Source organism: Papilio xuthus, unplaced genomic scaffold (assembly GCF_000836235.2).
Source record: "Papilio xuthus unplaced genomic scaffold, Pxut_1.1 DF827542.1, whole genome shotgun sequence".
In the NCBI taxonomy this organism is placed as follows: Eukaryota; Metazoa; Arthropoda; class Insecta; order Lepidoptera; family Papilionidae; genus Papilio; species Papilio xuthus.
The window spans coordinates 908,234-980,322 of NW_013531107.1; the positions used below are offsets into that span (position 1 = coordinate 908,234).

Below are 72,089 nucleotides of genomic sequence, written 5' to 3' on the forward strand. Positions count from 1 at the left end.
TAAATTTATTAAATTAAAATAAAATAAATATGTAAATATTTAGGTCATCGACACTTGTAAAGTTTTTCATCCACCTCTTAATAACACCCTGTGTAATACTGATTACGTACTTTTAAAACGATGTTTATTGAATGTGGTCTAATTAGAAATATATAATGTTACATTTTCAACAGACCGCGTTTCCAACATTCCGTTTAACAGAAACTATATTCAACATAACTCCCGCGGCAAGTTGTATACATCGTAAAGTTGTCTGGGCGAAACTGCTATCGTATTCAGAATACACCGATACTTTTACATGAGTTTACCTTAACCTCAGTAACTAGCAAACTGTTTCAACTACAAGCAGCAAAATTTACATTCCCAAATAATAGATTAATTTACACTTTTCAGTGTAAATATAGAGCGTCGGTGGTTCAGCGGTTAAGCACTTGACTTGCAATCTGCAGGTCCTGGGTTCGAATCCCGCCACGTACCAATGTGTTTTTCGATTTCCGATTTACATATGTACATTTATCCGACGTTCTTACGGCGAAGGAAAACATCGTGATGCAACCTGCACATATCTGAGAAGAAATTCATAGATATGTGTAAAGTCAACTAACCCGCGTAATTAACTATGGCTTATCACCCTTAACTTAGGGTAGGCTCCGAGCCCCTCGGTGGTGACGTTCGACGTAGTGAACTGATGATGAGTATATTGTGTTATGCAGATTCATGATGCTGGACTTCAATGTTTTGTTACTGTGACTCATAATCGTGATTAAAGCTTTATTAATATCATCTATATTTTACAATGCAATTGTATTTACATTATATTTGTATTGTTTGTAATTACAATAAAGTAAAATCAATATTTCATAGTAGTGTGAGTTCTTCATACATTATAAGTCCCTTTAACTATAATGAACTGTTTTCTTATTTACATGTAAGCTATGTTGTGTATCACGTCTGACTATAAATGTACTTATTCATCATAGCAGGCCTAATACATCAGGATACTTCAGACATTCAAAGGCATTTGGCGTTGGATCAAAGGTAGCGATTTTATTTGCCATTCGTTAGCAAATGGACTACACTTTAAAATTTTTGTCCGTTTCGAACTTTTCCTAGATAGGATTGTAATCATTTAACAAATTAAAAAATATATATTAAAGTTAAAAATTTTACCGATATTTATAATTTGTCTTTTACCGATATTTCCTGTGGAAATAAAATAGCAAATAACGAATGCGAAGTTTGTAAGCAATGGTTCGGAAACAATTGCACAGGCTATGCGAACCGACATTCGGCCCGTGTTATTTATGTGTGCGTTATTAGAAAAGCCATGTATCAAGCCTAAACAGAGATGCATTCGAAAGGACATTTGTTATTCGATTTTTTGTATCAGCAAATCCTACTCAAACGTTGAGCGATTCGTTACTATTCTATTGATATTATGCACATGATGAGTACAGTAAACTGAAATGGATTTTTTTACAAAATTTTTAAGAATAATTAAGGCTTTCAGGGTTTTTGCGGCGATTTTATAAAAACAAACATTAATTTAACAGTTCATTTATTAATATAGATTATTAGTGTCAATAAAACTAAAAAGATTTACAGACACAATATGACTCACAAAGGATGAAAAACATTCTCTTGAATCAGTCAAATATGCTCGATATTGTTTTCCAAATGAGTACACGGATTAAGAAGAGTTGTCTTGAAAGTGCAAAGGGAACGTCTAAACATTTTCTCTATAATAAGTTATTGTGTAAAATCAAACAAACCTTCCGTGTTGTATTTATAGTAATAAATTTCTATCGCAAAAATAATGACACAAACAATATACATAACCAGTAAACCATTAAAACAGGCAAGCAAAATGGACATATCCAAAGGTTTAGGAGTTTTAGTTTGAGAAAAATTCCTTTTTACCCTATTATCATGTATATAATCACTTAAGATTTTACTCACAAAGCCAGTTTCAGCAATTCTTTCTATAAGTTTATTAAGTTCGTAAACAGCAGGCCAGCGTGGGCGCACGTAGAAAGATGTCGGTACACTAGTTACACGTTCGTCTAGTATCTGAACTTCAGGGTTGAAATATTTAATCAATATTTCATTCGTAACCAGTAGAAATCTTTTCCCGTTTGCAATCATATTGATATATTTCGAAGTTTCATTTAATCTTATGGTCTTATAATTCATTTCCATTGGTGTATTATTAAAATAATCTTTCACAGAGGCAAAGCCGCCGTGCCCGTCGACCAACTCTAATGCCTCCCTAGCAGTGCTTACACGTGGCTCTAAAACTGTTAATTCAAATCTTTCAACCAGATCACTTTGGTATGCTACGCGTATAACAAGGCAAAACCAAATCCACAGTACGAAGATACTATTTGCCAACCAATTTTCCGTCACAAATTTAATCGGCTGCCCAAGAGACATACTTAAAATCCGAAATGTGACATACTTTAAATTTGGATTCACAGAACTAAATTTATGAATAAGCATGATCAATATGAAGAGAGAAATCCAAGCAAATATAAAAAATATAGTTATACTAGTGAGGAAGGGAAGCAACACTTTAATACGCATATATATTTCGCGTCGTCTAGGCAAACACCAGACGAGATTTAATGTTTGATACACGTATAAAGGCTGGGCTTGGGTATATCTTTTTTTCGTTAGTAATAGACTTGGGCCCAAAATATCGGCTGATCCGTTAATTATATCGCCGAATAACCCTGCTGCGCTCCCATTGAGGACTACTTCGATATCCCTATTGTTATTTCCCCCAATAAATTTCATAGTAGCGTTTACTCTCTCCAATACAAGATTTAAAACATTACCATCTATTCCACTTACGTGAACTGTACCATTATCAGCCTTTAATACAAAATATATAACAGCATTAACAGCTGTCACACGTATAGGGCATTTTTGGAAATTGTTAAATTTTCTTATAAAATATTTATTTTCAGGTAATATTATTGGACTGTAGTTACCACATTCTTTATCTCTATAAGGAATGTACGTAGTAAGTGTTACATTATTGTTCCCGCAAACACTTATCACAATGAAGTTACCAATATCATTTTGCCATGCTAATTTCATCAGTTCAGTCAAGATATTATTAGTAACTATTTCAGTGAAAATCAATATCACACTAATAGGGTTAACAACATTATTTACTACAGCATGTATAAAATATTTGAATTCATCAGGATCTGAAGCAAATAGTACTGTTTGTTTGTATTTCACCAATCTATGAAAATCATACGTAGTTGGTTCTACCAGCGCAAATGTTACGACGGATCCTTTATAATTTTCTAATAATCCAATTACATTTTCGGGGTCTGTTCTCCACCAAACTACACATGTGATTTCTTTATAGTCGAATATTTTATTAATTGTTTCCGTTGCCTTTTCTATTAATTTCGATTGAAAACATGATACATTGAACATGTTTAAAAATAATACTAAAATCGTAATTTTCATTGGTGACATGTTTGGAATACTTCGGTGGAATAAATCTTTAGTTGTATTTTAGAACTTTATATACGTAACTTAATTACAATATACTATTACTTTATTTACCTACAATACACATAATTTTTTTATGTAATGGAACTGAAGAAGGTAAATATTAATATGTAATTAGGTCATGTTGATTTAACAAATTATATGGTTATACGTGATTGATTACTCATATGCATGTGTTTGGAAAAACTTTTTAAAAATTATAGGCCGATGAAATCGAAACTAAAGTGGTGAAAACCATTATGTATAAATCCTGGGTATCCCTATCGAACTCGCATTAAAAAAATATATATTCAAGGTCAAATTCCCAAAAATGGGCTTTTCGCGTCTTTTGAAGAAACGGTAAGTTTTATCATCATTTGACCGAGTTGTACGTCTTAAAATTATGTTCAAAAAATCTTAACGTACTTTTTTTTAAAAGTCACTGTTCCAGATATTACTGTTTAGCTGTTTAAAGTCCATTTTTCTAGCTACCGATCGGAACTTCGTCTACGTCAAATTAAAGTTTTAGTAATTTAGAATGTTCCTACAGTAAATTTAATAATAATTTTAGAACCAGCAGAAGTTCATCTAACGTATTAGAAAATCATCGTCAGCGTAACCTTTTTCCTTTTTAATGTCGGCATATATTTACTCTTTTCTATGTCTCTATGTGCCATTATATCTAAATTAAATGTTATGTTGTAGAAAAAAATATAAACAACAAGACTTACCAATTTGATACTCGCAGGCGTCTTGTAGTTTTATCACCCAAACAAACCAGATCACAGCATTCACATCACCGCACGATACGTTATTAAAGACATAAATTAAACCAACACTTTGATAATACTGAAGTCTCTTAAATGAGTTTCTATAAAATGTTTCCCGGGATATACAATTTAATGTTTGTCAACTATTTTAAACGCAGAGCCCAAGATAGAGCGAACTGGCGCACTGTGGACGCCCTCTGCCCCACTACGGGGACATAGGACTTTAAAGCAGTCAACTTTTTTAAACTACCCTCACAGTACAAAAATATTTCATTGATTTTTTTTATTCACATTATCGTATTGATACTAAATTTTGTACAGATTATCAATTAGACTAACTGTAGTTAACAGCTTAAGTTGTTTTAACAGATAAAAAACTGAACAAGTTGTATACTTATCGAATATTTATCATGTTTATTATGATATGTTTGCACTGAACTGCTATGGTATTTATTTCTAAAATATAAATTATGTTTATTAAGACGTTATTTTTTATATACTATGTACTAGCTGTCGCCCGCAACTCCGTCCACGCGGAATTAAAAAAATACATAATTAGTAGCCTATCTGTTCTTCCAGACTATGTTTTATATGTATGCCAAATTTCATTACGATCCGTTCAGCCATTGTGGGGATGCCTTTAAGCAAACATCTATGCATCCATCCAAACATTCGCATTTATAATATTAGTAAGATACTGTCTTTCTGAACGTATTGCACTTGACCGCTGTACTGGAACCTAGATCTGTCAGCTTATTTTTCGTATAACTTACGATAAAAAAACGTCCAAGGACATCGCCAATAAATATCTTAGAAAAATATTAGATATATTGTTTGGCATCTTATAGTACTTATGTATTTAAAAAGGAAATATGAATAAAACCAAACTAATTTATACATCGTTTTATAATTAAAAAGATTTAAAAGTATTTTATAAAAGTTGGAATTCAAAAAAGGTCATAGATTTTTCCTCCCAATGTTACTTGTCCTTAACGAAATTAACTTAAAAGCGTTTATAACAACTTAAAAAACAAATAAATTACTAAACTTAACATAACTTATCGTCGTTAATAAACTCAATTAAGAACATTTCTTTGTAATTATTGAAGTAATTCTAAAATCAATAAATTAAAAGACACTTTACATTAATTTTGTTCTCTTAACCTCATGTGTACTAAATATAAGCAAATATGTCAAAAGCTTAAGCGTTTATCAAAATTTGTCATAAATATAGAATTATAAAAATGTAATTATTGTTAAAATTAATATATAAAAACTTTATATTTAATATAAAGTTTTTATATATTAATTTTATTGTGTGAAAATACATATATGTATAATAATATATACTACATATTATCATGTATTGAATTTTATTTTCTGTAGAGTTTTAATAGAATAGAATATGTATATATATCAAAAAATATTTTGAGGTAGGCTAATAAATATTCTCCAAACTTCAGTATAAATTGCCTGGTCATTCATTTATACATATAAAATAATGTGCTTGCATTTATCATAGCCGTTTAAAATTTATGTTTTGATATAAATAGAAAATGGCGCCATCTAGCCGCCGCGTTGTGTCAACACGGCGTCAACGAGCAAAACGGCTCCGTTAATGATGGAGAGGGACGCCTTGGCTAGATTCTTGTCTCTAAAGTCGCTTTTGCCGTAGTGTTGGAATCTGGAAAACAACATTAAGTGAATTAGCATCTTAAAAATTTAACAAAAAAAATGTTCTACAAGCCTATTATGCCTCCACTAGCTTATTGTAATCGTTTTGAAGGATAATTTTGTAAGAACACGAATTCGTTTTACCGACCACTAACGACCACGAAGTGATCGCTATAAATAAGGCAACTTTGATTCTACTTGTTGGCAAGGCTATACGATATTTAGGCTAAAAGCTCTAAAATCTACTACCTCGAACCGAGTAAACCAAGAGGCATTAACCTCTTTCAGATATGTTTATCCCAGGGCACAGTTACAAAGAACCCACCTGTCAATGATGACCGCACCACTGGCGACGAACAGCGCAACGCCGACCAACGAGTAGAAGATGTCAATACGTTTGTGTGACGGGGTCTGCATCAAGTAACCTATAATTTTAAACATTATAATTATTAGAGTGACCTCCTATTTACTTACGCGTAACGTATAACCAATCAATACGATACGACCCATACCTATACCCCTACTTAATTAAAGTTTTTCAAATTAGTTGATTTTTAAAGTGATTACTTGAAACACACGTTAGGCGATAGAACTATCATTTACCATACAAAGTTGTTAAAGATTAACCGTTGTATTCTGAGACCAAAATATCTATATAAAATATATCGAAAAAAAGAGATGACAATATGTTTTAAACTAGAATTTTCATCGAGGAAACCCACGATAAACGATACGCTATTGTTTTAAGTTTGGCGTCTATTGCAAGTCTAAAATACAAAATGTTATCACATGCGTAGATAAATATGGTGTAATTATGAAACATCGCTAATGAATGTTGAAAATCAATCAATCTACGGCTCCAATCAAAGCACTATTTTCAAGTGTTCCGTAACAATGAGTGATAACGCGGCATAAACATGTTTAAAAGTGAAACTGCTTGGCATTCCTGATAACTGATAAAATTGCTGGAAATACATTAAATAAAATTATCAACATTAATATCTTTTCAATAACAACAGAGACTTTTAAAATTATATTTTAAATTGTAACTTATTCTTAAACTAGCTGTCGCCCGCGACTCTGTGCGCGCGGAATTGAAACAAAACAGTAACAAAGTAGCCATTTAATCTTTCAGACTATGGTCCACATCTGTGCCAAATTTCATAAAGATCCATTGAGCCATTCCGGAGATACCTTCGAACAAACATCCATCCATCCATCTAAACTTTGGCATTTATATATATTTGTAAGACTAGTAAAAAGTAAGATGAAATCAGTTTCATTGTGTTATTGTAAATAGACGCCATTATACAAAAATTTATTTTAGTACTTTGAATTATTACTTATTCTTTATCAAGTTGAAAATTACTTAACCTATTCTGATTTTTTTTAAAATAGATATCTCATTCGTTAGTTAGAGGTTATCTGTGCACCAACCAGAGTATAGATTTGTATGGAATGCGAACGTGTTAAAATGCCAGATTTTAGAATTTGAGCGATTCAATTTTAATATATCAATTGATTTACCTGCAGCGGCTCCAGCAAATATAATCAGATATCCAATAAATGTCCCGGTGACCAGCATACCGAGATCCGCGTCTGCATTATAACTGTGGTAGTGCAGGGCCACGCATGAACAGGTCAGCGCCTAGCAATAAAAAAAGAGTTTATACTTAGAGTCATGACAACGGTACAGTATGATCAAGAAATCACCAGGAAATAAAGATTATTTTCTAGTACATGGAGGCAGACGAGCAAGCGATCACAAAAGATTGTTGAAATGGCGCGAAGTGGTCGCTTCTCTATTGGCAAGTTAGAAGGTTGCAGATTCATTGCCCACATTTAAAGGACAGGATGAGGATGTGCAGGAAAAGTTTACTTCCTCCTTTTTATATCTATCCCCTATCCATTCCTTATATCATAATCATATTTTTACGGAACAAGGGTATTATCTATTTAGGTTGAAAACGAATGCTTTAGGATTGCATTGTAGATGTTCGAACATCATAAAGGGTTTGATGTCATTATCTTTGGGTAACTTACTTGTACAAGAAAGAATATCCTAGTTGCGGCGAAGGTAATCTAGCTTATCATATTGCGTACTAAACAAACACAGAATGTTAATGGTCCTTTCTCATCGTACTGATTATTGCAGTTGATAAACACACATTTATATGGTCAAAGATTATCATGTTACTATGTCGTATGTTAAGCAATTTTAATATTTCATATCAAACGTTTCTTTGTGTTGTTGATAGCATAAAAAATCGATGTATTGTATAGATTTAAGTAAAAAAAGCTCAATTTTATTACAATTTAAAGTAAAGATTTTTTATCATTCCAGATTGATGATTGTATTTATTACATTCAACACTATGACAATAATTATTGAGGATAAAATGACGTCATATCTGCGAAATCCTACACATTTATTTGGTAGGTGACGTAATATTTGACTTGCTTGAAAGTCTACCATCTAGTCGAGGGTCGGGGAGGGGGTATGATGTCATACTTATAACCGGTTCCACATTAAATGCGGGTCGCGTATCATCGAGGCCGAAGACAAAATAATAATGTGCTATGAAAACACATTTACGTTTATTAACACCGTTATCACGTTGAAAAACTATATAATGATCACCCGTGATTTTTAATTTTTATAACAAAAAATAGGGTACCCTATATTGTTAATATACAGTACGGGAGACTACAACAGATATTTAGTTGTTTATGTTATTACGAATATGGTTATCATCGTAATCCAAGTCAACGGATGGGAACCAGTAACGTGGGGCGAAGTCGCTGGATGCGAAAAGTGGTGAACCGCATATTGTGAAGGACACTAGGAAGGCATATGTCCAGCACTGGATTGATGTAAATTATTTTTTTGCTTATAAATTCAATATCTCATCCGTACATATGTCTGTTTCTTCAACGCGTATTCGATTCACGCGTCAATTAATGGTAAAGAAACGCAACGTTTAGCCCAATAAAGATTAAGCCATGAGCTGAATTGCGTACAGGGTCAATCGAAAAGCCTCGAGAAGTAAAGGCGAAACACACCAATGTCGATAGACACACGCATTACGCATTTTAATTACATTTTATGGATTTAGTCAAGATTTTAATTAAAGTAAAGAATTTTGAATTACGTCTTTTCTTTAATAACATTTGCATTCATTAAAGTTGCTGACTTTTAATTATAAATAAATTTATTTAAAATATGTTGCAATATGGAATGAAGAAGAAATAAATAATTAAAGAGTCGTTGTGCCCATTTTGTACAGGCGAGAGATTTAATGACATATGTCATTAATTTAGCTTTAGATAAATTGTATAATAGATTAATTAAAATGGAAAGAAATAAAATTATACAATTCTTAACACCAAGCTGCTTTATCCAAAATAATTATAATAAGCACAAAAAAAATTATACCTAAAAATGTATATGACATGATACACTATATTACAATTTTTCTATTATTATATATTTATTTCAATCGTGCTTACTCTTCAACTTATGGAATTTAAGGATAAAATAAATAGTAAACAATTTAGGTAAATAATAAATGAAAATCACAAATTGAGTCTTAAAAACACATCGATAGAATTGCAGGACTTATAGCAAAACTATTGGACATTAAAGATTTTTTTGGTTTATTTTATACAGACGTCTGATGCATACGGAGTTCTGTGCGGAAATGACCATAATATTGATAAGGTATCCCCTCTACGTGTCTACGGATTAGTTCTAGAAAGGGCCGCTCAGAGCGTACACTATACCAGTCTGTCCATGATGACGGGTACCGTGAAGTATTCAATATTCTTGGTACTTTCAAAGTATATGTGATGTTTTAAATATATTTAGTACTTTATATTTAAGAGATTCGAGATTTTTATTTATAGGCTGGAAATATGTAAGTTAAATAAACATTGCGTACCAAGGTTAACTTTTTTGATAAAATTATATTAATTTTTTGTCACATTGTCCTTGTTTAAAATAGGGATGAATTGTTTGCAGCAAACAGTATGTTAAGATACTAAAATTATTTAATTGTATACATATGACCAAGGCTAAGACAAGTTTATAATCAAAGCTAAAATCGTAACATAATCATGCGAAAACTTTTAAATGAGCACAACATAGTTGGTCAGTCGACACCTAAAATAGAGATAATGTAATCGGACGCTGTAAAGCGTAGCCGGCGACCTACATACCACGTGGTTAAGGAATAAACACAAGTAGATATGGGTATCTTAACGAAAATTAATGACCAGGATTAGCTCACATTTCGCATATGTGAATCAGATCATTGAACCGGTTCGCAGATCAGCTCAATTTATACCTACACTAATGATTAGTCTCTCTGCGACTCGCATGCTAGCCTCCCAGTTTCTCCTCTTGAAAAATTATAGAACATCGCGTTGAACCGTGACCTGCCAATTTAGTTGCTGAGCTAGAGCTAAACGGTTCAAGCCTATGTGAGCTGAACTTTTGAACCGGTTCAAACTGATCTTTTTAAGTTTACACTGTAAACTTCGCTAATAATTAAACAATGCTGTCCAGTGTACAAAATGCAATGTAATTGTTCCCGAGATGTGCTTATTCAAAGCACCTTTTTTGAATTACCATTTAATTGCGATAGCATAAAATGTAATAATTGATTGCTTAGGTAAATCAAACTATGATTAACAACTTAACTGCACGGTCTTTAAGCCTAAAACGTGTAGAAACTTAATTTCATTCAAAATACTGGTGTTCACAATTCAAGGTCAAAGGGAGCGTGTATTTATTGACGTAGGTCTGGCGGTACAAATGTTATGTTGATATGCTAGGATTGTTTTTCTTTACTATAATATATCGCATTGAATAATTTAAAAAATGTTTTATTCTTTTATAGATTCATTAAATCGTTAGTTTTATCAGATAACTTTGTACTGTAGAGTAATAAAAATAAGTCAGATTGCAGGAACATATCGCGTCATATTTCCGCTTCTGAGTGTTCAGATATAAAAAACATTATGACTTCATTCACTACGATAACGCAGCGCAGTCCGTTGTAAGACCACACCCTAGACTGTAGGGCAACTTATGTATAGTAGAGGACGCTGATTTCCTACCCACTTTGACGAACTGCCATTTTGTACGCTAAGAATGCATTAAGGTCGAAAACTTGTCATGGCAGCATACATATGTGATAAATTATAGGTCTTATTTTGAAATTTTGCTTTATAATATACGACCCTAAGTTTAATTCTTCAAGTACACAACAAACTGCGACGCCATTGCCACACGTTTAAATTTATATATTAAGCATATAAACATGAAAATATTTTGTAGGTATCAATGTCAAACTTGAATTAATTGTAATTATAAAAAAATCTATTATGCCGTGTATTACAGTTTAGGAATGTTGCATATTCTGATCAAATTAAACTTATTAAAACTATTGCAGTTTGAAGTTACATTCATTTAATAAGCATAGTAACAATTGTTCAAGAAATCAATAAGTCTAAATTATAAACAGTAGTTTAAGCTTTGCATTAAATTGAAACCAAAATATTCTACGGCGTAGTATACAAACATTTTTATGAAACAAAACTACGCATCCTAATGGAACCTGTTTTGCAAGGTGACCTTGACATGCAATGTTTATACACAAAATTTAAAACAAAACGTTATGTAAAATATATTTCAACCATAAATAAGCTGTTTATCAAACTGTTAAAATGCTAAAATGGTACTTGTATCCACAGCGAGAATGTTTACAATATATATTTGCAAACAAACGTTGATATTAATGTTTTACAATTAATAATAAGAACTTACCAGTTCAAGGAATTTAACGATGGACAGTCTGCTGATCGTCATTTTGATGCACTTAAGATATTCGTTTTAATTCGAAATTAAAAGGTTTTAACCACGCTAACGTTATACCGAACGGCGTGACGCAATAAGACTGACTAAACGAACATGGGTACGGAGTCGGAGTACGGTGCGGCGCGGCGCGGCGCGGCGTAGCTGTAGAACCAGACATGATATCAACACTTTTTACGGCAAATGAGATCACACTAGGATCGAGTAGGCCGTCATTATAAGCTTTTATTTTTCTTATCAAATACTTTACTTATGTTAGATATATATAACTAAACTAAAACTAGTAATATGTTTTTTTTAATAAATTTCGTTTTTTTTTTAAATAAATTCTATATTTTTGGGATTTTCCTAAAATAAAGTATTTGTTGGTGTCACTACAAATGTCAAACTGGCGATGACATCATCTTATTGGTGAATCAATAATAATAGCGTGATACAATTAAAATTACTATAAAAAATTGTATTTTTAATCGTTTTATACTTTTCTTAAAGGAAAACTTCGAGAAAACTTTTTTACAAATTAAAAAACTGAAATAAAGATGTTCTAATGATAGTAGTTATTTAGTAATGTAACATTGTCAAGTTCTTTTTAATTAATACAATTAATTAATTAATAGAACCATTTTCAATTTTGTCAATTGTTTCCATGTTTACCAACACCTATTATTCTTACGCATAGTCCCTCGTAAATAGTTAACATATAGTTCTAAATATAAAAATGAAGTCTCGCCTTAGTCACCTACATATATACGTAGGAGTGTATCATAGGCTGTAAGCCTTGAGTACAAATTGTTAATAAACAACACGAACCTATTATTAAAAAATTAAATATGAAATACTCACTAGTAATTCTTCTAAGAAAAAACTATAAAGATAACAAGAATTGGCATAGTAGCATAGTTTTGTTAAACACACAATATACGTACTAAAAGTAGAAAATACAATAATTTATGTCACTTTTATAGAGTTGTCCAACGCCGTACTTCTAATTTACTCAATTCTGCTACTAACTTTTAAGTTCTGCTAATACCATAAACCTTAAATAAAATAATATTTTATATTTAACTTTTATACGATAATAACAAATCCGTAAACTTAATACAAGTCTTTCGACACAACATTCTTAGTAATTCGAGACACTAAAAGATTTGACCTTATTGTGCCGCTCTTAAATAGACAACGTAAAGTAAGATATCTATTCCAATTAACAAAATCGAGAGTAGTCGCTAACATAACTTCTATTTACAAACATACACTAATTACTTTGTTTACTTTATTACAAAGAAGTTACACTTTTATGGTTTACGTAATAACGTAACTGTAAATTAAGAAGGTCGGGATAACCGGTGCAATCATGCACAAAATTAGATACCAAGGAATATGTAATAATTTGCAACTATGATAAGTTATAAGTATATTTATGAAATACAAATGATGAAAGAAGATTTTAAATTAATAGAAACAATGGTAGATTTTTAAATAGAATCAAGAAGTAACTTATAATGGATGCAAAATAAATAAAATATAAATGAAAATATAAATATGATTTCAACGCCATCTATTTGAGAATGCAGAAACCGAAGCGCTATAAAATAGACTAAAAAAGGTCCTAGTTTTATAATTACACAACAGATGGCACATTTACTAATTCAAACTAAAAAAATAAAAATACGAACTATTATTTTTAATATTGGATATTGAAATGAGTAGAAAATAACATGCACACTTGGCCTTTCAATACTTACAACCAACGAAAATTTTCATTATTCTATAAATATAAAACGATTTGGTCGTAACATACACGAAGGATTAACAAGTACATATTTAGTGTAATTGACGTTTGAGTATCATAAATTAAAGTATGTCGAAGCGAAACTACGTTAACGTATCAATTGTAGGTATCTTAACAATTCTAGCAATATCATTTGTACTTCAAATACAAATACCATAAAGCCGTGAGTTCCGCTCGAGGCCCGAAACACTTCAAATTGTCACATACCGAAGCAATATTGCATAGTCTATTGCATGTTTTAAGCTTGGAATTATCGATATAGCATAAAGAGGAAACCATTATCCAATCTACTGACACTGGTATAGTTAAAAGATAATTTAGTAATATTTATGTGCATTGAATAAATTTTTATCTTGGTTTTCATGGAGGCACTCACGATTTAGCAACAAGGATGTCATGAATTACATCAGAAACGGTACATCACCTCACGGTATTTGCCATGTAACAATATTCAGACTCAAACTTTATCTACGGTACAATACCAAGAAATAAGAGTTATGTTTTTAAGAAACATCGGTTCTTGGTAGGTAAATAGAAATATCTACAGATTTAATAAAACAAAATGACAATAAATCCCATTGCACTGAATATGTTTTAATCTTATTGCAACATGAGTTACTCGTTACGTGCTACGTTACGCGTCATGCGTTGGTAGCCTTGTGGCTTTTAGTCCTGGTGCTGGCGGTGTCCTTGTGGGCGGAGCAGAGAGAGAGTATGGAGTCCACCGCCATAAGGACAGCGGCGGCCTGCGCACACGCGGCGGCGGCCTGTGCGAAGGTGCGGCGGGCACACGGTGGTACGTCGTACCAGGAGTGCAGCGTTAGCGCACCGCATGCACCGAACAGCACGCCACCGGCGCCCGACCACCACGCCTCCACGTACGGGTCGGCCGCCGCTGATACTACTTCACCTGCACACATAGACTACTGTTTTATGACATCCTGGTATAACTGCTGCTTATAGTTTGAGGTTAGTAATAGAGGTAGTAGTAGTAGTAGAGGTAGTAGGGCTGGGGATGGGAAAGAATTCTACATAACTACGTTATCTTCTCCGAGTCACGCAGTATGCTTAAAGCATTTTCCACTCAAGAAATAAAAGGCTATAATACTGATATTATCCTTATAGTTAAAGTTGCCTTAGTACAATAACGATGAAAAGGCACTACATTGTCAATACATCGATTCCCTTTGTCATAACATCACGATCGTCTATAATTTTAAACAGCAATAAAGGAAGCTCGAGGAAGCGGCCACGCCGTGCCTTGGATCGCCTATAAGTATGGACAATATGATGTCAGATATAAGTAACACGCAGTCGCGGAAGTGGAATTTTAAGCACGGGATGCTTACGCATACTGATTAAAAATACGGAAGTCGAAACATAGAAATGAAAGTAAAACTAAAGTTATAATAAGCTAAGTGTAGGTTTGTTCGCCCAAAGGACTATTTTTGGATAGTATTTTTTAATTATAAATGTTGACAGTAAATGTAGTGTGCAGTGAATGTAAGCTCGTGCAAATATGAATATAGGAACCTATACTTTGGTTGGATAGCATTTACTCGTAAGTCGCATTTATACCTTGAAACTATCAAAAAAGAATAAAATTACATACCTAAATACTAGCTTCATCGTCAAATTCCTCAGAGTCCAGATAGGCTAAGCTTAAATCGAATAGCATTACGAACGCATTCACGAGGGCTAGTGCAGCGGCAACCAGAGCGGCAGTGTGGTTGCCGGTCCTAGGATACGAGGGGTCATGCGTTCTAGCCGCTAGGACCATGCCTCCACTCACTGAGTACAGCCCCACTCCCAGGATACCAAAATACATGTCCTGCACTAGGTCCAGCGGTGCGAACAACATCTCCCCTAAAACGGAGTACTTTGATCAGTCAAGAATTGTGTAGGAAAGAAAAAAATCGAACCCATACGAAGAGGAACATAGATATAGCGTTAGAGAGAAGGTATAAATGCGACTTGACGGTAAATTCGTATCGCCGTGTTTAGCTTAATTATATATATTGCAATAACTCAAATGTATTACTTACTCGAATGAATAAAAACAACGCATAAAATAACAACATCATTACTAAATATAGTAGAATGCTTTCCATCTAACATTCACGTGTTGAATTACTTTATCAAAAGTAGCATCGAGTAAGTAACGGTTTGGCTTAAATGATATAAAAGTGCCTTTTTTATAATTTAAAATTAGTACAAGCAAAGTCAGAAACTAGACAACAGAATGTTTAGTAAATCATGTGATTTGAATAAAAAATTGTAACCTTTAAAAACGTTACCATAAATTTTAGATGGGTTCATGTAAACAAGAAACTTTACTATGTTACGTGTTCTAATGCGAAGCACGTAATAATTGAAATGGTTTTACGCTGGCCTATAAAAGACGCTGATGAACTGATGTAGTCATGTTATAAAGCGTTAAGTATCAGGAAATCACATCAATCAATGCTTAGATTAGACGAAGCAAGTTACATTTTGCTTGAGAAACACGATTTTATACATTATTTTTTTTATCCACGGACGCTTGGTGTAAACCATTTCAAATGTATTATAAACTTGATGTGTACCTCCAACGCTAATGTTACCTTTTAGCTAGGCGAAACTCTGACGTTAACCTAACCATAGACACAATGTATCTAGAAGAGCACTGCAATAAATTTCATTAATACAATGCAGACGAGACTGTTCGTCTTACTAATGACAGATAAGGAAGCGTGACATTGATAAACAGAAGCTGTAGAAGACAGACATGAAACTCAAATCTTAAGTTTAAAAACATAAATTCAGATATCTTTAAGAGTAAAAAATCCTTATTAAGCATTTTTATATTCACGAACGAATTTCTATCACTTCACGCTATATAACCAGCCTCAGATGGTTTAGAAGGAATAAAGAAACGCTTCACCACATCATAAATTTACAAGCGTAACTTTAACCATAGAACTTAAGAGTGTACAGTTGCCGAGTTAATTAAAGTCAGATAATCGTTATGCTTATCTATAAATTCTGACACATAAATCATTAAAATAACCCTAACAATCCAGTCTTACATGCGAAGTTAATTTGATTCTTACCAACAATTTCACCCGAGAGTACAACAACGTAGCCCACATAAGTCCCAGAGCAGAGCATTAGCGTAGGAATGTCTGTTAAATCGTAGCTATAGTGGTGCAGCGTGAGGCAGGCAATGGCCAGCATCTGTAACAACGTAGGTACTTGTTCAAACACGCAAATAACATAACTTGAACCTGACACTGGATTAATAGAGTTCTGTTCAATGTTAAAGTACTAACTTTAAACTCGTACTTAAATGCGTGAACTTCAACAGTTAATTTAATACGAAGCAACGTTGACATGAGCAAGACAATTGTATACGAATAGTTCATTTTAAAGTACATACAATCAACCATCAAATAATATAATTGTTATTCTGCACCTAGTAATACTGAATAGCAATATTACAAAGTGATTTGCTGTTAATAATTTAAAAATGATATCCATTTTGTAACGCAATGAAAATATCCTTGTTCAATACACAATCATTTGCATGAAGACAGACAAACGTCTAATATTTTTATGACTTATAGCTTACGAACGACAATATTCATTAAATTACTTTATTAAACAGAACTTACCAGTTCTAAAAATTTAATAACACAGGTTGGAATTAACATTTTAACTAGAATAAAATAAACACGAATAAAAATTATATAATTAGATAAGAACGGTTACATGTCACCAAAACATCAAAGTGTCAGATAATTGTCAAAAATGACAAAATGCCATAAAGTTTGACTTGAAAAGTAGGTTCATTAAGTTTGTCTATGTTAGAGATTCCACTTTATTTGTTAACGTAAACCATTTGAAATAAGGTATATCAGATTATCGAAAAGTTCAAGGCATATTCCGGTAAGGGATTTATTTAAGGCATCATTCATGTAAAATGTAGCGCTAGATTATCATGGACTGTTTTGGCTGTCTATCGCTAGATATAATAGTTCTTACATAATCAAATCCTTACACATATAATAAATAAAAAAAGACTTAATAAGTAGCCTATTTCTTCTTCTAGACAATAATCTGCATCTGTGCTAAATTTCATCAAGATCCGTTGAGCCGTTCCGGTGATACCTTCTAACAATCTTTTGCATTTATAATATTAGTAAGATTTAGACCTACTAAGGTCTGTGAACATGACCTTAGTAGGTATCGAAGTATTGACATTTAAAAGTGCAAGCGAATTCAGAAAAGCGTGCCACAGAGAGTGATTGTTAAGTTATAAAGAGCACCATTTCAAAACTTATTCCCAGCCGATGCGAGTCGAAGGTTACAATTTTACTGTTAGTTCGAGATCATTACAAACGAACAATGCAGTGAATGTACACACAGACAACTTCTATAGATGCATTTTATGAGTATACGCAACAAACATTTTCTTGTAATAATATTAATAAAGTATTTTATAGTCTTATCTGTTTATAAAGTACTCTGTAAATTCATTACCTCCCTGTCATTATCCCAGTCTAAGTGTGGTCGTTTCACAAGGATTTTAACCTCCAGATCGATTCTCTTATTATTTCAATCTTAGCCATAAAGATACTCCTTATGAACAGACAGACACAATGTTTAAAAACCTGTTTTTTGTTTTCAGAAACGCAAATACATCATGTACGAAATATTATTATCTTTTCGATACCATTTCAATATAAATATGTATAGATTGTAGAAAATATCATAGTAAGAGACTTTATGAACAAATTGATCATTAAATTAATATTATAGTAATTCATAATGTTTACCATATTTTTTGGGATAATTCCCATTTACACTATTTTCTTTTCAGTTTATTATGCGAACGACACCCCCCTGGTCCGTGTAGACGAGATGAGAAATTTCATTTTTAATTTTCAATTTCCTTTCCCGACTAAATAAGACGACAAAACGGTTGTTAAACAACCTCTAAAGATAAATAAATTTGCATAAAGAAAAGATTTTGGCTGTTTAAGGAATGTCTTCATTATATCAATCTCCTGTCGTAAAGCGGCACCTGTAGTTCAGTGTAGATTTTAATTTTGTAAAGAGGTTCGAGAAATAACATAGATATAGGTCATCAATTAGTATCATTAGGGTTATAAAATATGCAGAAATTAAAAAATCATTTACGTTGCTTAAAAATAAAAACATTAAAACTGAACGAAAAAGAGGCCAAATACACAAGTAAATTACGTATAGAAATAAATTTTCTAACTTTGATATAAACATCATTGAATTCGAATTTATTCAATCTATCCCAAAAGGTGTGGAACATAATAAATATCAAATTGTTTCATTTAACCTCGTGGTCTACCCTTTTTATTCCCAACTTATAAAACTTACGACCTAAGGGGAAACAACAGCATACAAATAACACATTTGATAAATTATCAAGGGATTTCATCAGTGAAAAATACGTGTTTTCAGTGCCAAAGCAATCGCACGAAAACATATCGTCATCCCTCTCTTTATCTTTGACATAACAGAGATAACAATATGTTTTATACTCAGATTTTAGGGTCAGAAACCGTAAATTAGTTAAAATATTTTAAAAAGCTCTTAGCCAGCAACGCATCTGTGGTTCCTCTGGTATTGCTGATGTCCATGGGCGTCGTTGAACACCTCGGTGTTCCCACTACTCGTTTGTCCCCTTCTGTTATAAAAAAACAAAAACTAAATAATGATTTTTTACAATATTAGTCTATATGAGAAATATATCATTTTAATGGAAAATTATGGTGACATTAGTTTCGGATGTTTGTGTGATATTCGTGAAATAAGGTCTGAGCACTCGTAGTTCGAGGCGTTACATAGCGAACGCGCAGGGCGGGCCCGGAATGAGATAATTGTGAAACGAATAGTTTCACGATGTTCATTCCAATTATTCTAAAAACAATTTGCTATTGATAGTGTAGAAACAATTTATTTGAGATAATCCATTATTAAAGTTGTTTTCAAAACAACTATTTCTGTTTCAATGTCGTCTCTACAAAATATACATTTTATTTCGATGTAACAAAACTTACCTTAAGTTACCATTTAATGACTCTTAATGCGCCAAATAAACTAATAACGATGCATAAAACTGCGTTTATTATGTAAAAGTAAATCAAAAAATAACTATTACTTTTCTTTAATTTGATAGATTTATCATTTTCCCGAATATGTCATTAGTGTAAAGGCTTTTTTGTCACTTAAAATTGATATGACAAGTCAAGCGCTTACGCTAATATGAAAGGGCCTTCGCCGTTCTTGTACTGTTAGAATTCTCAGACATATGGGCAATCGTGAGTCAGTTTATCAATTTAATGCGGATCTAGGAGACACACCTTATTTTCTACTTTAAATGCCAACATGCACTTATCATCGATTCTCTTCTGTCACACGAAATAATGGTACACATACATACAATGGATTAGGTTACATTTAATAATTGTATGGTCATATAGAGCTTTATAAATGGATTCGAATGTATAATAGACTAACTATCAAACTTTATTACTTGCTTGTGTTATTCCGGGCAATGTTCTGCACACATTTCATTTAGCCGTTCCGGGGATACATTCTAACAAACATGCATCCATCCGTACATCCAAACATTTGCATTTATTATATTAATAAGATAATAATAAAAGAATTGCTCATTTAAAGATATAAGATTTCATTTTGAAGGGTGCAAAAATAATACGTGATTACAATTTTAAAAGTCCGTGCAATTTTAATAACTACAAATATGTTTTCTAGTAATTAAACAAAGAAAAGAAGACTTCTAAATCTAACCGCTAAGTTGTATGTTGCTCTTTGAACTTTGACATATTGAACAAGACAAACGGTCAGCATCCTGAAACGTATGTACATTACTTAGAATGCAAATCCTAGTCACTTTTAAACTTGTGTTTACTTGAAATACAAGTTGAAGTTATCGCTTTCCAACATCAATATTTTACATACTATGTGTGTAATAATTACAAAGTGCAAACACATAATTTGAGTATACAATAATTATCTATATAGTTATTAATTACAATACATATTTAAAGTGTTTTTATGGAGATATTTCCAAATGTATTACATAAATATTTTAACAGAATAGAGATACCAAAAAATATTCTTCATCTATCTACTCAGCCATGAGACTGCTGGGCATAGGCCTCCCCCAAAGATTGCCACGATGACCGATCTTGTGCCACCCGCATCCAGGACGCTCCCGCAACCTTGACCAGGTCATCGGTCCATCTTGCGGGAGGCCTATTCTTTATCTATTATCCTGAAAAACTAGAAATCTATAATCAACCAAGTAATCTATGAAAGTAACGCTGACTATCAAACACATTTTATTCGATGGTTTCGATAAAAATTTGAGCGTCGGTGGCTCAGGGGTTTCAGGACTTGACTTGTAATCTGCAGGTCCTGGGTTCGAATCCCGCCATGTACCAATGTGTTCGATTTTCGATTTACATATGTACATTTATCCGACGTTCTTACGGTGAAGGAAAACATGATGATGCAATCTGCACATATCTGCGAAGAAATTCAGAGATATGTGTTAAGTCAACCAACCCACACTGGGCCAGCGTGGTTGACTATGCCCTAGTCACCCCTAACTTAGGGTAGGCTCCGAGCCTTACGTCTTATATAGTAAAAAAAGCTCTTTGATTCGTGTAAAACTTATAGTTAGTAAGCTAACTAAATCTACGTTACTTATTTGTTTTATTACTGATATCGACAAATCCAAATAATACACAAATAGAGTTGTTAACTAAATAATAAATACACGAACGCTTCAATTTAAACTGGCATTACTACGTCTAATCATCCAATCACTTTAACAACAAAGTCGTGGGAAACGACTAAGTAAATATCATAAAAGCCACCAAGGTTCGCGTTAAAATTTCATACGGCAATTGTAGCTAACGAGACCGGCATCGGAACAAGATCATTTTCAATAATGGCCGATGACAGAGAGAGGAGCGGCTCAGAGCGCCGTGGTCACGGCCGCGACGGTCTTCGACGATCCGCGACGTCATCGCTATGTGCAATTTGCACTATATTGCACCAAATTCATTGATTGCTGCCTACACAAAAGGCTGCACGATAAGTTTGGTTGAATTAAATATGTGTAAGTTCACTACGAGGTAGCATGTTAGACGACGCTCAGCATGCAATGGAGATGATTGATAGGATTGCTTGCAAGGGCATGGGTCTGATATACCATCAGAATCATCAGCAATGGGTCGTAGATCCTAGGCTACCTAAGTTCGCGTATCGTTGGTACCAATGAAGATGAAGATTGGTGAAGATGCTAAAGTGGTAATCCGATGGCGAAGGTTGATGTCGGGATTCCTATTGGATGGAGAGTGACCCAAGGAGTATATGGAATAACTTCTACGAAATAAAAAAAATTCTATGTCAAACCTCGTGCGTTCCCATAACATAGCCTGTATGACCTGAGTATTGATGTCCATGGGTAGTTGTGAAACAAAATATTTTATCAAATCCGCATAGCCGTCATAGCAAAAGTTCATCTTTGGGCCATCTAAGTTAAGTTTTTTTGTCTTAGAATAAAACCTGTCAAATCCAAGTAAACTAAAAAAAGCTCCAAAAGATACTCACTAAAAGATAAACTCCAACTTATATACAAAGAAATGTTATAAATCTAAATAATATAAAATTTTTACGGTAAGCACAAGTAGGTACTAGGTACTTACGATTAACATTTGTTAAAAGGTCACTTAAAGTAATTCGGAGTGCATCCGCAAATTTCTAGATATTTTAAAACTTGTAAAAGTTGAAATTGTTATAACATTGGAAAAAACACAATTACTTCTGACCTCCATAAATTACCATTACAGCTTAAAAAATACAAAACAAATAAAAAAGTATACCAACATTTTAACATAGTAAGATGTTGTGCGCATTTATAAGCAAATATCAGCCAATTATTGCGACTATAAAATAATTTCAATAAACTTAAAATTGGAGTTGCTATATTCTAATGTTTTGTAAAGTTCAAATACATCTATAAACATTGCCAATTCATTGCTTTATTATAAAATATCTTTTGCCCGCGATTTCGTCTGTACAGAATTAAAAAAGAGTATCCCATATTTCAGTTTATGTAAAAAAAAATGGTCAGCGAATAAAGGCTTATCTTATCTTATCCCATATTTCATTTAAGACTATGGTCTATATATGCCAAATTTCATTAAGTTGTATCGAACTGTTGCAGAGTTCCCGAGTAAATATGAGTGGGTATATCACAAGGGATGTCCCTTAGGATACTTATGTTTTACATATTTACTGTGTACATATACATTTCCGTAATCACAATTGTCCGAGTCCATGATTTGATTATATACCAAAAAATTAGTAAACTTAACGCCTCATGGACCAAATTTAAAGAATTTATACCAATATTAGCTGTCGCCCGCGACTCCGTCCGCGTGTTTGTCTAAAAAATAAAAATAGTGGTGGACTACCCTTAACATTTAGGAGGATGAAAAATAGATGTTGGCCAATTCTCAGACCTACTCAATATGCTCACAAAATTTTATGAGAATCGGTGAAGCCGTTTCGGAGGAGTATGGGAACGAAAATTGTGACACGAGAATTTTATATATAAGATATAATATTCTAATGTACGACTCAAATTGTTACACAATTTATACTTATAAGAATACGCGTGACAAACGTAAATGTCTTAATGTGGCAGCAACGATGGGAATGCCTCAGAACCGTGCTAAATGGAAGGATGGAATGATTCAAATTACTGCAACTAGTTTATAATGACATATTTGGCATATTTAAATTCAATTGATGCTATAAATCTAAGAGGATTTCTGTTTTTGGTAAGAATAAATGCCTTCTACATATGTACATCAGCTATGTAAATAAGTATTAAGAGCGAGTTTATACAATAAAGTATTTATATCTTTACTAAGTTCTACAAGTTTTTAATGAAATGAAGATTCTAAATCACTAATATTAATCTCATCCTATTTTCAACCTATAATTATTCCATAGAGTAAATAGACTCGTTTTAAAATACAAACTATGAGGTATCTCTCAATTTTTGATTACACTTTTTCAGCGCTTCAAGCGTTGATTTATTTGAAAATGTTTATGTGATTAACAATAGAAAAAAGTGACCTAATTGTAGAAATCATTGTATGGGAAATAGTTGGTAATGTGAATGATTCAGAGCTTAAGGCGGAGATGGGTCGTGCATGGATAGGATCGCCGCATCGCCGCGCCGACCCGCGCAAGGTGAAGCAACTGCGAAAGGGCAAATCGGGCCAATATAAAACGGTGCACATCCTCGCTGAACTGTATTCCGCCATCGGCTGAACGAAGAGTAGCCCGACTTCGATCAATATTACGAGTAAAACATTAATTATGTCGCCTGCTCTGGTAAGATCGAAAATAATTCGTCCAATATATTTTTTAATTTAGTTAACAAAAATCCCCATTAATTTCCTTCTTTTTAATATAAGAAGATAATGAAAATAGTTCACTAACATACTTTTTGACTACTTCAATACGACTTATGCCAAAAACTCTACTATTGTTTTTTTACGATCAAATCAACTAATTAAACTTTAACTGATATGAGTTTTATCCTCCTAACTATGGAGATATCGCTTCTTATGTAACATAGGATTAACTAGACAGTTTTTTGCATGACGTAGAAAATCTATTATGCACTTGATACTGCTATGGCATAAAAAGTATGTAATTTTTCATTTTAAGTTGAATACATAAACTCCATAATTGCAATTTATGCTCAATCCTTCCTAATTGAAACGAAATGGCACGGCACGGGCCGTATTGTAAGTTCTTCAGAAAAACCTACCTCAATGTCTCCGAATGGCAACCTCGACATAAGTTTAGGGAGCGATTAACATTCAGATTCAAGGGCATTTTCAAAGAGCGAATGTTCCATCTACAATAAACATCCATAGGTCTGTTGTCTATTTTTTTTTTCAATTTCAGTTTGTAATGCTATCGGCTCTGGTGGTAGCGACATCTTGCGGGCGACTGGAGCCGCAGTACCTGCCGCCTCGTCCCGGCGGCGGCGGCGGTGGTGGTGTGTTCGGCGGTGGAGCAGGCAGCGGTGGCGGGTCGGGCATCGGGATATTCGGAGGCTCGGGCGGAGGATCCGGTGGGTCTGGCAACAACCCTAGCTACGGCGGCAACGGTGGAGCTAATATACCTATCCTGAGATACGAAAACGAGAACAATGGCGATGGAACTTACCGCTTCAGGTATGTACTTGGTGGAGATTTGAGTCACGATTTATTTATCGCATCCGTGTAATTAGCATTTCATATACAATATTTCAATCGAATTTCCATTAAGATCATTTTGTAACCTTCTTCGTCTTCATTTTGTAATGTTCTTCAAATCGTGAGTCTGTCGAATGATATCGATCTAAAGATAAAAAGTATATTACTAACATAATCATTGCTGAAGAATATTTGTGGGCTTTTCTTGGGATATGTGATTACATATCATTCATCAGATCATTTTGTTACCTTTTGTTTGGATTTCATCATAAGGTTAGTGCGGTACAAACATATTTTGCAAAAATTATTTCCATCATAATTATTACAATAAACAACCAGATTTTTTTTATTGTGAACATGTTCAATTTTAGCTATGAGACTGGCAATGGTATACAAGCGCAAGAGAGCGGTGCTCCCCGAGCTCAGGGCCCCGAAGGACCCGCAGTGACTGCCGAGGGCGGGTTCTCTTACCGCGCGCCCGACGGCCAGCAGATTTCCCTCTCTTACACCGCCGACGAGAACGGCTTCCACCCCGTCGGCGCACACCTCCCCACCCCACCACCTATTCCTGAAGAAATCCTTCGCTCTATAGAATTCAACAGACGCAACCCATCCTCGTAAGTCAAATTAAAAATATCAGATCAAAAGTTATACAAAACCTCGCTTTCGGCACAAGCGATTTGAATCTATCCTCTTTTACATAGTCTACAGAAGTGATGGACATAATATTTTCTGTTTTGTTAGAAGATAGTAAAAGATTCAAATAGCCTGTTTTGGACTATATCTTCTATTATTAGTTAATTTACTATAGACAATCTTTCAAATTCTTAAAATTCCTATTTTGCAGTGAAGGTGCGTACAACCCAGGCGCCGGCTCGGGAGGCAACGGAGGCTCCAACGGCTACCACTACTGATCTCATTCCTAGACCCCGAACCGCATTCGGCCGACGAATCGCATGCAAACACGTACCTATTTATACCTAGTAGACCTATGCGCCCCCGTCCTTTCTTGATCCTTGCTCCTGTGTTTTATATCCCCGCTGGATATATCTCCGCACCTTAATACCCTTTTTTATTTCTGTTACAATATCCCCCATACGGTTTTATTTCTATTTTTATTTTTACTTATCGCCTAATTCTTTTATCTCTTTCTTTATTAGATAAGTTTGTAGATTTAATATGCGATTCAAACGCCTCTCATTTGATCATACTCATCACTATGCTAATGCCTCGAAATATAATAAGTTAAGAGCTTAAGTACTACAGTTAGTTTAAAACGTAGTAGAAGCTATACTTGTAAGCTTGCCTAGTAGTATGAAGCTTTGTTAGTGGTACGACGTGTTAAAGCGCATATCGACCGCACTAACCTTGGGACTGTGATACCACGTTGTAATCGAGCACGATGTTATGTATAAGTTCATCATAATGTAAATAAGCAATATAAATAAAGGTTTTATTCCCATTTAATGATTTTATTATGATCCTGACTTTTTAATAGCAAAAATTAAAAGAAAAATCTTAAAATAAAACATCCTTGTGTACAAACTACTCTTCAAGATGATTCAAACGTGTCCAAACTAGTTGAAGTTGTGCCATTTATTAGCAAAATTCCAACGATCATCTTCCAGCTTCATCATCAGACCAGCACCTTGTCATCATAATATTTCATTGAAACGCGATTTACGCAGGTGTGCAAAGTTTGAATTCAATCAGTAACCGAGAAGTAAATCATAATTTGAAAGATTTGATAACAAACATTGGGCCAGGAGAAACTAAATAAAAGCTTGTAAAAACAGCTTATCTTGTTATTGCTCATCAGTATCCTCAAAAATGTTTAATTTACGAACTTATTTAGAGGATGCTAACATAGCTATTAGTAAAGGGAAAACAGAGTACTGAAAACAGAGTAACCAAAGGGTCATCTAGATATTTAATGTCATGAAATCTAGACGAGTCTGTGCATTCATGTTAGTCAAATAAATAATTATTTTACAGAGTACTATAATGGATCCAGTAATGTCTTGTTAATTACAATGGATTGTCAATTGTCTGAGGCTCCAGGTCATATATCCTAAACTTTTAATCTCGTAATCCCCTTTTAAAATTCAAAACCCTCTGCTAATAAATTTCTTCTTTGACTGTTCAACTCGCGATTTCAAACTGTTATCTACGACTTCGCCGAGTCTTTTATGGACTCCCGGTAGTTCATCTGGAAAACCGATCCAGAACTATTTATAAGGTTCAGTGACAAATTGTCGTCATTTTTTTTTACGTTTTCTTGGAGAAATCTAATCCAACTCATAATAGGCAACATACCAATCATCAAAACAAACTTAATTTCAGAGTATAACGATAGATTTTTCTTCAACTAAATAGTAGGATTGAATTACAAGAAGATTTAATATTTCAGTACCATATCATATCATTTTGATAACACTACGAAGTGTCTATGGAAAGGATGTGCTTTCGCTTCTTTATTTTTCTTTATTTCGATCTTATTAAGGTCCGTTTATATTTAAAGAGAGTTTGTCATGCAAGAGAAACTGGTAACCATACAATTTTATAGTCGGCCAGCAACAACAACATCTGTTACACGAATGGGCCCACTCTCCCGGTGAAATTCCAAGACCACACAGAAGATAGCGTGAAGTGAAAGTAATTGCGCCTTTAAACTGACGAGTGTGGTCCTGGAGGTCTAATTTTAGCCCTCTTTCCCTTGCTACCTTTTTCTTATGTGGTAAGGAAGGTGACGAGGATGCATAGAAAGGGAAAATATTATCTTTCTGTGCATCATCTTTTCCATCGATTAAACATTGGCAAAGCATGTGTAATTGAGAACGTCTATGGGCAGCCGTGGCCCCGCTATTTCCACCTTTTAATATTAAAAAAAAAACAAACAATCAAATATTTCGTCTTCATTTTATAAGTACAGAAATGAAATAAGTTCAATGCTAAATAGCTATTGCTGCTATAAGCTTCCGATTATAAGTTCTATAATTATTAGTTTGACTAAATAATTAAAGTTATTTGCAAAATGGCCTTTTGACAACTATTGTTTAGTAATTTCATTTGTTTATTGATTCACATATAAATATAGGTAATGAAAACAACAAAATCGAGCGGATATTACCGAATCGTTTTATTAAAAAAGATAATTACAATATAATAATTGAATAGGGAAGTGCGTAAAGGGACTTTAATCTTTTTATCACAGTCCGTGCTATGAGGTACGTGCAATCTCGTTCAGGTTGTCACTTGTAGAGGGCGCCTAGTACCTGTAAGCGTTACGACCACCAGAGCCGTCGTCACTGGAATAAACAATTATACAGATAATAAAATGCAGCGACGATAAAATTTACCAATATTGTAGTGTAAATATCTTGAACGATTGGCAAGAATGGCAATTGACGGTACAAATGTTACTACATATTAGGCCAAACTTAATAACCTGACTTGAAGCTCACGAGTTGCCACCAACAAATGCGACAATGATTTTAAATCTTACATATAAATTTCTCGTGTCACAATTTTCGTTCCCATACTCCTCCGAAACGCCTTGACCGATTCTCATGAAATTTTGCGAGCATATTGAGTAGGTCTGAGAATCGGCCAACATCTATAATATTTTTAATCCCGCGCGGACGGAGTCGCGGGCGATAGCTAGTTTCATATAAAATTTATACTCGCTATTTCATAAAAAATTAAAAAGTTAGACTTATCTCAATTTATGTTGATAGATTCACAATGTGTTCTCACGCCGTAACAAACAATTCATACATTCCATTTACGTGCGAATAAAGGTTAAATAAATAAAGTACGAATCATTTTCTAACCTAATGTCCGGGTCAGTTTTTTATAATAGCTAGAATTGTCTAGCCAGCTAGCTAATAAAATAAAATGCAATGGTAATTACATTCTGAGAGCACGGGCAGAAATAGTCAAATTTGGGGCTATGACTATAGGAAAATTTCCATTTTTCTATTTTAGCTTTATCGTTCACAGGATATTAACAAGAAAGAGCAAAAACTAATCATAACGATATATTAATGCGTGGTAACTGAAGCACTACACTATGCAAACTATAATACATTAATAAAATTAAATATACTCTCACGACTTAACATAAAAAAGATTTTCTTGACCAAGTCTGGTTAAGTTATCCCACTGCTGTAATATGATTAAGATGTTTATCTTACATATCTTTGTATAGTCAACGAATTAATAATAGATGGTAAATAAGTGATTATCTAGCAAATACTTACGAAGACGGGTTCTGTCGGTTGAATTCAATGGAGCGTAGTATCGCTTCCGGGATCGGCGGTGGTGTGGGAAGGTGGGAACCGACTGGGTGGAAGCCGTTCTCATCAGCGGTGTACGTCAGCGAGATCTGCTGGCCGTCGATTGTACGGAAGGAGAACCCACCTTCCGCGGTCACCGCGGGACCCTCAGGGCCTGGAGCCCTGGGTGCACCGCTCTCGTGCGCCGATATACCGGTGGGTGTGTCGTAACTGGAAATATCAAACGAAGAATATGATCATTTTTTGTTTAACAGGTCAAAATTTAAACTCGATTTATTTGGTTTAAAATTAATTTTAAATGTAAGCAACTAACTATATAAAAGTCTATTTACATTATTATTTCTTGACATTCTTTTGTAATATATCGAAGCGCATAAAGCTTTATGGCCACCTGTTGGTCACCTTTTAGGACCAGTAGGGTCGACTTAGTGACATTCTATGAAATAAAGACCGTCGCCACACTAGGACCTACGCGAATTTTAATGATCATTGAGGAAAAATGATTGTCTGTTTATAAAATAAAAAGAAATTGAGATAAATTTCGTTGCAAAATTCAACAAGGTTAAACCAAGCGAATTTGTGCTTCCCCAATTTTATTAAGTTAATAAATATTAAAGTAATAAATGGACAGTATTATAACCAAATAGGTTAGTATTCCGTACCTCGAAAGGAAAAAACGGAACCTTTATAGGATTACTTTGTTGTCCTACCATCTGTCTGTTAAGACCCTTTTTCTCAGGAACGCGTAAATGTATCAAGCTGGAATTTATTACCAATCGATTTGCGTATAAACATTAGTTCAAATGAAACTGAGTGCGAGAAATATTAATACTAGTGTGTCAATACACTAACATTGAGTGTTGATGCCGAGATGCCCGCGTTGATTTATAAAATTAACCTTTCCTCTAATACCAAAGGTCCTTTAGGTCCCACAATGCAATAAGGAATGTGAACTTAGGTATGATATTTGTCGCTAACCTATACTATAAAGAAAACAAAGTCTCTAGTCAACCCACACTAAAGGAGTAGTTAGCCGAAAAAAGCTTTTAAAAAATAAAAAAACATACCTATAGTGATAACTGCCGTCTCCATTGTTGACATTTTCATAGTGGAAAGGTGTTCCGGAGCCGCCTTGGTAACCCTGCGTTAGATGTTCCAACCGTGCCGCGGACGCCACACCCAACACCAGTAAAGATACCAGAAACATCTATAACACACGGTTCTTTTTTAAAGCCAAACAAGAGATGTCAATGTCACAATAACTTCTGTAACTTATAGTAAGTATTCTAATCTGTTGTTAATAAAAATAGTTTAAGTATAAATATCGATCGAAATTATTCAAACTAATATAAAAATAAGTCTGTACATCTTGACAACTAAATGTAGAGTTGCTCTATTTTTAACAAAATTTGACAGTTAACTAATCACCATTGTTCGAATGATTTGTAAGTGTCACGCAACAATAGCTTATGGATAATCTGCTTAAATAAATTTAAAAGTAAAACTCATGAAAATAACATTATAGTTTAAAGGTGGTAACGCAGGGAGGTGAAACGTGAGTGGGCGGTAACTTTGCATTCAACTTGAAACTTATACTATTGTGCACAACCAATCTGCTACAAATCAGTTGATATTGTAAGAAATAATTGAATCATTAAATAGATTTGATTATCGTGATTGATTATTTTATTAGTGTGAGCAATTTGTTGATCTCTTATTATTAAGTCAAGGTCTGTCTTACCATTTCGTAATATAGGGTGTTGTCTGACTGTTACAGCTCGTCCGGACTCCGGCACTTGAATACAGTTCGTAAGGATGTTCACGGCTTATATCTGTCTAGATTGCCCTTTTGGCAGTTGCCTCACCTTGCGTGTATTATAGATCTATTCAGAAATGTGTGGTATAAACGAAAAATTAGACTCAATTACGACGAGAAGACAATATAATAACGCAATTTCAATATTTATCTAATTTACTTGATGTCAGTAATGGATATTATTGGTATAACTAGTGACGTGCGCCAGTTTTCCACGTGTATACTAGAATATATTTGGATGAAGACTAATCGCTTACAACCAAACATACGAAAATCCTATCTATTCATTTTCATATATTATTTCGAACGCTTTGTAAACTAGAGACAATAATGCTTCGGTTAATTTTTTTAATTTAAAATTACTAGAAATTGCTGAAGATTTTAATGCTAAGCTAATGCGAAGCGTAGATGTACAACAATGTATAATGAAACTCATATAATTTTATTGTAGTAGTTGAAAACGCCCGTATCTTATGTTTTGTGCATCAACATCGCAGGCTACAAGAGATGCCCCGCCGCGCTCCTCCCATTGCCGTACAAGGTGAGGACGTTGAATAACTCTCAGGTTATTACATATTTTTGAACACTGTTAGAAACAAATAGGTCATTCACTATCTGTATATCAATATCAAATCCAATTATTTATTTTTTTATAACCTAAAATTAAAAAAAAAACACAAAATAAAACTAATTAAGTTTGTTAATATTTAATAAAATAATAAAAATAGGGACACGTAAACGGTTTCTTTGGATGATTACACAATCATTATACATAGAATGTTATAACCAAAGGAGTGTCCAAACGATTTTCACGGGACCGCTATGCTAATTAGTGCTTCTATAACTTTGCTATTATTTATGTGAAGATATTTTACCCGCTAGTTTTAAATTATTTATACTTTCTTATAAGAAGAAAAGGCTGGAAAGGAATAGTGGATTTGACGGAGGAGTGGACGCATAGGAAGGGGAAACATACCCATTCTTTGGGTCCCTCCTCCTCCGTCATTTAAAGTAGGCAACGCTTCTGCAATTGCGATTGTATTTTGGCGAATTTTAGTGGCCGCATTTTCAATTGTCACCTTATAATATTTAAAAAAACTTATGCTTTTAATAGCGTAAAGTTACGTATCTCTGCCATGTCTAAATGAAACTTTTAACAGCAGCATCGTGCAATATTTAATAATGTAGGCCAAGTATTCGATAACATTAAGATTACCTCGCTTAGTCTTAGTTATTACGTAGCGAGCTAAAAAACTTAATGTACAAAATTGCCTGTCGGCCAAAGGTAAATATGATAAAAGACTTTAATTAACGTTTTATTAAAAATAATTTTGTACATTTACGTATAATACAAAAAAATATAGATTATTCTCATTATACTTTGTAAATAACTAACCACGCTCTATATTGCAAAGGCTAATCTATTATTTTCAACCTTTTCTTTTCTTTCTTTTTAATCCAATGTTATTATTGCAAAATATATATTTTCAATTCCTCTGCATCATACCTAATATAGTCTACGTTTACTACATTAATTTTATTCATAGTTCAATCCGAAATAACCGTAATTTACTCTTTCTCAACACTACCCAAAACATATATTTTAACACATTTAATCACGAAGATTACGCAAAGTAATTAAAGGCTAATATTAACGATAAAGCTTAATAATATGTCACAATTATTAATGACAGCAAAATTAAATTAATTATGTAACAACTTATATTCACTGACCTTACACTAATATGAAGCATTTATAATATTAGTAAGGATTAGTACTCGGAGGTATACAATATAGTAGCCAAAAGTAGAAAAACTGGGACATTTAATAAAGTAACAAAGCAATTAGTAGCGTCAATAGATTAAGGTATATGGAGTTTCTCGGGAGATCGAATCCCACCACTCGACAATTACCGTAAACCTTGTCGTAGCATAAGCTTAGTTGGAATGGTACAAGTACTAGTAATTAACAAAAATACTGCTAATATAAAAAATTGTGGTTTTTGTATAGCTAAAGCTTTTTCAACTAACCAACTTCAAAGTCCCTATCGTTGTCTCACTTAAGTACTAGCGTACCAGGTCTCCCTCCTCAATATCAATCTATCTACCGATAACAAACACGCCTCAAAGCATTACAAGTAAACAAAACAATAGAAAGATCGTTTACCCCTAGCCTATCACAAATAATCCCGGAGTCAGAAACCGCGAGGTGAATTCCAAATGTAACATTTATGCGTTATCCGTGATGCAGACGATTAAATTTTAGACAATTTAACATTCCAACAACCATTGTTACACAGTTACATTCTAAATTTTATGTAACGAAATTTTAATTGTATTAAAAACCCATAATTTTGTTAAAGTTTAGTGCAGGGAGGGACTTTGAAAGCGATATTTTAAAATATTGAAATATATAAATTTAGTAAAAACAAAATTATCAACAATATCAATGTCTTGAGTTGCCGAACTTTGAAAAGTAAATTTATAGGTTACTTGTTAACAACGTAGAAATCAATACAGAACTTCAAAGTCTATAATGGCCTTAGGAACTGAACGATAAAGTTGTCTAACATCAAACAGCCTCACTGAGGACAATACGTACATTGCACATCAATTTTGACGTTTAAAGGATATGAATATACAATATTCATGTTATTGTAAGTAGGTAACTATAATTAACAATTAGCAGTGAAAGATCTCAATTTCATATGTGTAAAATTGCCTAATTTCCGTAATTTTTAACGAAACGTTTTTTTTTATATCGGAGGAAATCTTCGTAAGAGCCCTTTTGTTAGAACCAAAGGGTTAAAAAAAAAACTGGGTAAAACTCCCTCGGTGGCCAACCTCAAGTGCGACTACGAGGATCCCGGGATCTCTAATGAAACACACCTGAACCCTCTGTACTGATCTCACTCCAGGAAAATACTGCCACGTGCCTTCACAAAAATTCGGCAACATCTTGCTAAGCGTGACAACCTCGTGGAAACGAAACAAACTTTAAAAATTAAAAATGTGTAATAAATAATATATTTAAAATCTTATCATCCGCTAACTGGCTGATCGGTCACCTTAAAACAGAAGCAGCGAATACAGTCGAAGAAATAAACCAAGTGTGTTTGAAACAGAATAAACCTGGTCTAAAGTAAATACAGAATTAATCGTCGTCTATCACATCTTGATTAATGACTTCTTGTTGAGTTTACAGCGGTTCTGGTGCCTAATGTTATACACAGAGAATCTAATGTTCAAACTAATAAACTGATGTATAGCCTTACAAATAAATACGAATATCCGCCAGTAACCGCAACTGCAAGATATATCGATTTTAATTTCTGGTATAAAAAAAATCCTCAGATTTACATCTTTTACAGAGTTTCTTGTACCTAGAAACTTGACAATTGACAATCTTAAATCATGATAATTGTGTACAAATGTTAGGTTACTTCTTAATACCGCAAAAATAAGACTCACCGTGGATTTCTAAGACCAAAATCCCCGTTTAAAAATATCGTTATTTCTGTAAAAATTATTACGTAAGAGGTGACTTACAGCACAATAAAAAGCTTTTTTACGTACAAAATATTAAAGCTTACTCAAGATGTTATCGTTTATTCAACGAGCTACTTTACATTCAATGCCCTTTAGCTTTGTTCACGCTTCATGAAACAGAAGGATTGTCTCTACGTTTCGTTAAATTATTACTCTATATGGAAATATCTAATAGCTTCGCACGATTTTATTTACTACATATTTTCTAAATATTACATGTTGTTAGACAACTTTCTTTCAAATTAGGTAAATAGTTTGTCTAACTAACTGTTTCCAGCGACTCCGTCAGTGCGAAATTAAAAAAAACTCAGTAGTAGCCTATGTGTTCTTCCAGACTATGGTTGACATCTATGCCAAATTTCAGCCAGATCCGTTGAGTCGTTCCGGAGATACCTTCTTACAAACATACATCCATCCATCCATCCATCCATTCATCCATATATCTAAACACTCGCATTTATAATATTTGTTTAAGAAGAGACGTGTCTTGTCAGCCAGAAAATGTTCGGGATAATTTTCATGTAGCATAGTCACCCTATAATCTAGAACTTGCAGTGTAAGAAACAGTGCATTAGCTTGAACAACAAACGTTCTACGGTTTTCCCTGCGGTAAAACGTAATTATTGAAAGTTAATTGAACTTGTACAGGTTTCAGTTTTCCAACTCGTTTAGCTATCGGTGTTAAATCGGACGATATATGTATAAAAGAATAGATTATAGAATCGAAAACCTTAATTTCATGTTTTAAATGAAGACAAAAGATTGTTATATAAATAAAACTAGGTGCCGCCCGCGGCTCCGTGCGCGCGTTTTTAAAGTACATAAAATTTCATAAAAATCGGTAAAACCGTTTCGGAGGAGTATGGTAACTAATATTGTGACACGAAAATTTTAATAGTTTACTTACAGACTGTATTATCGTTGGTTTCTGACATCAAAATCCCTATACATTGTTGTTTATGGTTGTAAAAGATAACGTGAAGAATGACGATATTTTGTACTGGGATTATGGCCTCAGAAACCAACCATTAGTTAGTTAAATCAATTTACCTTCAGGCGGTTTGCCAAAATCAAGCAATAAACTAAACTATCGCATACAAATAAGACCATACGAGTGGAAATTTTCAAACATTTGCCGCAGGACCATTGCCACCGTGACGCAGATGAAAATGTAGTTATTCTTGACGTACACAACTGGAAAAATTGATACTACGAGTATTACACTATACTACGCACTTTACGGTGTATCCCGTCCCACTTCATTTTAGCTTACTATTAGAGTAATGACACACGAGCGGTGCGTGCACGGTGAAGAACCGCATCGACTCTATAGTTACAAAAAAGTAACTCAAGCTTTTCAGGAAAGTTGCACAGAATATTTGCGCTCAGTAAACGGATAAGGGCCGACACATACGATCTGAGCCTAAATAGTAATTAAAAGTTTTTATATCGATGAGTAAACGTTTAATTTATTTCAAAACACTCGGATGCTGATGTTATCCCGAGTGACTCATACGTTTGTTTATGGTGATACCAAAAAATTAAACTAATGTTTAGTCCAATCGCCTAGTTGTTAGTCTGCGAAACATCAGCTATCAGCAAATTAAACATAGTACGATTAACTGATGGAAACTAAGGCTAGCGTTAATTTTAAACATGCAACATACAGACTTTGATACTAATTTTAATTTCTGTTAATTTTTATTAAAATCTTATAAACATAAAGCATTAAGAGATGTTAAAAGTCTCTTGAAATATCTATCTATATTTAAATAATCTTTAATATCTTTTTTTATATTACAAAGCATCATTAAATCACAAAACGATATCGGCAAACATGTTCTGCATTATAAATGTAAGGTTCCGTAGAAATTGATTATTATCAAAGTAAAAATTTTATTATTTCTGAAATATTGGAGAAATTACACAAATCATTTTATTGCATATTTATCAATCTTTACTTAATGTTTATACATTTTGAGCCAATTTAATAAAGTAAAATAATAATTCATAATTACTTATGTTAGCGACGAAAGCATAGGTCAAGTAACAAGTCACAAAATCTGACACGGTAAAATTGTATAAGAAGAAATATCTTAATTCAAAATAACTAGCAACTTTTAGGGATTGTCGAAAAATAAAAGTGATTAAAATTAAAGTAAAATGGTTTTTATCGACGTCCAAAGAACTCTAAATATTTACAGCATATTTATTATTAATGCACAACCGCAAGACATTATTTATTATTTTTAATTGAAATGTAAAACGATAAATCATCTTTAATGATTGCTTAATAAAAGCATTTATTACTTTGTCTCAGAATAATCATCCTTGTTTATTTTGAGTGTGTTCTTGGATTTTATATGATCTGATTTGTGGATGTGCTTACTGTTTAAAACATGTTTCTTTAAATGAACACGAAGACCTGGATGAGGTGTGTTTGTAACATCAATATTCGACTGACATAATATAACGAATCCTGGGACATGTTTTTATCTAACAACTAGACTAGTCACAGATTCAGTCCGAATTCCGCGAATTAAAAAAAACTTAATTAATAATCTATGTGTTTTTCCAGACTATGTTCTACATTTATGCCAAATTACATCGAGATCCGTTCAGCCGTTCTGGAGTTACCTTCAAACAAACATCCATCCATCCATCCAGTCACATTTATAGTATTAGTAAGATTTATTGATTTTTAAATTTAATAGTACACCTTCTATTTAATTACGATTAAATATCAGCCGCTTTTCTGTAATAAAGTTTATATTAAAGCTGATTAAAACGTTGTGGTTGACACATTGTCAACAAGTTAAAAGCTTATTTAAAATTAATAGTGCTGCTGACGTAATAAAGTCCGTATATTTTACATAGTACTTCATTAAAATGATGGTAACCATTGCTTTATAATTATATTTCTTTTATGCAATCAATGGTGCCACAAACTGCATAACTGCAAATATGCTATTTATTTCCTTAACCTTCAACAGTTCAGCGTTATATAAAATACGTAATGTTTACTATCAAAACGACTGAACACGTAAAACCATAAACAACAACAAAGCACAGAGCGCACTAGCTTATGTACCAAATAGACGATAGAATAGATATAATGCGCGGATAAATAATCGGTAAATCCAAGACGTACAGCGCCATCTATCTACTCGCGGCGTTCGCGAAACGATATTGAGTCATTGATGTTTATCAAAATGTCGGCTATTTAAAAGATTAACAGACGCGCCGCCGACACGCTGTCCAGACATCGGCCGACCTTAAAAGCAAGCGATACCGTACGATACCCACAACACTCATCGTTCTCTGGAAATTGAACATACAAAGCGGCTACATTATGAAAATAAATCGCGGGCCCATACGGGTTGGAAATTTAATTTGCACGAATATATTTTTAAAACGTTATCACACGCTGTTTTATCATTAATCTTACCCTTTAATAATGCTTATTATACATGAAATTTTCCATTTTCAATAGCTTGATGGCACAAATTGAACATTTTGTTGGTTAACATTTTTGACAGGCGCTTATTAATATAATAAAAACTTCATTTTACGTTAGCTTAATTAATAGATTTCATTATAAGACGTACAAAATGAAACGCAATATTACTCATCTACACAATAATTATAATAAATCAAGGGTTCTATAAACATAAATGTAATCATAATACACAGATACAAAATATATTGTACATAACCTAACTCACTTCCGTACGCACTATACTATACAATCTGTGTAGTGCATATTAATGGCACCGAGCTTTTTGGCCGGGGTCCAATAAAACAATCAACCGCTACGTATCTGAGTACACAAACACGCGGCACAATTTATTGACCATCCAGACTTGCTTTTTAACATTTAGCTCTTATTTCATTTAATGTATAAACCATTATCCGTTCAACCGTTTGTTTTCATACTGAACTTATACTTCGCAACATAGGTATTGCAATATAGTTTGATACATTCATAGCTACAGTATTTAATTTAAATTTATTAGAATAACTAGCTGTCACCTGCAACTATGTCCGCGCGTATGTATTCTTCTAAGCTACATATTATGTTCTACATCTATGCCAAATGACGAGATCCGTGCAGCGGTTCTGGGGATGCTATCTAACAATCATCCATTAAACCATACATACATCTAAACATTCGCATTTGCAATATTAGTAAGATAAGATTACGTGTGTACACTCAGGAAAGGTTAATGCTGGGACTAACGCTACTTAACAATTTTTATTTTAATTCCACGCGAACGAAGTCGTGGATAAAAGTTAGTAAGATGCTTAAGAATGATTTAGATTAGATCACAAGTTGTAAATATAACTTTATAATACTTTTAACTTTATTAAAATGTTACAAAGTTTCTTTCACAAACAACGGAAACTACATAAAATGTTTACTTAGTATGGTCCGGCTCAGAGAGTAACTTTAAACAAATACGTTTAAAACTGAAAACCAACAAACTCTACTGTACCTTTAATCCACTAATGAAATATACCTGCTTAAAACGTCTGATATTTAAATATCTTACGAATATTATAAATGCGAATGTTTGGATGGATGGAAGTTTGTTTGAATGTATCTCTTTAAAATGGCTGAACTGATCTCGATGAAATTTGGCATACATATAGAACATAGTCTGAAAAAAACACATAAGCGACTAATTATGTTTTTTTTTCTTAATTCAGCGCGGACAACGTCTTGGGCGACAGATAGTTTTAATATTTATTACGGTGTACCAAAGAATTTTTGTCTTAAAAATGTGAAAAGACGAAACATTCGCAATTAAAATTGTACAAATAGATTGATAATAATGCGTCGGTGGCTCAGGAGACAAGCACTTGACTTGCAATGCTGGTGCTGGGTTCGAATCCCGCGATGTACCAATGTTTTTCGATTTCCGATTTACATATGTGCATTTATCCGACGTTGTTACGTTGAAGGAAAATATCGTGATGCAACCTGCACATATCTGCGAGGAAATTCAAAGATATGTGTGAAGTCCACCAACCCGCACCGGGCCAGCGTGGTTGGCTATGGCCTAGTCACCCCTAGCTTAGGGTAGGCTCCCAACCCCCGAGGGGACGTATAGTGAGCTGACGATGATAATAATAATAATAATAAATTAATTTAAAAACGATTCGATTGTACAATTGTATAGTTTGAATCTCATTTTGTGATACCAAATTGACTCTTTAAAAATGTCGTACTGTATAACCTCAAAAGTTAAAAATGTGAATGTCTTATACATATTTATTTGGTAAAGACAGTATACCATAACAAGGATATTTTATCAATATAAAATATCGTACCGGCTTCACACTAAATAAGCGTTATTAAAGAATGTGTGACAATGATTCCAAAATTAAATAAAATAAATAAGTAACCTAAATAGCAAAGGTTATTAAGTAAAGCTCCATTAGTTTCCACTTTCAAAACATCAGTACCAAAACATATAGTAATCTCAGCTTTTTCGAAGAGAATGAAAGGGATGTCTATATGTTTGTGTCCATAAGTTTCGACAGTGTGAACCTATGGTTAGTTAGGTGTTTTACGTAATGTACAATTTTAAATTTCAAACTTATCGAATTGGCTTACCTTGGTTTGTCATTGGGTGGCGCCGTCGGTGATAGTTGATATATGTTCGATTTAAATTAATGCTTGTATGGATTAAGTTTCTCATTTTTAAAATCACTTATGTTGTAATCAGCGCAAAAATAGCATTTTACTATAATAACAGTTGCACTCACAGTTGTCAAATGATCACTAAAGGAATCCATTACTTTACATTTAACAGTTGTTAATGTGTAAAAAGTTTTGCTTTGAATGTGCAATATACTCGTATTATTGCACAATTATTGCAAAACAATTTTTTTGGACAAAATGAAAATTGACATTCTAAGCGGTTATTCTTGTCGGGCTTTAAGAAGTGTTATTACCAAGTTTTTATAGCACTAATGATCCACCTAAAATAAAAAAATATCTGACGCTGTAGTTAGAGGGCATTGACCATACTACCATGTTACGATTTCTAACTACTACTTTTATTTTTTGTGTTAAAAAAGACACAGATGTTGCAACAAGATCGCGGCATGATTTTATTAATTTGTGTCAAAAAAGACAAGTCGGGTATAAGTGTTGCGTCCGAAAAGGCGTCAGCGCCGCGACATTGTCAAGGCCGGCGCCGGCGCAGCCGCCACCGCGCGTTGCAACTACATGGGCATTAAATTGTATCCGGACCACACTATGGGAAAATTTAAAATACATATATCCAAATAATTTAATATTTTCCGATAAAAAAATTAACAATGTGGCAACCAAAAGTAAGCAAAAGTCATAAGAATGTTGATTTTAATTTGTCAATATAGCTTTTTTCTCATTACTTATCTAAAGTCAAATCAGATGTAATTAAAGGCTGCAGCTAAATACTGGGCTTCAGCTTTAAATTCTTAATCGCGATGGGGTAAATGAACTTTTGACAAATGGTAAATGAGCCCGTGAACTAAGTAATTATGGGTTGCCAGTGCTCAAAATAGATAGGTAAAAGCTTTCAGAAAAAGCAATACGCAACCAGTAGACAAAGAAGACTATGTACCCCAAAAATTTCGAGGAAGATCATAAACCGTTGACTTTGCACATAGTTGTTTTAATATATTTATATATCTTCTATTTTTCTAAATTTGTTTTTACACAAAGATTAAAATTAAACGAGTAGTGTGTCCCGACAATGCAACAAACATTACATAAGCGGGCATGCGTTGCCGTTGCGCAACCGCGTCCGGGTATCGTAACGGTCCGGAATGCGCCATCTGACGGCTGACGGCTGCCTCTTGCTTCACCGGTATGCACATTTCACGCCCAAGGTCGCCTCACTGCTCCCTGTCCCTCGTCACGCGTACCCAGACCTTTATTAAGACCGTTACCACACATGCCCAAACAATAACAAACTTTCTAAATATATAACACATACAAATATGGTATTCTATTTGTATGATTTTTGCACACTAAGGGACAGCTTACATATCCAATTTAATCACTCGAAAGTCCGTAATTTTTCATACCGCGTATTATATTTGTCAACTAAGACCCTAGAAGATAAATTTCATTAGTTGTTAGCTTGCATGCTGAGGCCGGATCGCTAGTCAATCAATATTGAATCCAATAGCGAACAAATCGTATAGTTGCTTGTACTTTGTCTCGGCGGAAGTTCAAGACGTGCTCGGGCTTTTGAAATTCGTTATAAATAAATCTATGATAGAGGTTTCCGCTATTCTCAGAATCACGGAACCATCAATTTTATCGTTCCGTTGTAAAATAATTAAGAATGTCCGACTCTTATGTACTGGGATTGGTTTAAAAGATATATTTAATACAATCATTTGAGATAAAAAATAATATGTTCCGGAAAAACTACTACTAACTAGTACCATGTCATGTAATTGCTACGTTAAATTGTTCGTTAATTTAAGTATTCAGGTTCAAAAATAGGACGGTGGAATGGAGTACAATTTCCGTGACACGGTATAAAAATTTCCACTATTTATTTCCAAATATGCATTTTCCCAAATTGGAGTATGCAACTAGTATTATGTCAATATTGCCGAAGACGAAACATTCAGATATACTCAAAAGACTTTCCCTTATGACTAATTTATAACATAAAAATCAATGCCAAAATATTGCGACTTTGTTTCGTAAAATCAATATTAGTTTATAAAACAAAATGAGTCATAAAATTCCAAGAAACTTAATGTATACATTTGAATCAGGTTATTTCATGGCAACGTACGACTAAAATGTAATCTTGTAAAATAATGCATAATAGCAAAAATAAAGCGTTGTGTTTTTTCTCTTATTGTACTTTTAACGTTATAATAAACCAAAATAAATACAATTACGTTATAATTAACGCACCGTATAGAGGACCGTTAATAGAATTTTAAAGAAGCATAATGTTCAGATTAGTCATCGTCAGTCACGGAGCTTAAATCACTGTTAGAGACAAATGCGGACCACTTACATATTTTAAACAGTTTAATTTACCTTTATTACTCTGTTAGTTTTTATACTATTACGTCTACAGTTCCATGCAATAACTAGCTAATTATTGTTGGTTTTTAAGTATATTTTTGTATTCTTATACTATTTCGGAATCTCTGAAATTCGTTTATTGATTATGGGCAGAGGAAAAATAAAAACTTACTGGTACGCAACAACTGCTCTACATTCAAACTTTTTTTTTTAATTTCATAACCTGGTAACATAGACCTTTAGGTCATATCTTATTTGGACATTCAAACTTAGAGTTGTTTTGTCAAAGACTAAAGCTTGATAATAACCACAGATTATGTAAAAAAATTAGTTCAATGCACTTTTCCGGTTATTAATTTTTTTCACGCAATTTCTTTAAAAATGGTAAAACAGTTTTTCTTTACGTACTAATAATATGATGTAATCCTAAATTAATCAAGATTATTGCAACAAACCATATCCAATCCATAAGGCAACTACACGTAACGAATGCTACGATAAATAAATCACGGCAGCAAATTGCAATATCATCGTAGCATATAATTAAATTACTCCCCGGCATATAAAACGTACCGGGAGCTTTCAGCTGGGTAATTGCTAAACACGTGTTTGTAAGCTGAAGTAAAGGTACATACACACTATACGTTTTGATACGCGCTTTGGAGTTTTTATACATTTATAATTAATTCTAAATCAAAAACTTTGCTTTATAAACATTTATGTTCGAACGAGCGAGTGTACTCGCTTACTAAAATATAGAAGTAATTATTTGACTAATTTTCCTTTCTTTTCTTTTTTTATTGTAGAATATCTCTAGGATATTATGAGACAGGGTAAAACTTTATCTCCGCAAGTAGCTATAAAAACTCGAGTTACCAAAGCGCGTGTTTCAGAGCGCCTAGTATGTATCCGGCGTAATACGACGCGACGGTGTATCCACCGCCGGGAAGGCGTCTTGTCTGCATCACGCCCTAACTACGTTCGGCCCAGATCTTAACCCACTTTACGATGATTCTACTTCCTACTTTATTGATTATAATGCCTATATGAACAGTAATGTATTAAATGAAAGCAATTTTTCTCATGAAAGAACAACATACTTATAATCAAGAGTACGTACAAACAAAACTCTAATCGATTAAATAAGTTGAGTAACTCGCGGAGTTTCAAAATAAATATAAATTCATAAACATGCAAACAAATTGTAAGATGTTATATCAGTTAATCGGCGGATATGTTCGTTTAATATCATGATGTACATTTACATAATCCATTGATCACATTAAAATTATTCATTTCCTTCCATCGAATCCGGAATAAGCAATTTCTTTATTCAAACCGCACGCGACTAACGGAAGCTAGGCATTAGGTTATGTTCGCATGTTGCTAATTGGGTGTTACTGCTGCGCACGAAATTACTTTTGAATAATTTTTATTATGTTTACGAGTTTGTTACATATTAAATGTAACTGTAAACTTGCAACTGGCAGAATATAAGAAAACAAAACCATGTGAATAAATTAAATAAGTCCTTTACCATACTTATAATTATAGTGCATTTAGTTAAAAAAAATCTATAGCAATTAATATCTAGCTATTATCAGCTTGTATTTTAATGCTTCTGTTGAATCAATCTCATGGCCAATAAGCTATTACTGTCAAGATTTCACAAGAAGCATTTGTACGGAGAACACCTTCGAAACATTACGGAGCATTTTATTGTAGGCCTTGAATATACAATATACATAATTTAGAAGCACTTTCAAAGATCAAAGTTCACACGAGGCCTCTGATGAGTGGAAGATTAAGTTAGGATATCGTTTGTTCTTTAAAGTAAAATATTTGGATTCACCAATGTCTAAAATGAAAAGCGTTTATTATACTACACTTAAACCCGAAGTATTGTTAAGTTAGGAGATTAAAATACAAAAAAAATTCAAATAAATCCATTCAATTTTGTATTTCAACAAATTATTTGTTGCATAAAAGGTCACTCGGATTTTATGAAAATAAACGAGTTATTTTATGGTGTTGACGTACTTCAATAAAGTTATTGTTATTTTGTGTGGGAGCGTCGACATCGTGAAAGATAACTCAGTAAGAGCCCGGAGCGAAGTTCGCAAATAGACTGAGTAGCCCGCACCGGAAGCCCGAGCCTCTCAAACTGACTACACTGTTGATGGCTGCACTAAATTTGATCTTTTTAATCTACATAATATCGATAAAATATTCACGAATTTGATAGATTTTTTTTTACCTGACTTTACATCTATTACCAAACACACATCATTTTGTTTTTTTTTTCTTCAATGGGGAAGATGTAAACGGAACAAAGGCTGTTTCAAATTTCTCTTTTGCATTCTTACATTTAAAAAATATTGTAATTGCAGTGCAAGCGTATTCAGAGCTTTGCTTAGATATTAATAAAGCTTAATGCACCGGTTCACAAGCATTATGTTACTGCAGTTTTTAAAAGTTGTTAGAACTTTCCTTTCCTGTTCATACAGCACATGACGACAACTTTACAACTTAAACTATAATACAAAAGCCTTTAAATTTACGAAGTTCTTAACCACACTCACCAACATGCAACCTGTCAACTGGTAAATGAGCAAACTTTGCTCGTAGATTTTATAATAATGAAGTAGCTTGTAACAGCTCGTTTACGAGCTTTTTACTATCTTACACGTGGAGCTTAGCTAATGAGTAGCATAGGTATGTAATCTATAAATACGATGTGAAGAAGTGACCGTACAAATGCTTGTATTAGAGTCATTCAGCATTATTTTTAATATCGGTTTTAATTGAAATAAATCACAATATTGAATCATGCAAAAGTAATTTTTTCATATTTGTAGAATCCACAGCAGCATTAAATTTGGACTTTGGAAGTTTTTTTCGTCTGATTAGTGTGTGCTGTTGTTCAAATTCTATTTCCCTATTTCCCTACCCATCATAAGAAAAGGGTGGGCGGGATAGGAGACTTTTACATTTTGAAATGATGATAACTCTAAATACTTGTCCTATCTAAATAAATGTGTATTTATAAAGGGAAAATCTAATAGGTATACTTTAGTAGGATACAATTATTAACGCAAAGCTCGTGCATTGAGAACTCTAGTTTATAGAACTTTTCCTCATCGAGAAGTTTTTATACAAACATAAAAACTTGCAACGGCCAACTCCAATATAGTATTCAAGCGGATACCTTAATTAGAAAGATACTTTTAATATAAACTTTACAGTAAAGTATAGAGCATATAAAAATAATATAGATAGACGGAATTATTATAACACGGATTAATGTTTGTAGAAATTTATTATTCATAAAATTTAAACATGGAAGCAGAAAAAAAAATGATGAAAACAATTACCTAATAGTAAAATGTCTATCTAGATGTCTCCTTCTTATACAACTCTTACCTATTGTTATAATTTAATCCATTGTTATATTCAGAGATACGCATTAAAATAAAAGTATGCAAAAATAAAAAAAAATGTACAATCAAAATAATTTTTTAAATCGAACTGTTCGTTCTATTTTACTCCCTAATTCTTTCTATCTATTTATGTTATAAAATTACTATAGTTTATTTCACATTTATCTCATATATAATATTTAAATAAGTTACAGTCGGTCGTAATTACTTTATTATTTCCAGTCAGTATATTGAAAAAAAAATTGAAGTAAACAGCAATTTGGAAACTCTACAGTACAATAGTTATTCAAAATATTAATATAACGGAACCCTTTTCTTCACGAAATGCTCTTGCCTGATGATTATTGCACATTATCGCTACTTTCTAATACATTGTGTACATAGAAAACAAAGCGTGAACATTTCACGCATATTTAGTGACGATTCATAGTAAATCACGGCGCCTGATCATGACTCATGGTATCATTATGACGACTACAATAAATAAATCGACGCTGGATAAAACGAGTCTTTTTTTCAATCAATTTGCGGTTAGTTCCAAGATCGTGAATCATACAATCGAGACTAAATAAAATATCTCTTTCCTTTGGTTAAAGCTTGTGTGAGAAAGAGATGAGAGTAGTAAAAAGTAAAAAATCTGATACCTGTAGCACAACGATGACTCAGCAATGAAGCGTGTGTACTGTGAAGGGTCATTGTAAACGCATTATACCAGTCACAGACATTAGGTTTTGCATGACGATTTCCCTTACGTGCACAACCTAAAACCAAACCCCCGCGTATGTGACAAAACTGAATAGTAAATGCTATTAAATGCGCTTATACCTATCGGTTTTACCTGCCTGCAATGTTAAAACAATTGTCAAAACCTAACGTGTGTTGCCTACATTAGCGAGAGGATCGCCAGTAACTTATATGTTCCTTGTAGTCATTCTATTATCGACACATCATTGCTTCTGCTTTTTATAAATAAAAAAGATCAAATACTAAACTACACTACAAGGTTTGCAGAATTGTTACTACCTTTATCATTAACTTAACGAAGAAACTTTGATAGCTATCATAAGTAACCTAAATCTTACTAATATTATAAATGCGAATGTTTGTATGGATGATGGATGTTTGTTTGAAGGTATCTCCGGAACGGCTGAACGGAATTTGATGTTATTTGGCGTACATATAGAAATTATGTTTATTTTTATTTCCGCGCGGATGGACTCGCGGGCGACAGCTAGTAGAAAACTAAAATTAATATTGAACAAAAATTTAAATTAATTTTGATTTACAAAGATATTTAAATTTTTGTACATATATGCAGTTATATTTTTCTTCGTAAACTTTACTCCTGAATTCCTATAAACATTCCACGTAGCAATGGAATAAGTAATCGATATAAATATGTAGTCCTTACTGTTAGTATAGCACATCCTGTATTCATTTATTATCCAATACCTTTTAGCACACTTTTGGGGATCTTAAACCGACAGCAATAGCCAATAAATCGCATCAAAGGGCACATAACAGTCAATATCACGCCATAAATGTATCATAGGCCTTAATCTCCGTGAAAGTTTTGCAACAGGTAACACTTTATGAGCTCTTCGGCCATGACACACTTTTTCCAAAGATTAATTCACGTCAGATGTTAGGTAACCACATGATCCCTTTTAAGTTATTACAATGTTCGTCCAACTTTACTTAATCTCTCTCTCATTTAAACCTACTAGTGTAAAATTTTTAGTCAATAACTTCACATTGCACGTTATTTATGAAAACAACCCAAAAGTTCTCTAAAGAGTTTATACTTTTGCTATTTACGTAGAATCTTGTATCCATAAAATTTAACCACTGATTTTTTGAATATTACATTCTACAAATTATTTGTAAGATTAGTAAGTTATATTTGCAATATTTGCCTTATACTACACGAAATAACTTAATAATATATACATAAACTTATTATTGAATTACTTAACTCTATATTAATTATTAAGTGACTAATTAAATTAAAATTAATCTACCAAAATAATAATATAAACTATATACTAAAACTAAACCAAACTAGATAATATAAAAAAATCGACCCCAAATCGCTGCGGTCGCACGGTAGGGTTCCCAAGAGGCTGGCGGCATTTCCCCGTTATTTTATTAGTAAGTTATTTATATAATTAGAAAGAGGTACTTACATCATTATAGCAAACGAAAATACAACTCTTTACTTAATAAAATGTTAATGCCATGGACATGAATCTTAACATTGGGGTAATAATTTTCAATGTTCCCAGATAATTCATGAAACTATTTCGCGCGATGTTTTCCTAATGAAGTACGATTCGTTAGCTTTATTAGATCTCGCCTCGTTCCAAATATTTGCCTCGTTTAACTATGAATTAGTTTATTTGTAACTTTATTTACTAGCGTATATTTATTTTGAAATAATAAAAGATTTTTTTATTAAAACTTGAGTTCAATTGAACTTGAACTAGTAAATACGTCATCACGCACGTGAATCGTTTCAATATTACAAGTAGCTGAAGGTGATGGGTAAAGCTATATTTCTTAAATGTCTATTTCCACTAAGCTATCTGCGCGTCTTCTACGCTGTATAGAAATACATTTAAACTAACATTGTATTAAAAACAAAGTAACTTCAAGTAATATCGGCTTGAGAATGTCATGTCCATCAGCCGTGGTCGCGCCAGTGGAAAAAGATACGACACTGGAAATAAGTATTAACAGAATCCATGCACCCGCGTCGTCTGTCGCTGAATAGTCACGCGGTTCACGTGGCTTTTTTATCTAAGTTTATTATTATTTCATATAGTAACATTTTAACTGTAACTACTACGCAGAACAATGTAGAGTCATAGTTAAACAAAACGTACCTAATATTTCAGCGTAATTAGAGTATCTAATAAGCCCAAAATATATTAAACTCAAATCTTACTGTATCGCATTCCTATCAAAATTTGGTTCACCTGAATACAGAAAATGAACTTTATTTATTAGTAAAAAGTGACTACTACTGCTCAATAATAAAAACGAAGAGCGTTCGTGGCTTATTGGCGGAGCACTTAACTTGTAAATTGTAGTTGCTGAGATCGAATTCCACCGTGTACCAATGTGTTTTTACGGTTTTCGATTTACATAAATAAATGTACGGCGTTCGTCATAAGAAAACGTCATGATGCAACCTGCACATATCTACGTAAAAATTCAAAGATACGTGTGAAGTCAACCAACCCGCCGACCAGTGTAGTTGGCCGAGTCACCCCGAACTTAAGGTAGGCACCGAGCCCCTCAGAGGAGACATAGTGAGCTGATGATGAATAAAAACCAAAGGTATACAAAGTCATCAAGAGCAGTAGGTCCGTGGCTACATGCCCATCTAATACAGAAAGTAAAACAACGATAACGCACAAGTTTCCGGCTGCGCAGCACGTGACTGAAGTTTCAGCGTTTACTAAACACATATCACGTGAATGAACGCTGCCGACACTCATGTAATACACGTGTTCGTTAATGTTACTTCGTAGCACTTAATGAGCCTTGTTACTGTGATAACAGAATTATAATGTGTGCTTAAAAAATCAAAAGTAATTTTTATGAGTATTTATCTTAAAATTATAGATAAATAAATCGTATTTTAGTACTGACACAAAATACTTTTGGTCTTCAACTCCGAATAACAATATCGGTCACTACTGTCAACAAATTACAGCTTTGTGTAGTCATGGTCTACACTTTGTACGCATTACCATCTTTGGAACTTTAAAAGTTAGTTGGAGCATAAGCGTATATAAAATCATTTACGTCTTAAATCTCAATTAGTAAAAATAGGTTATATTTCAGAAAATTTATGAAATGTCTAAATCTAATTAAAAAGGAATTATGAATGATTCATACACTCTTATTACCGTAAAAATCGTACGTAAACTTATCAAAGCATGTCGAAGTAACAATGCGCACGCGCGCAGTCGGCTGTCGGGACACGTGCGTCACGCCCTCTGCCGGCGTCCACGTGCTCCACCGGATATCACTAATGTATCACTAAGCCACCTAAGAAAATTCTAAATAATCCGTAAGACTACTAGTTACAAAATATCTGCAATTTAATTAATAGACGTGGGTGAAATCAACCAACCAGTACTGAGCCAGCTGAGACAACCCTAACTTCGGTAGGCTCGGAGCGCCTTGGTGAAGCCGATGATGAGATGATAAGACGACCCTATTACAGCTCCTACCTAGACTGTGCTTATTACCTACTACTTAAATTACAATAGACTTGACGATGATGATACATGAGGACGTTGCATGTTTGCATACCCGTGAAAAATATTATCCTTTTGACGGACCGGGAAAAAAACAATACACAAACTTTGGAAGTTTGTAAACTTATTTTCAAAGGAAATTTTTCGAATTGCTTTATAATTGTAATTACAGTGTTAAGTATGCACATCGCAATAACTGCGTAAAAAACTTTCTGTTTTGTCAAGTCTAGATGAGAAAATGTTAACAGATAACTAAATACACATTATGTAAGCCACAAGTAAGTGGCACTTCCGGAACGAAGGACCATTAAAAATTTTAACACCCAAAGTGTACTAAAATCTAATCTTCCAACTTATCTTAAAACATTCTTATCAAGAAAGTGTCTTTAACAATAGTGCACTGTTTATTTGTAACTTAAACATTTTTCAATTTCAAATTTAAATTCAATAATAAAAAAGTAACCTATTAATCTTAATAATATTTTACTACTATTATAAATGTATACACAGATGGCTGGATGTTTGTTTGAAGGTATCTCCAGAACGGTTGCATGGATCACCGTTTTAATAACGCGCGTGCGGAGTCGCAGGCGACAGCTAGTAAGTTTATAAAAAGTGTTTCAAAACGCTGAGTCGATAAAGCAAAGTTATAAAGACAAACAATATATCAATAAGACAAAAGGTCTGATACATCCTCGTATATTTATCGACAGTCAAAAATCTGGCACACGATTACTGCAGCTAAAATTATTACAAGCTGTCAATCAGGCCGGTCTTCTTCCTTGTTCGTTAGGGCTGCCACAAACATATTTATGTTATTACAAACTTAATATTGTAAAAGAGGATTTAAAATTCCTTATCGAACACTGAACTCTTCGAATCATGTTTTATAAATAAAATTACATTCCACTATAACAGAATTATTAAACAAGTTATTAAACAGATTACCTGTGATTTTAAATAATCTTTGGTATAAAATTGACTTACAGATCCAAGGTTTCTTATCCCTTAAATTTAAAAGACAATACAATACCGTGTCATATGATGTAAATTACATTTTCTTGAGTCTCATCTTTATAGATCCGGTTGTTGAAGAACTAAATTAATATGACACAAAAGTTTATTGAAATTAACGATGATCGGACACACATTTCGTTAGATTGAATCGCACGCATCTAAAATCATGTCCCGCCTCCTCTGACATAATATCAATTGGTATCGACGATAGCTTTTTACATACCATAACATAAAACTGACACTTTGGAAGTAAATAAAGATTTTATGTTGTAATAGCATTGAAGACATAATCTTAAATCTAATGACAGTCAAAGATTTATTTAAAAAAAAAGAAAGACGGACAGACAACAAAATGATCCTATAAGGGTTCCGATTTTCCCTTTTAGATACGGAACCCTAAAAATGTATAAAAGCGTATGTTTATTATAGTATACCTAAATGTTAGATAAATCCCTCTTCAAATTAAGAATGTGATTTATCTCTTTTAACAAGGTATACTACACTTCATATGTTTTAGGTTACAGTTTAATTTACCACAAGATGGCATCACAAAGATAAAAGAACAGAATGATCTAGATTCATAACCCCAGCCGGCATGAATCACACATGAAGATCATAAATGGGTGACAGACCAATTTAACAATTGAGGAAGTCCCAATAAGCACTTTAGCTTACTTTAAAACTAATACACCAGCATAGTCATATGAGATAAATTGAAATGAAGGTAAATATTTATGACAACAGGCTCGCATGTTATCACGAATATTACCACATAGTTTTCAACTAAAGCAACGTCTTGTATATTCTACTAATATTATAAATGCGAATGTTTAGATGGATCGATAGATGGATCTCGCTGAAATTTGGCACAGATGTAGAGAATAGCCTGAAAGAACACATAGACTACTTATTAAATTTGTTTTTAATTGTTTTCAGCTAGTATATCAATAATTACTTTTATCTAATAGATAAAAGAAAATATATACATTAAGTACGCTCAAGACAGTCGTATACAAGTCGTCGCCCACGACGCCGTCCAAGCGGAATTAACAAAAAAAACTGAAAAAATAGTATATGTGAAAATATCAGAGGCTGTTCAGCCAGACTATGTTCTACATCTGTGTCAAAAATTACCTAAATCCGTTTAGACGTTCTAAAGATACCTTCTAGCAAACAGCCATATCCATACATTCAAACATTCGCAGTAAAATATTGGTAAGATATGTTACTATAGTTCACACAAAAACCTACGAAATCTAAGTTCGTTTCTCGGTACGAAGAAAACCTTAGAACACATTTCACGTTCTTCGAAGTGACAAACACAATAAATTGTATAATCTTTAATTCCTTACTTTGTTAAGCTTCCTCACCATGATATTCTAATCAAACATTACACAAATAAAATAGGAAATGATTTGTTAGTGTTCCTAAAGAGAAACTTATACCTTGCAATGAAGCCAGGGCACGACGCCTCTACAACTGTTTAATTAAAACTTTCCTTTAATATACAGCTTTAGTTATTTAGCCGTTGTCCGACAAAATGAGGAAGGAAGGAATATTATTCATAACTAGGTCAATATTTACCTTAAATATCTGCAATTAGTTCATGTTAAACGTATTGTATTTTGGAGGTCAAAAGTTATAAAATAAACCAAAAACGATTCGTATATTATAAGGTCATTAAATCTGGTTGTGAAAATTAAGATTTAAAAATTAACAGATTCATGAGAACATGTTTCCACAAAAAATGTTTCAAAAGAAAAGAAAATGCAGGGGATATATGGCGCGTTGCGAGCCATTTGCATACCCCCTTCCCTCAGGCACCCCTGCGCGCTCTCGTACTACGCACATAAGAGTCTCCATAATTATATTTTAATGAACTCCTAGGGTGCTTTACATGTGACTTTACGAAGCTAGATCATAAAAGTCGGATGGCGCTCAAGTCTCGCTTTTTGCTGCTGTGGACAAGAATATATGAGTTACTAAGTATATGTTATACATCCTACCTTTAGGATCTTCTCTTACGGTTTTTATTCGAGTTTCATATGGATCTAGGAACTTGACAAAACAATAAATTAAATCACATAAAAAGTCATGAATGTCTTCTTATTTATATTGTAGTTAATTCATTACCATAATAAGATTTGCTATTATCAAACAATTGTACAAGAACTAAAGGAACAAAAACAATTAAATACTTAGAAACAAATTAAACAAACTTCTAACTGTAGTCCCCAACATTCTCGACAAAGCAAATACTTCATCGCGTTACGTAACGATTTAGTCCCATTGTTTTACTTCATACAATCAGTCTATTAAAAACTTCGTAACACTGTTTTAAAGAATTGCCCACAATTTCCACCGAAATTTTCGTCGTCCTTTCGTCTTTTGTGTACTAAGATAATATTATTACGCCACTTAAGAAGTCTAATTATAAGTTTTATAGCTTTAATTCTATTACCACGTGTTGTTTCGCATTAAAATTAAATGTAGAATTTACATTGAATATAAAGTTCCGCAGAATGAGATTAGAAGATAATTCAATATTTTAGATGTGATTAAAAAAATCTGCATTCAAGCAGAATATATAAGTCTATTTGTTTTTATTTAAAATGTTAATTACATAATTTAATTTTCTATATACATAAATTAGAGAATCTAAGTCTATTTAGTTCCCTCTTCTCTTCAATCGTTATATTTATCCTTAAATTTCAATATATTATTTATCAGCGTTAACCTGAATTTATTCAACATATGTATTACTGTTGTACACGCAACATTTACTTGTAATCAAAGCGAACACAATTTGCAATAAACGAGGTCTCGTTCATTTTGAATTCGTGTTCAATGGCGGTACATAATTACTTTATTCAATTTCACCGTCACATGCTTTCAGTCGACATCAACCCAAAAGGCAATTATTTTAATTTTTTAATTTAATTTAAGCGCTTAAACATATAAATGGCCATATAATTGTCATAATAGTAAATCTCTTTGGTACAGGTTAGAAACAATACAATTTTAAAAGTAATGTTTTAATATCGCGAGATTAATGTTAGACTGGCAACTTACCTCCTTCGACCTTTATTATGTTGATGGCCGATGACACGTTACACGAAAAAAAAATACAACTCGTACATCAGGTTCTTTAGCCTTAAAAGACTACTTTGAAGTTGACAAATACTCTTTACTTTAACTGTATGACGATCTTGTCAGGTTGACGAGACATTTCAAGTCTACGTCCAAGGAACGTATACTGTGGAACATATTGCTTAAGGCCTATGTCCGGTACTATTACAAGCCGATGATAATGTATTTGATTTTTAAATAACTATATCTTATCAAGAACATTCAAAAACTATTTGTTTAGTTATTTCCTATAAGCAACTTCCCTATCAGTTGACACCTCCTAACGCTATATATTGAAGAGGCCATCGCGACGCATTACTTCCGTTGTTTTACGCTTTAAGGAAAATTTGAAACAGCCAAATATTTTAAATTACAAATCACTGCCCTTGTTGACTTTGCAAAGACAGATTTACATTAACACACATTCTAACACTTCGTAAATCTTATATCTTTAAATGAGTAATTCTTGTATATATATATTACTATATATATTACTATATAGTATATAGGGGGTTTCGGGGGCGATAAATCGATCTAGCTAGGAATCATTTTTAAAAAATGTCATTTTATTCGTGTTTTATCGATAATCAACTTAAACATAAACTTAACTTTTTCTATCGGTAAGATCGAAAAATATTTTTCATATTTCATCATTTTATTAGTAATTCGTACTTAATAATTTCCAAAAACCACAATTTAAAAAAAATACCGAGCAAAGCTCGGTCATCCAGGTACTAAGAATTAATATGGATACATGCGCATCCTCCAAAAGTTTAGGTATCAATATGTAAATTGAATTTTAAGTTAGTTTTAAGTTGTTGTCAGCTGACACATGTGTCCATTCAATCTATACACATTAGTTATATTGATGGAAATTTCTCAATCAATCATTTGTTAACTTATATAATGTCGTAGTTACTTAACAAACTATTTAATCTAATTTATATTTAAGTAACTTTTTAAAATAACCGTTTTTAAAAAAAAGATAAAGGAGTTACTAGCAACATTTACTAAAAGTGTCATAAATATGATAATATCAGATAAACACAGTTCAATAATTTTCCATTTTATATTATTTAAGGTAAAGTCAACCTTTGGCTTAACTCACAAGAACACACTTTTACTCTAACTAAAACAATGAAAGTGGAGACCAAGCAGCCTGTGTATTTAATTAAGATTTAATTATTATTTGTGCCATTTTATTACACTGCATGTAAACAACACTTTCATTATCATCATGTGTTGCGGTAGCGCACGACATTTGCGGCAGTTTCTAATCTGACTTCGCGACTCCTTAATTGTTTCTCTTGATAACCTTAGCTGAACTAATTCTCTACACTTATTACGTTATCAAAAGCAAACAACCGTTCGCTTCACGTTGCGAATGACTAATCTATAAAGGAGTTGAATCAATTCATACAGTACTTTTCTATTTAAAATTAAAGCTGCTATCAATGTTAAATAAGCGCAAAATTTCTTTATGAATCTGCCCCACATTGTTCAATTATTAGTTCAATAAACTAAGGAACTTTGAGTTCTGCATTCCTGAATCATCTTCCGAGTATGAATGCGGGATAAATAATTCTATATGAGACTGCAGTATACACTTTTATGTTAAATCTTAATTGAGAACTACCGATGTTAAAGTTGAAAGAAGTATAATGCAGCCCCTAACCACTAATTTGAAAGTGAACATCTAATACTTGTGTTATTGTATATAACATAATAGAAGCGTAAGTTTGGATGGATGGATCGATAGATTTGAAATTTGTCATAGATGTTAGACATTGTCTAGAAGAACACATTTAGCAGTTAATTTTATCTTTTTTTAATTCTGCGAGTCTCAGAATACGGCTAGTTATTTATAAAATGAGACATTTCAACAATTATATTTATTTCTACTTATATTTATTTCAGACATTTTGGGGATAAGTACAATAAATTATCCAATGAGATCGCAAATGCAATTTTGTCTGTAATTGATACAAGTTATCATAGTACAAGAGCATAAGCCCTTCATTATTAAACTAATGCTCGTATAAGCGTGTCGCGAAGCTATTTCACGTGTTATCCGAAAACCATTATGCAAACACAAAGCTCTTGACTTTGCATGATAAGCGCTCATGATAAGCAAAAGTTGCTTTAAGCTGTAAGCTTTTTATCAATATGCCAAACAAGTGATTGTACGTGACATTGACAAATTAGTAGATTTGCCCTTAGCTCTTGTACTATAAATACTATTATAATTTTACACATAATCGTATTACGGTTTTTAAATCAAAAGCTTTCTCGCAAGCCATTTTAGACTTTATGTACTCATACTATGATTTTATTTTCAATTCTAATGAAAATATTTGCATACAATGTAACATTTATTAGCATTATTTCTATTAATATTTTTGCAGCTGCCAATTAAAAATGTAAATAACGTTAGCTAAATATAGAAAAACAAATAATCTTTTGTATAAAATACAGAGATAAAAAGAGGCTTCTAATATTAATGTATATATTTATGCATTTAGGGTACAGAGTGAAAGTGATACTCCACAAGTGTACTTTCGCTTTAATTCTAATGAACTTACAATTTTAGTCTGTCTTAAAGAATAATAAATTAATTAAGTTAAAATAAAAGACATAATCATATCATCTTATTTACATGCAGTATAATGAACTTATCACCTGTGACAGCGCCCTCTATTATTATTACCGACGACGGCCATATTGATACGCGTGCGCGTAATTCATGGCCCGTGCTAATTGTTCAATTATAGCTGTCTTATAAGTGTTATGCATTGGATCTTGCCCCAACCAGTTGAAACACCAGTTATATTACAGTACAGTCGAACCGAGATAAACGGGATTCCAAGGGACTGCGATATCTTTCTCGCTTATAGAGGTTTGTCTCTTACTAGAGTTTCTCGCTTATGAAGGTCGTCCGTCGGTACAGGATAATGACTCTCGCTTATAGAGGTTTCTCATTAATCTAGTTCTCGCTTATCCAGGTTTGACTGTATATTATAATAATATATTGAGTAAACATCCCATCTTGTATTCTGAGATAACTGTTTCCCGTAATTGTTGTGGATTTATTTTACTATAATCTCGGCATACTGACAATATTGTCAATTACATTTTACTAATATTATAATGCGAAAGTTTATATGAATGGATGGTTGTATGTTTGTTAAAAGGTATCTCCGGCACGGCTCAACGGATCTTGATGAAATTTGGCACAGACGTAGAACATACTCTGGAAGAACACATAGGCTATTTCTTTTTATTGAGTAATTCCGCGTGGTGAGAATCGCCGGCGACAGCTAGTATAAACACTTTACATAAATTTCACCCCTTATTGAAAAGAATAAATTGTAATATTATAACAAAATTGTATTTGAAGATGCTCATATTGATTAAGAGTGTTTTTCTTAAATACTTATAACTTAAATATGAAACACTTTAAACATTATGCCCAATAATTGTCCACTAAGTAATCATAAAAAGTCTGTCTCTAGCTGACCGAACAGCAGATATCTATGTGATTAGTTGTAATCACTTAACACCCAGTGACCTGATTGGTTGGCAAACAAGCTTTCTCCCACTAAAGAACGTAATAACAAAATTCATAAAATAAACTACCAATACTGCGTAAATTGAAAACACATAGGTAACATGGCCAGTAGTCATATATTCAGACTCAATTTGACGTTTTGAAAACCGAAAATTGAAATACATATATTAGTTTGAGGACTTTATCCTATCAAGTCTTTATTTTTATTTATATTGTAATTTCCTTTTTTGAAAATGCTTTGCTGTAAATCAAATTTGTTTCTTTTATACCAGTATTATTGGCCAGTTACAAAAAACTGACTTTTTTATATGATAAAGGGGGATCGAGCGGTGGAAACAAAGAACTGAACATAGGCCATGGTCAACCACAACATCAGAGGAACTGCAGATACGTTGCTGGTCTTATAAAAAAGGTACGCTCGCTTCTTGTCAGATTCTAACTCGTTCTGTTTTGAAAATACCGCCGAGAACAGATCTTCCATAACATTGCTGTGTTCTATCATGGGCTAATACTGTTGTTTTATTAGACATAGAAACGTGATTTTATCCAAACAATCGACAATTTACCACATTGAACAATAGCAGAAACTCACGGTGCTATTTTATGAGCCAAGTGTTACAACAAACAGACAGTTGCGAAGTAAGACATCAGTTCCACTGCTGGCTAGTCTTTGCGAAATTATTGCATACTTCCACAATTTAAATAAAACTGTACCTAAGAATATCCTTTAAAGATGTTCCCTATTATTATTTCTCCAGAGTAGGTGCAATGAATTTTATTGTAATCAGAACGTTGCTATATGTAAAATTAATTATAAGTTAGATGAAAAATTTGAAGAGTCTAGTTAACAATAAATCAATTTAATCAAGAATTTTTCGTTATCTAACACAATCCTTTATATACAGAATACAAACAAATAATCGTAAAATAGAAAGTGTAATTAATTAATTTCCTTCTTTTCCGAGATTATGGTCAATAAAAATATGTGAACAATTTTATTAAGGGAAAATATCACCATAACATCGACGTAAATGAAATGAGTACAGATTTCTATGGTTACATTGTATTTTTACGAGATAGTCGTAAAATAAAAAGACATGATTAGACGATGTAATTTTCTTGAGCCGCAAAAGTATTTCATAAGTAGTGGGATTATTTTGCGATATATTTTGTTTTATAATACTTGTAAATTAAAACAGGTAAATATAAAACTAGAATAATTAACTTACTTATATTATACTTAAACCACAACATACCTATCTAAAAATCTAATAAGATTTTACGCAATCGAAATCTTCTAAATAAAAGTATATAAATGTTTTCACAATTGTTGTTTGAATAAAGATGTCATTTTCTATGAGACTTTAAAAGGACGGGCAGCTTTATGACATAAAGCTTAATTTATCTTTAGTCATATGGCGGACGCGCGAATCAATTAACGTCCCATTTTTAGCCAAAAGTGAAATGATACGCAAAAGATTCATCATACAGATTCCGTTCCTTCCCCACCGGATGCTGTGAGATATCTGATTATATGCACATTAGTTCGAGATGCGCGTTGTTGTCAAGTTTTATTTTGCGATGGGTCGCGGAAGCAGCGCGTGTGTCGCGCGGCGGGCGCGGCGGGCGCGGTGGCGCGGTGTACGCACCGCTCGAGTCCGCTCCGACTGCGACTCGGAGCGGAGTTCATTCGACTAGTAACAGTCGTGTAAGCTGCACGTACTTCGCGCTCGCGCACGACCCAAACTTTACTCGCACGCTCCGACGTAACGTGAATGAAGTGGTGATATTATCGTATCGAGTTTTTTTGGTTCCACAATACTTTCATTTTATTTATCTCGCTGACAGTTCAGCGGCTGTTGTGTTGTTCGATTTGTTCTGTGACTCTGCAAGTTGGAGGTGTACGGTTTATTTTCAATACGGCCGTCTGTTTACGGTGAGTGCGTGTTGAATTTCAATGTATGTTTATGTAGAAGTGTCGTCCAGCTGATTTATGCAGACGAGAGGAGATCGCGCCATGAACTGCATCGCCGGCCGAAGGTCGTGCGCTGCAACACAATCGGTTTCTATGTCACTTGATTTGTTTTGCGTTCTAAGATATCCGTTTCGATACCCACATATCTTTTTTGATTTATCTTAAAATATTACGACCGACGCCAAGTTTTTTTCATTTTTTTAAAACGCGATCTGAAGGTAAACGTCAGTTTTTTCACAATAACTCACGCTGGCAACAAAACCAATTAAATGCGATTAAGGAAATAATTTAACAATTTTATCGCATTGTTCTGAAGCAAATGAAGCACGTTTAATGAGTTTTAAACAGAATTCTAAGTGTTTTATATTCATTAATAACCACTTAAGTATCGGCTTTATTGTCAGAGGTACACGAACTAAAGGTGCGTTTTAACTTCCTATTGGCGTGCGTTGATGTCTTTTCTAGGCTTTTATAGGCTTAGGCCTCCCGTGTGCGTATAATATACAAAGTTTTACACATTACTGTCTTGTATAAAAATTAGAACAATTGAATATTGATAATTAAAATTGTCCTCACTAATTCTGATAGTTCTTGTCTCGCAAACAACACGAGTCAATATTATTACTATTTGTTGTTTACATGTCTTGGACTAGTCAACGATTAGCTTAACCCCTTATAAATTATTCCACCGAAGATAAATAAATTTATTCATCATATTTTATTTTATATTTTATAATTAGTAATTAATCAGATCTTAATTTATAGCAATAAATAATAATCCCTTAATATAAAATAAATTAAACGCATTTGATTTTACATGGTATAAAAATAACATTATAATAAAGAAAACATGATTTTATAGCTTTAATATGTTGTTGCTGAGTTAGTTACAATTATTGTCAAGGTTATTTAATAAATAGCCATTGTAAACAAATACACAGAACACAAATAACAATTTGTTTCAAGCACATCATATATCTCCCTGACCTCTCCTAAAACTTGACTAAGGCCTAGACACCCCTAACTTATGGGAGGCTCCGAGCCCCTCGGTGGGGATGAGCTGATGATGATGGACCATATCTCAGAACAACTATAAAACTTATTTAAATTGATACGATTTTTTGTGATATTCCAAAGGTAACAATATAAATTTGCTTTAACTTAAACACAATTTGATAGGTTACGATAACTCCGATCCTTTTCTAGTACTATTCAGATAAACCGTCCTTGCATTTATCAAACACCAGCTGTCGCCCGCAACTCCTTCCGTTGAAATTAAAAAAAAACTATTGGTCACAACGTAATGTTATATAGCCTAAAGCCTTCCTCTATAAATGGACTATCCAACAAAAAAGAATTTTTCAAATCGGACCAGTAGTTCCTGAGATTAGCGAGTATAAACAAACAAACAAACTCTTACGATTTATAATATTAGTATAAATACATAACAGCTATGTTTTATACTCTATGTTATGATTACACAAATGTCACAATCTATTAGAAATCAGAAGCCGCGAGTTGGTTTACACACTTAAATCAATATTTATGCAATAGATACTACGCACTATGAAAGGCTTGAAAGTAAAGCATATTTTGTAAATGGTACAGACTTTAATATCAAATATGACTCTCTATAAAGTTATAACGCAAATCTGTTAAATATTTATAAGTTTTAAAATGGACTAGACATTATGTCAATAATCCAAGGACTTTAAGATCGTCTAGTACAAATTTAGAGTCATCAAAATGTATATTATTTAATGTTTACTAAACCTCACAAAAATACAATTTTTACTTTCAAAGGTAACTCAAAATTATAACCAATGTTGTTTATCAAGATCCGATAATCGGGCAAAAAATGATATGAAGGATACTGTCAGCCTTTCACATTCAAATAAAAGGAGAATGAAATACATCTCCAAAATTAACAGCTATTAATTAATATCTGGTAGATATAAGAACACGTCACTATGGTCTACTTATGTGTTATAACGTGGTGCATTGGGTCAGCGGCCTTAAAACTCCAGCGGAAGGGACGAGCGAACAAAAGGCCGGCGGGTAGGTTAACTACTCTATTGATGCCAATGATATGTTCCATCATACTTACCATCATCTTTAAACGAATTTTAAAGAACTTATCTTACTATAATAATATGCAAAAATTTAGATGAATGGATGTTTATGACAAGGTATCTCCGGAACGGCTAAACGGATCTCGCTGAAATTTGACATAAATTTAAAACACATAGACTAATAAAGTTTTTTTTATTCCGCGAGGAAAGAGTAGCGGTCGACAGTATATCATATTTTTGGAATAATATTTTTACTAACAATTTACGAAAAAGACTTATTTTTTTATCTTAATTCTTAGTAAATATTGTATTCCTATGCATGAAAAGTGAATAATAACTGTTGCTTATACTAAATTGTCACGAATTTTATACTTAATAGCATTGTAGGTGATGTTTAGTACAATTGTTGCCACAATATAAGTAACACAGGCAGTAATGTAAACCGAATAGTCCGTGCCGCGCTTGCCTCATAGCAGATTAGTTTACAGATACTAAGCAGATGAGTACACGCTATACAATGCTTTATAATGATCAACAATACATTTTAAAACTGTATATAAGTTACAATGCAAATTATAAAAGTATATTCAATATGAAATTATAAATTCACTGGTCCAGAAACCACGTAACTGTATTTCATTGTGTTTCATAGTGATGAGATATATATTTATCAAAGTTAATAACATTATTATTATTTTAAAAGGGCTTTTAGTGTCGTGGTGATAGAAGAGATTGCATTGACATTGGAATAAGCGCTCGAGGCGAACGGAACCTGTCGCAAAAGCAACGCGCATTCTCGACATATAAAATAACCAACGTATTACTTTTATATCTCTTTTACTATACCAACTGTTAAAACTTTAGAACCTTAATAATTTACAAAGTATAGTTCTTGAAAAGAAATAAAAATAATACTATTAACTTGCTTCTTTAAACAAAGGAAAGTTTTTATAATTCGTTTTTTTATATGCAAATTCATTTGTGTTATGTTTATTTGACGTTATATAAAAAGCTTTAATCGAAGGTACTTTCAATTCAATTGAGCATATTATCTTTTTTAAAAGTATTTATAAAAGTGCTTTCACCTGTTCTGTACTATCACAACTCAATTCAGTCTAAATTAAAATCTGTTACAATAACAAATTGCAAAATTCGCATTTATTTTCTACATTCAATAGAGTCAATTCCGGACAATGACAAAAAATATTTAGAAATAATGGTTGTAATATTTTCAAACAAATTTTCTCAAGTACAAAATCAGCAATATTTTGCTTAAGTTAAGAAGACATTATTGTAAATCATTTTTAACAAGTAAATAAAATTACAGTGCGATAATTACATTAGAAACGATCTAATTTTGTGGTAAATTTTATGTGTTAAAAATATACACTCAAATAAACCTCTGATTGTGCAGCAATTAACGTTTGGAAAGGCCTCGTAAGACGAAGCCGATATAACTTCAAAGAGTAAGCGTGAAAGCCGTGTCGCGTTCACGCTGCGTTCGCCTCCATTCACGTCAATTTACGTCTACGTTAATAAACTTAAATATAAATAACGGCCATCGCTGTTAAAATAACACATTAAATAGATTTTAAAACGTCTTTTATGATTTGGAACATAATACTGATGAAAACTGTTCGAGTCCTTGTTACTATGTATATTTGCTGTTACTATAACCGGCCGTTCATCATTCAGTTGCTCGATCAATAGATGTTTTCACATAAACTAATGAGATTTTGTTTTTGTATATCAGTCCATGTGAACAAAGTGGGCACAGAATGAGTTGTTCCCGCGTCCTCTCCCACGGTTCCCGTCTTTGAGTCGATCGCGCGGACACAACAAAAGCTATACATTACCCGCCGACTTTTTCTTTGCCATTGTTTTGTTCACCGCTGATACCTGGAAGCTAAAATTGTAGTTTTATTATCTTTTATGGAATCAAGATTCAAGATGTGTTCCGTATTGCTTATATTACCCAGAGCTTGTATTCTTTCCTAAAGAAATAAAATTATAATACACATCGCACTTACTATTTTTAATACGTATTATTTTTCCTTTTGACAAATAATTTGTCAATTTTAGGAGTCGCTGATTTTCATATTTTTACGTATTACAAAATTAATTTTTATTCCGCTCTTAAATTGTTTATATGCAACTTTGATTTAGAATATTCTTAAATCGCCGAAGGAGGTTTATTTAAAAAAAACTTAAAATGAAAAAAATATTTTGCTTATAAAGTTATTCAATTTAACGCACCATTTCTGTGTTTATTTAATTATGTTGGACTCTGAAGAGCGCCTCAACGAGTTTGTTTTTTCTAATCGTATTATTTGTAAACATGTACCTTTGAATTGTTAGTGATGTTTCCTTGTATAATCTACGTTCTCGTTTCAAATAAATTAACTAAGATTAACAACGTTTCCGTTGTCAAGCAATAAGGAGTCCGTATGTATAGGAGATGAAAACGTTTTCACTGGGAACTGTGCCATGCGAGTACACTGGAGTTGACAACCGACCGAGTTCACCTTATTTATTGGCCTTTTAAAAAGCGACGGCCCTTCTGTCTGTCTTACGTTTTTATCGGCGTCTGAAATAATTCCGTAATTGATTTATACGAGCACCGAATATACGGACGTCGCTCTTACACTCAAATGTAATATGTAACAGCAATTTAGTTATAATATCGTCTGTACAAATGTAGAATACATTTTTATCTTCGTTTGTAACATTGCCAATGAATAGACCCAAATTATAAACTAGTTTTTTTTAAATAAAAGTGTATTGCGTTTTATTTGAAACAAAACTTCTAAAACTAACTAACAGCTACAATTTAGTGCGTATATTTTTAAGTAATATTTTATTCAGTTTAGTTATTTAATTAGCTCACTGGATGCGGGCGGCACAGGACCGGGCATTGTGGCAATCGATGGGGGAGGCCTACGTCCAGCAGTGGACAAGTTTAGGCTGAGTATGATAATGATGACGATTTAATTCGTTCTTTCCATGTCATAAGGTTACGCGGTCTTAAGAAATGTCAATGCATTTTTTGTTACGTCTAGAATGATCTGCCGTTCTCGATTACAAGAATGATTGTACAAACAGGCGATGTGAATAAATGTGTCGTTTTAATTAGAACCATTTCACGCACAATAGTCTCGAAACTAGCACTGCGGTCCAGTTTGATTTTAATTGCGGACTCATTAGAGCTTCGAAGCATCTTGAACTGCATCGTACGGGCGAATTGCAGACGCGAAGACCTAAGGCCCTATCCACAACGTAGAAATATCGTGTTTTGATACACAAAATGTAAATTGAAAATATATCTTTATATATATAATTCTTCTGTGAGTGTGTATGTCACTGAACTTCTCTCAAACGACTAGGCCAATTTTGATGAAATTTTTGTGTGTGTTCAAGGGGATCTGGGAATGGTTTAGATTCACAATTTTGTCCGCTGGACAATGTTGCCTGGAACTAATTATATTTCTTTTTAATTACGCGCGGACGGAGTCGCGGGCTACATCTAGTATTATTATATAATACGATGAGCCAGTCTGGAGATATCTTCTGAAAAACATCCATACAGTCACATCTAATCTAACTAATATTATAACTGTGAATATTTAGATGGATGGATGTATGGATGTTTGTTTGAAGGTATCTCCAGAACGGCTGTAGGGATCTCGATGAATTTTTGCATACGTATAGATTATAGTCTGGAAAAACACATAAGCTACTAATTAAGTCTTTTTTTTTATTCTGTGCGGACGGAGTCGCACACGACAGCTAGTTTATAATATTTGTAAGATATGATATGATATGCCTACGAAGTTAAAAACCTATCGTTCGTACATATTTTCATGAAATGTTCGTAATCACAGTTTACAATTATGAATATTGAACAATTATAACCTGTGCGATCGGCGCCACGTTCTTTGTGAATGAGACTTTACGCAGCGAACAAAGTTTACCGTTGGCTGTTGTTATTTTTTTTACTCCTCTTCATTTAATTCCGTGAAGTGAGGTAACGGTGTTGCTCACATTTGTTTTGGTTCGTCACATACGCTACACGCTGTTGCATCTTATATTTTAACAAGTTATATAATACTAAGCTATGTTTACTTAAATTTTATCTTTCCCAAACAAAAGTTAGATTTTAATATATATTTTAATATATAGTGAGCAACAATTATATTAGTAAGTAAACTAATAATAATCATATTTTTATTACTTTCAAAAGATACTTTTTCTCGACATCGCTTTTAAAAAATCATCATAATCTGAATATGATATTCAAATTCATATTGCGCCTAAATTTATATATTTAGTTATTAAATAATTTTAAAGTAGCAACGCAAAAAGCTATTTCTCTGTCGACAGGACACCTGTTTCTTTTCATAACAAACTGTCTTGAATATTGTAGATAAGAAATTTTTTACACATCTATAATATTTTTTCTTTCATCCGCTTAATGTTGGGAAGTTTGAAATTATATCAATAATTTTAGTTGTCGTTTTTGTACGTTTTATCTATAATTTTTGAAGCTTTTTAATTACGCCTGATTTTTTTATAAGTAACGAATGCGTCAAGTTGCTGGCAGCTTTTTATTCTTTTGTTGTTTAGTTTCCCTTAGAACGCAACAGTTTGCTTTGTCGTTGCTTACATCTAAGGTCGGGAACAATTTATCTATGTCGGTATTTCACGCCGCGTTAGTCTTCAACAGCGGAATTGATGGTTTTTCTAAGGAAGTGCAACTTACAACATAACGCCATATGTATGTGTAATCGACCACTCTGTTATATAAAACTTAAACATTTATTGGACTTCAAGCTTGTTCAATATGTAATTTGTTTTATAAAAAAGCGTACTTTGTAAGGTCATTGGCACCGTTCATGTGTACGAGGATAATAATTAAAGGATGTTTAAAAGTAATAAATTACAATATTTTGCGCTGTTGATATGTAAAGGTACATACTACATAAACTTACTTAGAGACAACTTTTTCATTTATTAACTACGTAAATATAAATATACATAAATGTGTTATGTATTATAATATTTTTTTTAAATTAAGCCTTTCAACATATTTGGTTGTAATACCATCTCACCTGTCTACAATATTTGATCGTACAAAACTTTCTAAATTTCTTCAGTCTAGCTTTCTATGACAGTAAGAACGCGGCGTCAGGAATTCGATCAAGTTACAAGATTTAAACGCACACCATCTGATCACTAGTTATCTAAATGAAGTTCTCGAAAGACATCAAAAATGCACGAACTTTCCGACTGTTAGTTGTAATTGTATAGTCCGACAAACTTATATGACCCGGTGAGCATAAGCAAGAATAACCATGATAACTGTGACTCTCGTATTGGGCCAGAAAAGTTTTTCGCACTATATATTAGAAGTATGTAAGTCATGTGAGCAAAAAAATATTTATTTGTTATTTATTGCATTCACTCAATTCTCACAACCTTCTTATTTCCATTGATAATTCTTAATGTCGTGAGAATTGATTTGACTGATGCCTGTGGAATTCGTTGAGTCGGTACAACAATATGCGGCCGGCGCACGTGGCTATGTAATACCTTACAATGATTGTAACATATTTATAGATCAACAATGATACAGTATGTAAACCATATTATTTACAAAGAATGCGCGTAGTTTGCATACATCCGATCACTGATCGTAAATATCATCGGATTTACAAACATCCTGTGTTTTAAACACAATGCGACCGACAAAATACGGTATGTAAATATTTCTACCGAAATTTGGAGACCTATCGCTTAATATCACATACAAAAACTACAATAAAAATACAAACAGCAGTACGGTGACACTAACCTTGGGTTTCTGAGACCAAAATCTCCGTTTAAAATATATTGTTATCTCTGTTTTGTCCATGACTGTGTTATACTGATATTTTATTCTCAGAAACCCACGGTAAGTAAATGAAATGTCAAAGTAATAATATCTATCGACCGTTAATCGTAAAGTCACAATCACTGCTGCAACAACTAGTTCTTTGTATTACTGTAATTTTGGTATCAAATAAACCGCTAACGAAACATAGAACTTTAAATATTATTTGTTAATATTCAATGAATATTAACTAAGGTTATCGATACATCGTGACGAGTGAGGTCGCTAACGAGTGTAGGCACACCGCACCGGCCAGTGTATGTGTATTCAATTGCATTGATTAATTGCATTCAACATAATATTTACTATTGCTAACAAATGCTCTATACAAAGTCAATTTACACACAAGCATATCTACAATAAAAATTGTTGGTGTTAAAATTACTTGCGTACTTTTCTTAATCACTCCAACTAAGGGTTTTTCATGCATATTCATTACGTCTGGGAATTGGCTACTATCTATTTTTTAATCCGGCGCGGATGGAGTCGCGGGCGAAAGCTAATACATTTATAAAACTACGTCCTACCTATACGAAAATGGGGAAAGCGTGCAAGCAAACACGTGCATGAAAAATTAACTATAAACCTAGTTTACTTAAATGTTATAGAGTATAATTACGTACTCCAACGAATTCGATTAAGTGATTCGTTCTTGTGAAGTCGTTGAAGAAAATCTTTCCCACACACACTAAGTTCGTATGTACTACTTTACTATTCTAGAAACTTTCTTTTTTAAATTAACAAAGTGTATTTTTTCACTAGATTGAAATATAAACTTAATAATACATTTATATTTATAGATTGTAAGCAATAATATTGTACAATTTATACTCGCATAAGTAATACCATACTTTAAAGAACTTTAATAGGTAGCAATGATAGGTTCTTTGAAACCCGAGTTGTGTAACTAATAAATCGCAGTTGTAATCGTTTTTTTATAACCTAACAAAAACCGGTTCTTCGTGTTTGTTTCCTTTCCGGAAACTGTAAGTTTATTCCCCATTTTAAAGTTCTTAAACGTCTTAAGCAATTTTATTCCGGTCAAGCAATAAAAATAACGTTCCTCTAACTAGTAGCGACCATCACTCATAAAAAAACCACTAAATCCATTCAAAATATAAAAAATACAATCGTAAACATTTTAAAAGTGCCACATTTTAACTTTAAGCACTTTTTATGATTCAAATAACAAAATACAAACAAAGTTATACTCATAAAAACTCAAGCCAGGTGTTTAAATGTTAAGCTCGCGATTGAAAGCATTAATACCACATTCTTTGTCTTAAAGTAAAACTTCTAAAATACAAGAGTAATAATGCAAGTGTCGAGGGACGCGAACGGCGCGCAATGAAAGTGACAACCGCACGAAAGTGGTCGACTAGATTTATTTACACTCGTTGGGAATAGACGCGGGCACTTCTAAAACTGGTGTCCACTTAACATCTGTGGACCGGCCCGCGCCACTATTTATAACGTGGGGCTAAGATCTGCCTCCATCTATGGCAAACTAGAATGCGCTCAACGACCGACATCAATTAGCTTCGCCTCGTAAACATTAAGACATTTTTATCTATCCCTCTTTGTCTTCGAACGTGTAACTAGCTTCTTCCTACCTGTTTTTACTTAACGTCAGCCATTTTTACACGAGGTTGACGAACCGTGCCCTTTACAGCTCTTTGTTTGTAAACAACCAGAACTAATTCTGCACTCGATTCGGTTTCTTATTGTGATATAAAAGGAAATTTTATTCAATTTTTCCGCACATGAAAGGTACATAAATCATCAAATTGCATGTCCTGCCGGCGAACACGGAACCGATTACGATGTATTAACCTTAATTGGCGCTTTTGGAGCAATTTTGTAAATAGAACAAGTTATAAAATTGTTACATAAAACACGATGAGTCCAACTCAATTGAGGGATCCCTCACTCACCCGATACTTACGCACTCAATGCAATGAATTCGAGAATAAAAATCTTGATTCCGATAATCTTCACGACTCAAGAAAACAAATGAAATCGTAAGTTCTAAAGAAAAGAAAAAACATGGCGTTGTATTTCTAATACAGTTGTAAGATAAAAGTAAAATCTCGTGGTCAATTATCAAAACTGCTGAGAGAGAAATGGAATGTGTCCATGCAATAAGATAATTTCGATTTCCTTTTATAGAAAGTAAGTCTATTTTGATAAGTAGCTAACGCATGTAGGCATGTTAACGAGCTGCTAACGCTTAACCCGAGAACCTGTCGAACAATAATAGCTAGAACCAGATAATTAATACCTCGTTTTTAAGTGGACATAAATAGGCACCGCCCGTTCATTGATTGTTGACATTCATATGTCAACACAACACGAAGCCGTATGATTATAGAAATTGATTTCTTACGAGCGCTTCTTTAGCTCTTAAGAGACAAGATTAATTTAATGAATAATTCGTTCCATATTATGACAATCGTCAATAAAAAACAACTGCTTTGTTAGAATAAATCACGACGGACCTTGTTTATTGATAAAATTAAATTAAAAATGAAAATAAAAAAGTGTTGGATACAAAAAAGGAGCGGCAACGAATATGGAAGCAGGAACTATCAGTTAGTAATGTCACGTCGCTACATCGCAGGGGACGACGATCAAAGGTTCAGAATATGTCAGATGGCAACTCCCATTACACTTAAACAGATGTCGCACAACACACGTTAGCCCATTAATTGTAATCTTTCTTTTATTTACTTTTATTCATCGTAGATTATTTGCTACATAAGACTACACACAACAGTAGAAATATTGATTCATTTTTAAATAATATTATTATTAATAAAAGCGAAGAAGGCATTTTGGTCGTGATACAATAAAGTTTACGAGTAACCGCCGCGGCAGACACGGACGGGCACAAACATTATAGAGGCATCAAATATTAATGCTAGTATGCATCCCCCTTTATTCTCCCTCGCCACTTCGCTCTTTTCAGATGCGTAAATAAATCCAATGCTTTTCAATATTTCATGAGTTGTTCAAACGCAAGATCAATTTAGTTTTATAATATTCACGATTCTATACAGTCCGCTATACCAACAATAACAGTACTAGTAATGCGAAAACTAAAAGAAAAAGGAATCGTAAATAAAGAGCAGCCAATAGTCCTTCCTACTAAAGCCTACATAAGGGTGAAAGTCCATAAACAAATTGCAATTGATATAGTATATACTGACTAACATCCCCTAAGGGATAATTTCAGTCTCCCCTGTTGTTTATTTACTTTTCTTGCGTTCAAGGGCCATGAACGAGACGGGAAAGCATTTGAGGTGAATACTCTGCACTGCAACTGCGATTTCAAACGCAAAGGAAAATGCAACGTAACACCTATAAATACAGTGAAACAAAACTGTTTCCAAAAGATTTTAAGTCTTATTACAAGGGTATAAGATTCAAAACGTATTTGCATTGTACACAATAGTACCATCTTTCCTCGTATGGTTCTTTCGTGGTAATCTTTTGTAACGCTTCATTTTGGCCTTATAACTACTAAGTAGCTGTCGCCCGCGACGCCGTTCGCGCGGAATTAAATTAGTTAGACTATATTCTATATGTATACTAAATTTTATCGAGATCGTCGTTCTACAGATACCTTCAAACAAACATCCATCGATCCATCCATCTAAACATTCGCATTTGTATTATTAGTATGAGTATGATATATATTAGTATGAAGTATTATAATAACAAACGTTTGTAATTAATCGACATAAAATATCAATTTGCAAATTAATCATTTAAAATCGATTTATTTATTCTGTTGGTAAAATGTCACGTCACATTTCATTTAACGCGAAATGAAATGGTATTTTCATCAAAGCGAAATTGAAATTAATCGAATAGCAGAGATAAGCCTTATGACGGGAATAGTTTGTTGCAATACGAGTATATCTGCATTCTATCGCTTGTTAGTATGTGATTCCTGTATTTAATAGACAACACACTGATCTAAGAAGGATTTTAGTATATTTCAATTTGT

The 72,089-nt window shown here is 33.1% G+C and overlaps 6 protein-coding genes across 7 annotated transcripts in view; 2 read left to right on the forward strand and 4 right to left on the reverse strand.

The window, feature by feature from the left end:
* Positions 1–1,749: 1,749 nt before the first annotated feature.
* On the reverse strand, positions 1,750–3,453 carry LOC106118768 (uncharacterized). Its single transcript, XM_013313517.1, has one exon. It carries the CDS (start codon positions 3,451–3,453, stop codon positions 1,750–1,752), a length of 1,704 nt encoding a protein of 567 aa, XP_013168971.1.
* A 1,754-nt stretch (positions 3,454–5,207) lies between these two features.
* LOC106119171 (uncharacterized) lies at positions 5,208–11,851 on the reverse strand. Its single transcript, NM_001311813.1, is given in 4 exon segments — positions 5,208–5,964; positions 6,280–6,379; positions 7,482–7,602; positions 11,785–11,851. Coding segments are annotated over 3 exon segments (276 nt in total). The 5' UTR covers positions 7,540–7,602; positions 11,785–11,851; the 3' UTR covers positions 5,208–5,846.
* Positions 11,852–14,197: 2,346 nt separating this feature from the next.
* On the reverse strand, positions 14,198–17,398 carry LOC106119170 (uncharacterized). 2 transcript variants are annotated; one of them, XM_013314073.1, is made up of 4 exons: positions 17,278–17,398; positions 16,717–16,840; positions 15,237–15,490; positions 14,198–14,534 (listed from the first exon to the last, which is right to left on the reverse strand). In XM_013314073.1, the coding sequence occupies exons 1-3, from the start codon at positions 17,314–17,316 to the stop codon at positions 15,237–15,239; spliced, it is 417 nt and encodes a 138-aa protein (XP_013169527.1). In that variant the 5' UTR covers positions 17,317–17,398; the 3' UTR covers positions 14,198–14,534. The 2 variants fall into 2 exon arrangements, with proteins under 2 accessions (XP_013169527.1, XP_013169526.1); XM_013314072.1 differs by lacking the exon at positions 15,237–15,490.
* A 6,596-nt stretch (positions 17,399–23,994) lies between these two features.
* LOC106118868 (pupal cuticle protein 20-like) lies at positions 23,995–26,430 on the forward strand. The gene is made up of 4 exons (XM_013313627.1): positions 23,995–24,085; positions 24,668–24,939; positions 25,332–25,577; positions 25,808–26,430. Exons 1-4 carry the CDS (start codon positions 24,071–24,073, stop codon positions 25,872–25,874), a joined length of 600 nt encoding a protein of 199 aa, XP_013169081.1. The 5' UTR covers positions 23,995–24,070; the 3' UTR covers positions 25,875–26,430.
* A 1,645-nt stretch (positions 26,431–28,075) lies between these two features.
* On the reverse strand, positions 28,076–31,093 carry CPR7 (cuticular protein RR-1 motif 7). The gene is made up of 4 exons (XM_013313659.1): positions 31,000–31,093; positions 30,326–30,465; positions 29,223–29,468; positions 28,076–28,268 (listed from the first exon to the last, which is right to left on the reverse strand). Exons 1-4 carry the CDS (start codon positions 31,000–31,002, stop codon positions 28,229–28,231), a joined length of 429 nt encoding a protein of 142 aa, XP_013169113.1. The 5' UTR covers positions 31,003–31,093; the 3' UTR covers positions 28,076–28,228.
* A 28,713-nt stretch (positions 31,094–59,806) lies between these two features.
* The window catches only part of LOC106119188 (uncharacterized), a 35,653-nt gene continuing 23,370 nt past the window's right edge, over positions 59,807–72,089 (forward strand). Inside the window, exon 1 of the mRNA XM_013314092.1 lies at positions 59,807–60,037. The gene's annotated coding sequence lies outside the window, so the exon portion shown is untranslated. The remainder of the gene's footprint in view (positions 60,038–72,089) is intronic.

Bases quoted from the DNA above. Each gene is read 5' to 3' on its own strand.
- LOC106118768 (XM_013313517.1), bottom strand. From the start codon at position 3,453: ATGTTCAATGTATCATGTTTTCAATCGAAATTAATAGAAAAGGCAACG.
- LOC106119170 (XM_013314072.1), bottom strand. From the start codon at position 17,316: ATGTTAATTCCAACCTGTGTTATTAAATTTTTAGAACTG. The intron at 16,841-17,277 runs GTAAGTTCTGTT...ACGTTGTTACAG, and splicing joins TTATTAAATTTTTAGAACTG to ATGCTGGCCATTGCCTGCCT. The intron at 14,535-16,716 runs GTAAGAATCAAA...CTATGTGTGCAG, and splicing joins ACTCTCGGGTGAAATTGTTG to GTGAAGTAGTATCAGCGGCG.
- LOC106118868 (XM_013313627.1), top strand. The intron at 24,940-25,331 runs GTATGTACTTGG...GTTCAATTTTAG, and splicing joins GATGGAACTTACCGCTTCAG to CTATGAGACTGGCAATGGTA. The intron at 25,578-25,807 runs GTAAGTCAAATT...CCTATTTTGCAG, and splicing joins AACAGACGCAACCCATCCTC to TGAAGGTGCGTACAACCCAG.
- CPR7 (XM_013313659.1), bottom strand. The intron at 29,469-30,325 runs GTATGTTTTTTT...TGATATTTCCAG, and splicing joins GACGGCAGTTATCACTATAG to TTACGACACACCCACCGGTA. The intron at 28,269-29,222 runs GTAAGTATTTGC...TGTTTATTCCAG, and splicing joins AACCGACAGAACCCGTCTTC to TGACGACGGCTCTGGTGGTC.